General features: G+C 39.9%; 1 protein-coding gene across 2 annotated transcripts; it reads right to left on the minus strand.

The window, feature by feature from the left end:
- Positions 1 to 19,156: 19,156 nt before the first annotated feature.
- Positions 19,157 to 48,970, minus strand: PLPPR4 (phospholipid phosphatase related 4; the record flags this gene model as incomplete). Of its 2 annotated transcripts, XM_084266003.1 has the most annotated exons (7): positions 19,157 to 20,494; positions 22,456 to 22,629; positions 23,862 to 23,919; positions 27,921 to 28,116; positions 29,659 to 29,788; positions 33,966 to 34,151; positions 48,893 to 48,970. In XM_084266003.1, the coding sequence occupies 7 exons, from the start codon at positions 48,968 to 48,970 to the stop codon at positions 19,157 to 19,159; spliced, it is 2,160 nt and encodes a 719-aa protein (XP_084122129.1). The 2 variants fall into 2 exon arrangements, with proteins under 2 accessions (XP_084122129.1, XP_084122130.1); XM_084266004.1 differs by lacking the exon at positions 22,456 to 22,629.
- Between the last annotated feature and the right edge of the window lie 23,119 nt (positions 48,971 to 72,089).

The raw sequence follows: 72,089 nt of genomic DNA on the forward strand, positions 1-72,089 counted from the left end.
AACCAAGAACTTTGCTTAGAAGCAGCTCGACAAATGAGGTTTAAAATTTCTAGCTTTTCAGATCTTCTGCAACTACCTGAAAGGAGGCTGAAGAGAGATGGTTTCAGTCTGTTCTTGTGGGGAATGTGAGCAGTGCCACCTGGCTTGTTGAGTTAATCTATATGGAATCAGTCACAGTAGCAGGTCACCTGCCTTAAAAGTTGTACATTCAGCCTTAATTAATTTTTAAGATCAGACAAGGGTCTACATTTGAAAGTAGTCATCTGATATTTAGCTTCCTGACATCACTGTAACCAGCTGTGCTATGTAAGAAATCTCAGAGGAGATGTAACTTCTGGTAATCAATGCTTGACTTTTTCTGAGAGTAGAATATCTGAATCATCCCAAACTTGCCAATTCAGTTTTATAAGTTAGGACCACAGCAACCAAGACAAAGTTCTTCAGGTTCCTTTCCCTCCACCAGCTCCATCCATGTAGTGTTAAATTTTTGAACAGACTCCTGTGTCTATACTCTGAACTTAGAGGCACTTGTAGTGAATAGTATTTTTTTGGTAGCAGTAATACAATACATATTAGACTTAAGGATTAAGTTGTATTAACATAGCTACTGAATGTTTTGATCTGTACGTGACTCAGAAGTGGCCAATTCAGAATTGGGATTTTTGTTTTGTTGTTAATTTAGCATGTGAACTGATTCCTGGCATTGCGCATGCTGGGGTCATGTAGGGGAGAAAGGTGGAAGAAGAGAGATGTTAATCAGCTACTGTTGTTTCACTTCCCATGCAAGCCAAAGAAAAGGGGTTGCCTATAAATCTAAAAAAGGTTTCTGCAAAAACAATTACACTTAAATGGATTAAAAAATACCTACTCTGCTGAAAATCAACAAAAAGATTTTAAAAGTTAAGGAAGAAAAACGTTTTACTCTGGGGTTCTTACGCCTACGTTTTGTTTGAGCTAGAGTAATTGCACAGAAGATGCAAATATTGATAAATCATTATGAAAATTCACCCTTGGGCTTGCAAATCTGTGCATGAACCCTGGGTCAGTAACTTGAAAAGGTTTAGCCCACAATGACAACTCTGACCAAATGATCAATAACAATACTGAGCTGTATTTGGGTTGGATATAGAAGTCTGGCCCAAGAACCAAAATTGTGTGTAAAATGAACAGCCATTAAAAAACACTGATTAACAGCTATTTTATGAACCTGTCTGTCAGTTTCCAAGAAAAAAAATCAATAAAATTTTAGAGAAAATAATGCTCAAAGAGCTGCCAACATGATTTTACTTGTTAGGTGACTAAATGAAAGTGATTGCAGAATCATTGAGCATGAATCTGGTATAACAGCTGCTCTCATTTGTAGGGCTCCACTGACTGCATTGACGGTACTTCAGATTGTACTGGAACAAATTAATTATTAATTTTATCATTGTTATCTGACTTGATTCTTAAAAGATCAAATATTTTATACTATTTGCAAGATGGAAGTCTTGTCTTTTCTAGGCTTTGACAAAGCCCTTTTAAGGCATGCATTTGAATCAGGATTTCTGTTATGTCCTTCACTTATTCTGACATTCTCTAGTTTTACTTTATACTTTGAGAGTGGTGACAATTTTTCACTAACAAAAATCCCCAACATTGCAACGTGGTGTCATGAATGCATAAACCACTACACAGGCCAAGGTTTTTTTGATGAAGTTCTTTGTAGTATGTGTACCCTGGTTTAACCCATGGATTTAAAGAGGTTAAAATTGCTTCTGATTACAGTACGGAATGGGGAAAGCAAGTTAAATAAAGGGGAGTAGGTTATAAATTCAAGAAGGGTTATAAATGCAATACCAGAGTATAGTTCTTTGCTTTGGATTTGTATTTATTGATGCCAGGTAGACTGCTTCTTGAATATCTTTATTTTGAACAAATAGTGATTTCCAGACTAAGGGGTGAGGTTTTTTTTTTAAATAAACCTATCAGTATACCCACACTATAACTGCAAAGCCTGACAATAGTATGGGTATGCATATCTGAGCTAGCATTAACCTAGCTCTAGTCCACATGCCTGTGTAAAGACTTAATTATGTGTTGAACAAATCTGTTGAGGTCAATGTCCTTGAGCAAATATTTGCACTGAAGTGTAAATAACTGCTTTTCCAATCATCTAAAAGGAGCCATGGAGAGGAATGGGAGGAGAAACAGTATAGGACTCTAATCCCTGAATAATATTCCTCAGTGCAGACTATGGAAACAAGCTATGAGATTGGGGTTTCATTTTTATAGCAGTTGTCATGGTCTCAGCCTTGTCTCTGCTTGGCTGCACCCACCTTCTGATGCTGGTGTAGATGTAGATGCTTTAATGCAAGCCAGTCTTTAGACTGCAGTGGGATTTGTAATACTTGGAGGTAGATGTTTCCCTGTGACTAATTCAGTGTCAGTGTTCTGATGGGGACTCTCAGGCTTTTGTGACTGAGTGACAAGCACAGCCTGAGAACTCAAAGCCACTATAAGCGTAGGTTTGCAACAGTGCAAATGCAGACACTGAATTGTAAAGAACTTGGATTCCTATCCAAACAATTCATGATTACAAAATATCACTGAGCTAACCAGTTTCTTGAGTTCACACAGCTTTATCCAAAATTCCTTTCCAAAGCCATTTCCTTTGATTTCACTGGATTCAGACTTTGATTCAGACCTTTGATATTGATTTACCTATTTATATTTTGAGATTTGAAGATTTCCACCTGATCTCTCAGTAGTCCTCATAGTTTCATTCTTATAGCTGGAATGGTTGGAGTTGATTTAACACAGCCAAATTGTGATGAATCATGAGTCAAACCCAGATGCATAAGGGTGGGATCATGTTTTTAAAAGAGCAAACTCCTACCCTTCTACTTGACCAATGTAAAGTGACTTGAGCAAGAGGAAGAAACATTTTGTACTTTTGGATTTTGATGTTAGATGCTTTTTCTTTTGTATTGGCTTTAGTAATTGCTAAATTCCATTGGATACAAATCACAAATAGTTTTGTTTTCCAGATGACAATTTCTTCATTGTTTTGAAATTTAAAAAACCAAAGTACTTTATGCATGAAAAAGAACTATGATTCCTTCCTTTAAAATAGAGACATCTTCAAAAACTTGAAGAAAGCTGAAGATAGAAACAGGGCAGCTGATTTCAATAAACATTACGCAAGAGAATTAGAAAAAAACATCATAGCATAATAATTATTACTGCTTAGCAGATACCTGGTGCTACAACAACCTCAAAAAGTCTTGATGAGGCTATGGACTTGTAGAAATGAGAGACAGACTCTGGTCATACTTGCTTGGAATCTAAAGAGTTAACTGCAAAGGGATCTTTACACCAAAGTTCCTGTACTTTTACAGAGTCCCTGCCCATGCAGGGTTAGTTCCTATATTGGAAATCCAGCTGCAGGGTCAGAGTTTCATGGCTCACAGGCAAATCCAAGTACAGACATAAGGCTTGACACAGAGAAAGCAAATGCAGGTAACTGGTTCAGCAGTGCAATAGCACAAATCAGGAAGCCTTTCTGCCATCACTGAGTAGGAATGGATATTGTGGCAGAGATCTCTGATACCAATACCACAGTGAAGTCGTGGGTGAAGTGAGGAAATAAGCTTGAGATCGGTGCTAAAATTAGCAAATGTGGGATGGATATGTCAAGTCTGGTGTTGTTGTACTTCTCTGTAAATTAATCCTTAAGTAAAATCTTCTGACTAAAAATAGTTAATTGGCTATTTTATAGCAGCAGATGAACCTATTCAGAAATAGAGAAGCTTAGGATTTTTAGTCTGTGGTAGGTGACTCTGTACTATTAATGCATGTGTGTATCTGAATGCTGAAATGAGAGTATATAGACTCTTAATGAAATGTGTCCTGAATAATTTTCTACCTTTTGACTTTCTCAGAAGGAATTTAGAAATATAAAATGGAAGAGTTGGTAATATAAGTGAAAGAATGGATAAAATTTTAGTTATGAAATATTGAGTCAAGTTCTTAGCTCTTAGGTTAAAAGGGAAATCAGTGCAGTGCAGGCCAGGCTTGGAGACTTCCTTGGCCAATTGGTGTTACATGGATATTGCAACTCTCATTCACTCACATCCCCTCCATAACAAGGACATTCAGACAGTTGAGAAAAAACCCATGCCAGGAGCTGTATTTTGGTTTTGTTTTATAACCACAGTTGCCAAAAAAGTAAAGCTTATGCTGTTGAAGGATTGTAATTGCAATAATCTTATATGGGATTCCAGAACTGGCTCCTAAATCAGAGATTTGCTCTGGAGCAAGAAATTTGGAACACCAAGATAAACCAGCCTTTGAGCAGATTATTAAGAAACGGATGGGAAATATACTTCAGCTTTGCAGATGTCAACATTCTCCCTCACTTTATAGTTTGAAACTATATTTAAGAAATAATTGGGTCTCTCTTCACTGGAGACAGGTGATTTATTTCCTCTACAAGTCCTCAGGCAGACTACTTTGACTGAATCATGCTTGTCACTTTAACAGTAATATACTTATGGCTGAAGTATTCATCTGCCTTTGCCTTTACGAAGCCCTCTAGACATCAGTGTGATTGTGTCAATGTAAACAAGAGCAGAATTTACCTCACTCTGGATTTAATATGAAATGCTGAATTGTAGAACAGTAATTTTTCTTGTCTCTCCTTCCCCACTACCCTGCTAGTAAATTAAGACATTTGCATGAAAAATTATGAAGAGCAGCCTCTTCAGCTGTACTGAAATAAGGACTCTCAGATTTCTTATGTGGCTGGAAGAAAGAATTGTTAAACCAGACTTGGTAAGACACTCTTCACACTGGAAAACAAAACACCACTATGATGACTAGTACTGAATAAAAGACAGATCTAACAAGTTTTGGGCAGTAATATGGCATGCAGATCTCTGTCAGGAGTAAAATTACAGAATCTTGATTACATTAATGTGGCCATAATAATGTAAGAATTCCCATGGTTTGTGATAATGTCACTTGCATGTACAACTACTTGGTCTGGTGGGCTGCTAGTGGAGTGGTTCCTATACAAAGAGTTTTATCTTGGCTTTTGGCTTTGTCATAGGGATTTTAACAAAAGCCTCTTTTGCAGGAGATCTGTATGTTTGCCTTAAGAATACGGTTTTGGGGGCCCTGAGAGCATTAGCATTCAGCTGTGCCTTTCTGTTACTGATAGAAGAAAGTGAGGTGGATTTTATTCAATGGTATTTTTCCCATTTTTCATGTTCTCCTTCTCTAAAAAAAACAGTTGTGGCCTATGGCTCTGAGACTAGGAAGTACTAGACAAGTAATTAATAACAGCAGCTGTCATTGACAAAAAGTAAAGTTGGTAAATGCTGTTCTCAAGGATAATGTCTTTTAGTTATGGAAACAAAATGAGCCAATTTGTCTTTTTATCCTTGTTCCTTTCTTTATGTGGAAACACAGACCATTTTACGACCAAATATCCTTTGTAGTGTCTGCCTCATCCTGAGCACTGGCTGGGACTTAATCCTCATTCCTTCTTCCTATGAAGCAACTTCCTTTTCTGCATTCTTGCTGAGCCAGTTATCCAACCAACTGGCCCCTTCCCTCCACCAGCCAGCCATGTATTCTTCATCGTTCTGGGATGCCACATGCTACCTGTGCCTGCTACCTGTCATCCTGTTTCTTCCACAAATTCAAATCCAGGTTAAGCTGTGCCTTGCAGGTTTCCCATGCAGCCAGCTGTATTTTCACTTTCTCCACTCTTTTTTACTATTTTCTCAATTGAAGTCCATTTCCTGTTCCTAGTCTGCAGCCTTAAAGGACAAAGGGGCAAAAATGGGGCAGAGTCCTCTTAAAAAGGCCCATACAAAAGCTCCTGTTGCGGAGTCACTGTAACCAGCACAATGAATCTTAGGAAATGTATTTTGTCAACAGGTTGTATGCTATTTCAGCTCAAACTGATTTCTTCACAAACATGGAACAGGAGACACTAAAATGTGAAAGGAGGAAATTCTGGAACACAGGTTTATTTTCTTCAGTATAGTTTGATCCTGTTCCCATTTATTTCAGTGGCTTTAGATCAGGCCCTATTGCTAATTTCTGTTCCATTCAGTTTCCCTGGTAACGTTTTATTTTTAGCATCGTTATTCTTCAGAGATCTGTCATGGAGAGTTCATTTTGAATATGAACTATTATAATTTTATTTTAAATGTTTCATTTCATGGGGGTGGGGGGAAGAACACCCCCCCCCCCCCCCCCCAAAACCAACCCTAAGCTGTATCACAAAATATAAACATCTGAAAACTGTGGCAATATCATAGGGTTAAAACCTTTATTATTTTTTTTCTCATGGTTCAGCAGGAGATTTTTGGAAGACATGTTGTTATGCATTAGTGTATTTTTTAAATCCCTTAAAAATCATTATTCTTTTGTACACTAGGGGTGTGGTGTTCTGATTTTTCAGATCTTGTGATAGCAGGTCACAAACTGTTGGTAGCACAGTGATTCTAAAAATAAGTGCCCTAATGGAAAAGGAGAAATCCTTCTCTCATTCATCTTCAATGCTAGTCACCTTCTCTCCCTACAAATTGGCAGGACAGCAGTAAAGGATCTGTGTAGATTGTATCTGTTTCCATTTCTAGGGTTTTAATGACATATACTCTTAGAGTCATCCAAGTACCTCACCTAGGAATTTCTTCAGTCTCTATAAGGAATGAGACTAGCTGAAATTCGTATTTTGGAGATTACAACAATCATTACAAAACAGGATTATAGTTGGAGGCAGCAGTGGAGCAGTTTGTAAGAAATATTGGGTTTTGCATATTAATGGAATTAATTGATTCATTTTAACTCTCTCAATTGAGAAGGTAGCCAGCCTCCCTGACAAATAGCAGTGCTAGAAAACATTAATAAGGTGAAAAAGTAAAAAAAGCCATACAAACAAACAAAACCCCCATAGTCCTCTACAAATACGATGCCTAGAGTTCAGCAATGCTACCTCACTCACAAAGACAAAAATGTAAATTAACTTTTAAAAGCTTTCAGTATTTTTCAAGGTGGTTTTTATTTAGAGTGCTGTTCGCCCATTAAGAGATCAAGGACTTTCTGTTTGTGTTTTTCACTCAGGTTGCATAGGGAAAGATGATCTGTCAGAATTTATCAGCAGATGAATAATTATCTATCCTCTTATGTAGGCTCCTATTTATAGTATTTGTCAAGCAAGTTGTCTCTGACGTAGGGATTATAATATGAACACTACATGGTGTGATGAAAGCCTTCCCATACCTCAGGCTTTGTCATTTCCTTTTATCTGAAATAATTGCCATAATAAGACATAAGATCTAAAATCTCTTAGAGTTTTAAATGAAAGTCCTTTGCTATTCAGAAAATGCCTTGGTTACAGGCAGATGCTTCTATTTTTCAGCAATTCTGAAATCAAGGCTCTTCTATAAATGAAAAGGAACCCCTCATTTTCTCTGTTGCTAGGGAAATGGTAAGAGAGAAATAATCCCTCTTCCTTGAAGAAATGACCAATTCATACCATAAAATGTGTTTTTTACAGTATTTTTTAGCTCTGTAGCTTCATCTGTCCAAACAATCTTGACTAAGACTGAGTTAAGATAGTCTGACAAGACTTAGATGCTAATTGGGCCAATAAGATCCCATCACTATCTCTCAGGAGGTTAAGTAAAATGATAAGAAAGTGGGTAGTTATGGCCATTGGCCCATCCCAGCTGCCGTACTGAAGAGTAGTGCTAAGAGGAGTTGATGGGTTGCTTTCTGCCACATTTACTTGTTCTCTTCACACAGACTCATTTTTTCACTGCTTACAGTGAGCAGGAATGAAAAGCTTTCTAAAAGAAGGAGTTACTGGAGATTACACGGTACAAAGGCTCATACAAATTGCCTGTCAGTCAACTGGATTTGACTGGGAGGAAAGACAGATTGGTGAGAAAGAGGGTTAGGACATTTGCTAGGTTCCAGCTAGAACATTTCTCATTTCAAGGTTTTGAATTCTAACATTAAGAGGAGAGCTGAGATGCTGCTCCTTTAATTTGTTAGTGTGGGTTAATAATTAGCCCCTGCTTGCATTGATGGTTTTGTAAGTGATGATTATTTGATCAGCTTTAGAAGACACTCCCCTGTTTTGAAAGCTACATGTGATGGTACAGCACATCATTTGCACTTCCCTTCTGTAGAATCTTTTTGTCCTTTCTTGGTAGGGGGAGAAGGAATGGAGAACATTAAAAATAGGTACCTAGAAGTAGGTACCTACCAGACGTACATGCCAGTCAGCTTTTGTTTCTGCAGACAAAAGGGCATAACACTGCCAGTAATTCATGCTGCCAATGCAGTAGGGACCAATACTGTCCCAGTGGGCTGTGGCATAGCCATTTATGTTGGGTTATGCAGTACCTTCCCTGGTGAGCTGACTGCTAGCACATAAATGCTTGTCAGAGATTAGCCTCTAGGGTCACTTTTTGACTTGTGTATTACAGCCATCTATATAGGTTATGATCACTATCTTTCTCACTGTGTAATGACAAACACAGCAAGAGATTGTGGTTCTCCAAACACAAGCAATCTAAGGAAAAAGAGAAGATACAGTAAAAGGAAAAAAATGGGTAAACACAACCTATTGTATTCAGGTGTAGTTTTTATGAGAAAAGGAGGGCAGTAGAACATGGCATCAGTGCTACGGTGAGGAGTGATAAATGGTATAAGATTTTATAAATACCTGGCTTCCTACTTTCCAAGAGCATTAAAGGACAGTGGAAGGAAGTGGAGACAGCAGAAGTTTCCAGACCTCATTGTCTTCCCCTCTGTCCATGTTCTGTTGCTTGGTGTTTCATGCTGGTTAATCACTGACCCCTACTCCTACTCCTCCAAGTTTGTCATTTTCCAGGCTTTATTGCTGACAATTTTCAAAGCCCAAAGCCTTACACAGGCTACTTACTCTGGAACAAAGGCAGCCAGGGCTGTAGTGAGCCTGTGTGAATCCGCATGTTCTACTGACTCATGCCATGGGTAGAGCATCTGGTTTCTTACTGGCAGTTATCAAATAATCCTGTCCATTTCAAGGGAATATTTATTTTTATTTTGTAATATTTTAGAAATGAATCCAATCCTAGCTCCTATAGGTGTCCATGTGTGCACCATACTTCGACATTACGTCATGTCAGGATTGTTCACCTGAGCAGAGCTGTAATTGGTAGCAGCAGCTAGAAAATTCCCTGTTAGATTTCACAGATGACATTACTTAATCTTGTGTTAAATTGACAGTTTACATTTCCCATGGATTTATCTGGTTTCTGTAAATTCAGTGGAATTTTGGTCCTGAAAATACTGAGTATGTTAGCTAATACACAGAGTTGCAGAGATTTTTAACATCCAATCTGAGAGTTAAAGGATCTTGTTCATTATAGCTGCAATTTCACTGTCCCAAGAGCCACCACATCCATTTGTTTTAAATTAATTTGTTTTGAGGAGATGCAGATGATAGCTGGAAAAGAAACAGCATACAATATACAAAACTTTTGTCCTTTTGTCTCACCTTCTTAATTAGCACTCACTACTCTGGTACATACCAAACTCCCTCAAGGACTGAAACCAAGGCCAACCCAAATGGAAGAACTTTCTTTAAGACTTCTTTCAGGCAGTTAGGAGTATAGCAACTTTGTGTTTAGTGGAGAGACAGTATAGTCAACAGAGATATGGCATAATACATTTCCAGAGACCAGTAATGCTGAGCCAAAAGGCAGTCCTTTTATTTGCAAGGTGGAGAGTCACCAGGATCAACTGTGTGCTCAGAAAAACATCCAAAAATGTTTATTGGTTCTTTATTTGGAAAGATTTGGGCTTAACATGACAAATCTGTGAGATCTCTGATATTCCTTATCGGAGGCTTCTACTTGCATAGGCTGTTCCCATGTACCAGTATAGGTTGGGGATGGATCTCTTGGAGAGCAGCATAGGGGAAAGGAACCTGGGGCTTCTGGTGGACAGTGGGATGACCATGAGCCAGCAATGTGCCCTCGTGGCCAAGAAGGCCAGTGGCATCCTGGGGTGTTTTAGAAGGGATGTGGTTAATAGGTCAAGAGAGGTTCTCTTTTCCCCTCTACTCTGCCCTGCTGAGACCACACCTGGAATATTGTGTTCAGTTCTGGGCCCCTCAGTTCAAGAAGGACAGGGAACTACTTGAAAGACTCCAGCACAGGGCCAAAAAGAGGATTAAGGGAGTGGGGCATCTTCCTTATGAGGAAAGGCCGAGGGAGCTGGTGTCTTTAGCCTGGAGGAGACTGAGGAGTGACCTCATCAATGGCTATAAATACATAAAGGGTGAGTGCCAGGAGGGTGGAGCCAGGCTTTTCTCAGTGATGGCCAGTGATAGTACATGGGGCAATGGGTGCAAACTGGAGCATAGGCAGTTCTGTGTGAACATAAGCAAAAACTTTTTCGCTTTGAGGATGACAGAGCACTGGAACAGACTGCCCAGAGAGGCTGTGGAGTCGTCTTCTCTGGAGACATTCAAACCCTGCCTGGACATGTTCCTGTGTGACCTAATCTAGGTGATCCTGCTCTGGTTGGGGGTGGGGGGAGGGTTGAAGTAGATGATCTTTCAAGGTCCCTTCAAACCCCTAACATTTGGTGATTCTGTGGTGATGGTACCAGAGATGTGTAAATATTGCATTTGAACTGCTGGATTAATACCTTCTTAATTAAATTGTATTTCCTATTCTGGAAAGATGAAAGATCTTTTCATTAATGCAGGAAACAATTACTGCTATTTACATACGGTCAGGGAGTGATTTTTTTTTAATACAGAGCAGCATTATTGTGCAAGCTGCTGCCACTGAATACCATTATGCAGTGAAATCCATGCAGGAGTGTATTTCAACGGAACACCTTATTTTGATCTCACAGAGGAGTGCAAAACTGAATTATTTTCAAGCATATAATTTTTCCTCATTTAGGTGACATAGTCAGAATTCTGCCAGGAACTGGCAGCACTCGGTAAAGTTTAATACAGTTGCAGAAGGTTGTAGCATCTACCAAATGTCATCTTCTTCCCCTAAATATCATACATATAACCAATACTACATCTCTCCATGGAATTGCTACACTACTATTTTGTTACGTATAGTCAAATTCTTTTAAGGAAGTGAGAATCAAGTGGGCTCAGAATTCAATGTATTGGAGATACGTGTGTGTGTGTGTGTGTGTGTACATATATATATATGTATATATATATCAATGCTAAGTTCTCCCTGGATAATATAATGCTGCACGGTGCCATAATTTTAAAGCAGAAATATATTTGTACTTCACTGTAGAATTATGAATAATGGGATATTTACTACAGAAAAATAAGATTCCAGGCTTGAACTGTCGTCATTATATAATTTTTTTCTAAAAATAAACTTTAAAACCCAATTTCTGCAGTGATTTAGGTTTTTTTATTTTTTCAGAGTTAATAGATTCCACATACAGTAGTTGCACTTTAGGTGAAACAGGCTGTTAAGTCTTCACAAGACTGGCTGTAATAGATGTGTAGTGTTGTAATGTGTGGTTCTGGCAGCTGGATTCCTAATGTATGAGAAAGTACCATGGGTTGGAATAGGAGAGACGGTTATATTAGGAATACAGAATTTGAGCTTAATTCTGTGGGAAATAGGTAGAAAAAATGTGCAACTTGTACATCCTGTAACTGCTATAGGGGCATTGTCTTGATAACAAATGAAAGAGTAGGCACTACAGTACTATTTATTTTTTTGAGGATGTAAAGCACTCTGGACATCAGATTAAAATTTCTGAATAATATTTAATCCTTATTCTTTAGAATTTTTCATCTTAATTTTTCTACTAGTTATGAAGTCCTGTTAGAAAGTATGCAAAGTCTATGCTGTCTTATATTAATAATTGATTACACGTCTGTGTGAGATTTTAAATTCTTATTAAGCAAAGCAAGTTAGATGCAGTTCATAGGACAAACCATGGATCAGCAGTATAGTTAGTGAAGTGATGGTGCAGTGTATCTAACAGTCTCATTGGTTCCTATGGCAGCAGATCTCTTCCCACGTCTCTCTACAGGCTTTTTTCTATAACAGACCATTTATAGAGTCTAATACTGCTTAGTGGCACACAGCTGCTACTGCCCAACTCACCATCCTTGCTAAAAATTCCCTCTGTGAGCTTGACCTGGCGATATGCTCCTCTCACAAGTTCTTCCATGTCCAGGCATGGAATTAGCTACTCTTCTTCCTTCTTGTGTTTTTGCAAAATTTTGATCCTGAATCTTATAAAGTATTCATACAGCCATTTTGTCACTTTGCAGATGAAAATATGCTCTTATCAGTTCCTTTGGTTCTGCTTCTGCCATCTCCCTCCCAGTGACAAGAGCTTAGGGGTTTTGTGAACTAAGCACTTTTTGTACTTAAACTATGGAGGAAATTGTTTTACAGTGACCCAATCTTCAAGTATTTGATGAATAATTGAAGGGGAATTAAGAAAGCACTCATTGTACTAATTATCTGCTCACTCTGCTTGATAAACATCATGTGCAAATCTACAAATGATGATTTTGTTATGTGCTGTCTAATCTTTCATTTTGGAAAACACTTCAAAATTCCTCCTGATTCATTGTTAGAGCTTTCTCCTGACTAATTTTTTCTTGGGTAACTTTTGGGGATTTTTTTTTTTTCTAACTTGTATCTGAGTTCTACTTCTGTCATAAAAAGGTTAGTGAAACGAGGACTCCTTCATCGATCTTGTTAAAAATGAAAGCACTTTAAGAAACCTCTTCCAGTGGCCTGCCTTAGTTTAGCAGATGAAGCAGGTCTGCAATCTGTGAAGCATACAGAGCTTGCAGCACTTTTGTATTACCAAGCAGAATGTGATATAGCCTAGCCATCCTGAGCATTTAAACCAGATGTTTCTCTTCCATTTTTATGCTCATTATTAAAGGGTGGAAACCTCATTGCCTCTCAAAGTGAACCAAGGCATTAGTTTGGCATCTGACACATGTTAGTTCTCAGGAAACTAAAACCTGTAAGTGGCCAAAGCGTGTAACTGTTCCCCTGCCAGACTGGCAAACTTTCAGTGTGGGGAGATACAGGCTGGAAGCACTTCCATGAAAATTCTCTTCTCTGAGGATACTTGTCCCAGACTATACAGATAGATAAGAATTACCAGAGGAAACTGCAGCTGCAGAGGTTTTAGGTAATAGTTCTTTTGGGGCTGGGAACAGATTTTTTAGCTCTAGATGATGCTCTGCTAAAAAAAAATGAACTGGCACTCTGCTAAATATCCATACATCTTCTGGTCTAAAGCAAATCATATAGCTCAGGCAATGCACATCACATGAATATATATATGGAAGAGCACCAAAAGAATACACTCTGAAGAGTTTGATCAACATAGGCTGTACTAATTGAAGAACCATTATTGCCACTTTTAGGGAAAATTCAAATACAGCTCGTTTGCAAAGCATCGATTATATTGTTAAACACTTTACAGGTAAAAATGAGCAAAGTTATTGCTCCTAATTGTATGATGGTACTCTTAGCAGAGCTAGCTTTCTGACCCAAGTACAGTGTACAAAGAGGCATCAACAAGCTCAGTTTAAAGCCAGAAAAGAAATAGGAAAAGAATCAAATTCTGTTGATCAGATTGCACTCAGATATGCTCCAGACTCCTCTGAATGATTTGGTTAGCGAGACGAGCTTTCCCTTACGCATCGTTTAGTAGCTGACTTGACAGATCTACACATCTCCAAGACTTGTTTCTCTCTGAGCATCATTTCTCTCTGAGAATCATAGAATGGCATGGGTTGGAAGGGACCCCAGGATCACAGAGTTCCAACCCCTCTGCCACAGGCAGGGCCACCAACCTCCAGGCCTGGAGCTACACAAGGTTGCCCAGGGCCACATCCAACCTGGCCTTGAACACCCCCAGGGATGGGGCATCCACCACCTCTCTGGGCAGCCTGTTCCAGCACCTCACCACTCTCTCTATAAAAAACTTCCCCCTAATATCTAATTTAAACCTCCCTTCCTTTAGCTTTAGTCCATTCCCCCTTGTCCTGCCATTGTCTACCCTTTTAAAAAGTTGATTCGATTCCCCTCCTGTTTCTCTGCTCCCTTCAGGTACTGGGAGGCTGCAATGAGGTCCCCCCGCAGCCTTCTCTTCCCCAGGCTGAACAAGCCCAGCTCCCTCAGCCTCCAATGACAGTTGGCCCTTGAAGGAAGCGAAACATTTCAGGAGGGAAAACACATGACACAAATGATGGTGGTGGGAAGCAAGAAAAAAAGGTTTTCTTTTTTTTCTCAAACATAAGAGGTGCTTTCTAGGTCTGAGCAGACATGCTTGAGCTCTGGATTTGTCTTCCTGTTTTTTGAGCAGAGCTATGTAATGTACAAGCTTCATACTAGCACTCATGGCATGCCATTGGAAGAAGAGATCTCTTCTGTGGGAGATGTAACCAAATGATGCTTTAATGCATATTTGGAATGCCTGAAGGGATTACTGCAGGTAAAGCAGAAAAATGTTAGAAAGAGAGGACTTAGAATGATTCCTCCACTTCAATTGCCTATTTAACTTTCTGTTTTGAAGCCTGTCTTGAACATGTTTGTGTTACGTGCTTGTTTGTATGCACATCTATGCAGCTGGAGTCCCCTTCGTTGCACTTTGAATGTGCTGACACTTGTTAGTTTTGTTCAATGATTGATACATTCTGTGCTATAATATTTGTGAAGATATTTTATTCACAGATTTATGAACCAAGATTGTAATGGCTTTAAAATGTTCCTGTTAAATTATCTGTGATCTGTGCACTGATTTGTCATCTAAAAAGCCTTCATAAATCTATACCAAACAGATCACGGAACAATCTTGTTTTGTGTGGCTTCTTGTATTAAGACTTCTAAAGCGGTTTCAAAATAGATTTAATTCAGTTTAATTATTTATACCTTTGAAAACTCCTTTGCATGATTAGATACAGTAATCAATCTGGATCACAGTGAGCTCTCTTAATTATAGTGACAGTATTGCTGTAGCTGGAATGGTCTAAGAGAGTCAAGACAAGGTTTGTCAGTAATTTATCATCTTGGATCAAGTTTTATAATATAACCTCTACATCAAAGGTGCCCTTCAGAGTGGGACTTCATTTTAGCCTAACTTTAGATGTTTAAAATGTGCTTTTTAACATGTTTGAACTATTTATCTAGGCTCCTTTGTAGCATGTGGAAGGGGCCATTCCCAGAGGACATCTCCTATCTGTATTAGACATACTAGCTTTCAGCAGTCATACCTTAGCAGGCTCTGGTTTGCTCTCTTGCTCGCCGTCCCAGGGTCTCTCTGAACCATACCTGAGCCACCCCTGCCCGCAGCTTTCCCAGGCTACCAATACGTGTCCTACAGGGTGGGACCTCATAACCTTGATCCTCAGCCCTCATGCTTCACAGACCCACATTCGAGGCAGCTGTCTTCAGCGGCAGGTAACCTGCTGCTGCCCGAAGAGGCGGCTTTTCTCTGAAACTGGCTACACATGCGGCAGGCTCAGGACATTCCCCAGCTCAAATTACGAGGTCTTTTGTTCACTGTAGAGGGAGTAGTATCACCCCTACACATATGCTTCCCTTACTCTGAGAGACAGCATGCTGTTTTCCAATTCTCTTTTGCTTGAGGGCGCTAATGACCTCCTTTGCATATCACTTTGTTTCATCACAGAGATGACCGAACATCAATGAGGAATTTTATCTTTATTTTCATGATGTTAGCACAATAAACTCACACAATAGCATTGATCTGTACTTATTTAACAAAATACATTTATAGCAATTTACAAATTCTTTTCCATTTGAAAACATTGCATAACATTTTATTAAACACAATACTTTATATAGAGAATTTTAATTTAAAAACATATTTTGAGTATTTTCTTTTCTCAGTAAAGCACAGCCTAACGAAGAAATTCGTGCCTGTTAGCAAGTAAGAAAATCAGAACACTAAGAAGATGTCACCTGTCAATTTATTTGATTAAGTTTAAATTAAGGTATCAGTGGAATGTAAACAAAGAGTAATTTTACAAAAGGCTCCTTATCAAATATACATGCAGAGGTCTGAGTTCCAATGTATATATTATTACATTTCTGTTCTCTAACGTAATATAATTTGATAAGCCATTATTAAAAACAGTAGCCTTTGGCACTTTGAGTAAAAAAGAATATATCAATATTTATGTAAAGAACACAATTTCAATGATTTTACACAAGAGCTTTAAAATCTTTTGTTAAGAAATAGGAAACCTTAGGAAAAATATCACACTGCACTTGAAATAGTGCAGCAAGTTTTAGAGTAATAAAAGCAACACATATGCCAATATATATCTGACTAAAACCAAGGAATAAAGAACAAACACTCCCACCAGGAATCCTGCTGTTTCCAAAACAGCTAAATCACCAGAGGGAACATTTTCTAATCTTTGCTTTATTGCCATTATTCTCCATTTCAATTTTCCCTTATTTCCAGGTTCATCTACTTATGTTCTTTTCCCCTGCACTTACAAACTAACAAATGATTGCATCTTACTTCCCTGCATTGATAGGCCAACAGTGATTGTGTCTCTACTCGTTCCTTTAAAGCTAATCCTACCTGCTTTATCACTTACCTAGACTAAACTAAATCCAAAGGGTTTCATTCATGACAACCCAAGTGTTTGTAATTCCTAGGAACCTTGTACAAAATTTGATATTAAATACCAAGGACTAAAGATTCCTCCTTTTAAAAAGAAAAAACAAATCCTGACTTGTTAATACTAGAGTCTGAGAACATCTTTCTAAAAAATTACTCTTTTTTTTTTTTTTTTTTTCCCTGGCAGCTATGATTATTTTTCCCAGCTAATGTGCCTTAAAGTGTGTCTTGAACATACTGTGTCTTTAGCATGCACAATATGCTGCAACCCTACTGGTTAGCTTCTTACATGTGACCTGCAGAACACTTCCTCCCAGTCATCAAATCTATGATGGGATTGACTTCTATTACTAGCAGGGAAAAGCATGGTCATTTCCTTAAGGACCAACACTCTTCCACAGCACTGGGTGATGGGCAGGTGAGGGAAGCATTGCTTTACAGGGTTGGCTGACAGCACTCAGCTAAACCTGGAGCACCTGTTTAACTGGGATGGTATGTAAAGCTTTCCATTGACTCTGAATCCCTTCTTCTATACAGATTAGCAAACACCATCCTCATACTTCTGGCATTACTTGGGGCTGGGGATTGTGTTTTGGTTTTGAGGGGTTTTCTTTGTGTTTGGTTGTTATGGGGGGGGGTTTTTTGGTCTGCATGTGTGTTGTGCTATTTTATCTTCTTGGGGTGATTTTTTCTTCTACCTCCTACTTGCCTAGGGTAGGGTGGGCTCTTCTTCATCTGTGGGGTAGGGGCTGTAGACAGGTTCTGACTGTGTAGTGTGTGCCTTGTTCTCTGATACTCCAAATCAAAAAAGGGCTTAGAGCAAACAAGTCTTTTCAAGAAGCCAGAGAACAAACCTGATCTGCTGCTACTTATTCAAGTGAGGGGACTGCTAATTCTTTACCTTCTCTTCCTAGCTGGGGAGCTGGGGGCTGTCTGATAATCTTTTTTCAGGTGGAAATAATCTAGGAGAGAATGAAGAGCTGTGCTGGGCAAGCACTGCCCCCTCCCTTCCTTCATAGTTTAGTCAGAACCAAATGTAATGAGGCATTCCTTCTAGCACGCCCAGGACACGCTATGCTTATTCCTTCCAGAGCTTATCCTTTCAAGACTTTTTGGCAATGGAGACTTTTAGCAGGCAAGTTCTTTCATTATATTTGAAGCTCAATTTACTAAAATAATCTGTGTTCTCTCAGGTGCAGAGACCCTCTGTATTCTTAAGTGGCAGTGGTGGGGAAAAAAAATGCTTAAGAAGGCTCTGAAGGCTGTCTCAAGGAGGTGAAGAGCAGTAGTGGCACAACGTGACACTCAGTCGGTGATTCTGCAATACCAAGGCATTCTATTTTTAAAGTGAAGCAGAAGTCCCCTAAAGGACAGTGATGGGGTGAAGCTTGTGGTTGTTCTTGTGGCATACCAAGCAAGGTGAATGACTGCTTCCAAGTGTGAGCTATGATAGTAGTTACTGTCTCCTTGCAAGCTTGTCAGGAAAGTGGCCATTTATGTCCTCGTGGCTCACCTTTCATGTTTGCACATCTTGCAATTATTGGTGTCCTGCACTATGTGGTTAAAAACTAATAGAAAAATGGAAGGGTTGCTGAAGGACAGAGTAAGAGGTTTAAAAATGTAAAATCTGACTTATTTGTAGTACTTTAAAAGACCCCTTAAAAAACATAATTTAAAACAATTCTACAAGTTAGCCCACTAAGAAGCAGCCTCTTCATTAGTAGCACCTGTTCTTAAACAAAAGTTGAGCAATAGCAGCAAAACTATTCAAAATGGATAGTTATTCCATTCTAATGGAATGTCACCCACACATTTTTGTTGCAGTAGACATCTTAAAGAACTACACAAAACCTTTGCAATCTTTGAATGTGACAGATCCACTATAACAAAGCTGTAAATATTTCCTATGCTAAATGAATGCAGCCAGCATCATAGTATTAGCAATATTACTTTTAAAGTAACTGCACATCAATGTCATGTTTTTGTAGAGTCTAATAAGTATGCAATTTTTCAAAACATGTAAAGTTATCAGCACCATCCTGTATTAAAGATTTGGTGCAAATTCTGCAAAGGTGAATGTATACCTCTGATACAGCCTTTGCTGTGAAAACTTCAGTCAATTTTGGACACAAATATAAATAAAAAGTTGGCACATTCAGGAAATAAAGTGTCTGTGTTCAAGACCATTGTTTTGATTGACATCATCAGCCTCAGATAAATGCTTTGAGTCCGAAGAAACAAGTTGCATGAAAATGTTTCACATTAATTAGGTTCTGGCATTGTGCTTTTCCCCCCACCACCACATGCTTTCCACAGGCTCATGCACACTGCGCATCAGCAGTGCTCAACAATAGTTGAGCTGCTGGTTGATAATATGGCACAAAGGTAAATATCAGCTCAAAACATAGAGAGCAGAACCTGTGGCAAGATGTGTTTACTTTGTGGTGGTATGGACCAGCTGATATGTCTCCTCTCAGTCCTTGTATGCTCGTGTGGGGGATGTGCCTTTATAGAAGATGTTCCTGGTGTTCTCTGGACTGCTCCCTCTCTCGGGGATTAAAATGATGTTACCTTTTCTTCGAAGTGTTGAGTCCCGGCTGGAAGAAATGGACAGAGTCTCAGAGCCAATTTCACTTCCCTCCACTGGGGTGACTCTTATTGTAGTGATGCCATGATGGTGATGCTCACTGTTATCTATGTTGCTCCTTTTCCTGTCGCCTGACCCATAACTGTCTTTTAAGGAGTCACAGCTCTCAGAGTCTCTATTAAGATCATTTAGCTCATATGTCTGACGAAGGGTGATTTTTTCAGGACCTTTCCACTTCCACGATCCACTTCCTTCACCTTCTGATGGCATCTGAATTACAGGCCTGTTGTTTTCTGGATGTGCCTCAACTCTGACAATGCTACTTGGTTCATGGTCTGTCAAGGTTTTGTATCTGATGGCTCCTGTGCAGGTGACTGTGCTTCCCTCTGAACTCTTTGGACTGCCCTGAAGGACCCCTTGCTGCTTAGACATGGCTATTACTTGCATGATTCTTGGCTGGCTGTTGCTTCTACACGCAACACTCTTCTCAGCAGCTTTCAGCCATTTAGCTCTAGCTGAACTACTTTTGGGGGACGTGTTCACGTTCTCTTGAGTCTCTTCAGGAATATGCACTAGCTGGGATGAGCCAGGACGTGACTGAATAGAGACCCTTGGCCCACCAGAAAGACCTGAGTTGTTACAAACTGGAACGCTGCCAGGTTGAATTTTCAGGTACTGGCTAGTTGGGCCGTGATGATCACCATTTACACCTACTCTGGAGGGTTCTGAGCTTGACCTCATTTCAATAGCCCTTGGGGGTGACTGGCCAGATTCAGTCTCGATTACTTGCAGTGACAACTTGCGACTTTCATTCTTGTTCTTCCACTGGGAAAGCAGCTGTTTGGACCGGGCAGAATCCATTGATGCATGTATTGTTGCATTTCGCCTTGCTGGGTCTTCCAAGGATGGTGTGTTGACTCTTGGCAAAGTGTTGCTGAAAGTAACCATGTTTTCCTTTCCCATTGGGCTTCGTGGTGTTATTATTTCTACATCAGCATTTGCTCTCTTGATATTGGTCAGAGACCCTGTCTCTCTGTGGTTTCTATTCAGGATGCTTTCTGTACGGTGAGAGACAATACCATCACTGCTGCTACCATTTTTACCTGGCAGAATTCTGTTGGCATCTTGACTGAGGTCTGTCAAAGACCTTAGAGGTTCCCTGTGATAATTTGGGTGAAAGACGTTGTCATCGCTTGGTAAGAAGTTCCCCACAGCATACAGGCCCTGATATTTGAACAGAAGCATCAACAGTCAGAATTAAAATACCTTTTTTTTCATAGCTATTTGCCTGCCTTTAAATAAATAACGGCTGACAGAATTAGTCCATTTAACTGCCCACTTTCCTTTCCTTACCAGTATATCCTCATTCCAAATTCTGTCCTCAGTCTAGTACATCTAGATGTGTATAGTCTCGGTAGGGTAACTAGGGCACATAGTTCGTGACAGTAAATAGTTGAGGAAAAGATTTAACTTCCTTCAGTTTTTATTTCATAAAGCAAGAGATACAGCTGAAGTACGTTTCATTATGAAAATAAACTAAATGTTTGCTGTCTTCTAGGCAAAGCTATTTTACAGCTACACTGCTGTCTGCTCTGATTTACTGAATCTTGTTACAGCTTGAGCTGTTCTCCGCTCTATGATTTTGCCCTTTCTACTGCATAATAACCATGTAATACAATATCTACACGATAGAACAATTTATCAACTCTAAATCAATTGCTTTCCAAACTGCGCAGAACTGTAACAAGATTTAGTTATGCCACTTTTTTTTTTCCTCACTGTAAAATGCAATCATTTTAAAAAGACTGAGAGAGTACTCCATGAAAGGGTCAAATGCCTGACTCAATCACTTAGGTTTCTTTTTCCTTACACACTTTTCAGAGTTATTTGTAGCTTCATATTATTTTGCCTCCCCTTCCTCTTATTGGTGTGTAGTTTTCAGGGCAGATTTACTGACTACTGGATATCCAAGACAATGTACACTCTGATGTATGTTGTGATGCAACAGTATATGGAGAAGACCTACCAAAGAGCATGCTTGTTTGTGGATTTCAAACATGGGAACAACAGCTCCATTTACAAGAGTTTACATCAGCGTAAGTATTTGAAATAATATTCTCAGAGTGTTTTTCGGCTCACAGTGCAGTCACAGAAACTGACTTTAGTAGCTCCTGAGCTTTCTGTTATCCACCTTGGCTGCTGTTCATTCTGTCTCTCTAAAAGCCATTTCCCCCTGGTCACCATTGTGGACCATCTGCATGTACCTTAGCTTATATTATCACAGGAAAAAAGGGAGATAAGATATGAACTTATTTTAGTATTACACTAAAATTCATTACTGACTTTTTGGGGGTCAAAAACTTCTCACTGGCTGTTAAAACTGTTCTGTTCACCTGCCAACACTGGAGCAAAAACCGCTATCAGTAGAAGCTCCCGATTGCTTACAGGCACTTGTCTTGACACTTGCTGAACAGCTAAGGCAGCAAGAGTTACATTGGAGACATACTGAGAGTGGCAAGCAAAAGCAAATGCTTGATGTGCTTACTACTGACAGATATAAGCAGGCCTACATACTGCCTTACAGGACCATTTTGAGGTGCTCCTCAACCCCGTACAGAGGAAAAGCAGAGGAATAACCTGGCTTTTGGGCATGCTCTTTTCCCTGCATGTGTTCCCCAGGAGCTCCAAAGAATCACAGGGGTGTAATACTGCCTTGGATTTCCTGCAGATTCACCAGTTTACTCAGCTGAGTTACTGCATATTAATTCAACCTTTTTTTTCAGATCATAAAGCTAACATTGGCCATGTAAACTCAGGCTGGCAACAAATACCAATTAATCTAGTATTTTTCTTGAATTCTGCTTGTCAGTGTGGAGTAGAAGAGATGAGGATACTTAAGTATTTAATGAAGCACATAATGTTAGAGCTGTTTCTGTATACAATGCCAGGTGATAATATACCACTCTGTGCACTGTTGTGTACTTTAAATTGAAATACATATTTGCTTTTTCCTGTTTATTTTTAAAGTGATTACCCCTAACACCATCATCTTCAACACATTTTGACTATATTTTTAATAATGTCTTTTGACCATGATGAAAGGTTTTCATAAAAATACCAGTACTCTTTTTACAACCTTATCAGTTTTATTTGCTAAAACTTAACCACATGAATATTATATTTACCAAATAGAGAGCAATTCCTCCTCCTATGAGGAAGCCACAGTAAACATCAACTGGATGATTCTTATACTGGGTGATACGAGTCAGACCACATATAATTCCACAGATGATAAAAGCAAAGACCAAGAGTGGCTTCAGAAGTTTTGAGGAGTCTGTTAATGTAGAATTGAAGTACATCTTGAAAAAAAGAAATGAAGAAGCAGTTGAAGAAACTTAAATTTACCCAAGAGGATATTAATTTCTCTCATTCAATGTTTCGTTCACACACAAATCAGTATCATGCAGTAATATTGCAAATAATTAATTTATTTTACAGCTCTGTTAAAATTTGCTCAATTACTGTAAGAAGATGTGAAATCATGAAGAATGGTTTTCCAAAACCAGGCAGTTTTGCTTACTGACTTCAATTAGGGTCAAGATTTTATGCCTAAATACTGTTCACAGTCAGAGCCCAAATGTTCTGTAAATGTGACTAAGGAGCTACTGCTTCTGAAATACAGAAGCCAGATGTCATGCCAGATGAAAGCAATAACCTGTTCCAATAAAAGCTATCACCAGATGCTTTAGAGAGCCATTTCTCCACTGGGGGCCATGATGCCAGGGAGGTCACAAAAATTAAGTGGTGATGATTCAACAGTATTATTCCAAATTTTAGCCTTTTCCTGGGCATAGACTGGCATGCTCCCAGTACATGCACAATTCCATGATCTAATTTGATTAATTGATTGCGGTTGCTTTCCTCTGATTTGTACAGCATAAGTGATTAAAAAATATTCTACTTTAAAGTTCAAGTAAGTGGTCATTCATACAAACACTGTAGCCCATACTGAAGAAATGTCATTGATCACATGTGGAAAAGCAGCTATTATCGCTGCAGCACGTCCTACAACTGCCTGCTAGTTCCTGATGGGTTTTATTCACTTGTTTTGCAGTAGCACCTTGGAGACCTCTGGGAGTGATTGTGCCAAATCACTCATGCTGCAGTGCTATGGAGGTCAAATGAAACTAGATCACCTAAATGTTCCTTAATGCCTCAAGTTTAAAAGCAACAAGTCAAGTAAAGACAACAGTAAAGAAAAGACAGAACACATGAAGGTTAATTTGAATGGTGAGTTAAAATACCACACAGCAAGACAGATAAGCACTGCATGTTATATGTGAACGAGGTAGCAAATATAGTTTAACATTACACTTTTTGTTGCTGCTTAACAAAAGATGTGAAGCAGTTGAATCTTTTCTGTATTCTTAATACAGCTGGTTTTATTTCAGCTGTTAGTTTCATTTTGCTTTCAAACTGGGAGGATCAAAACTTATATCCATCCAGGGTAGAGGCAACAGATCACTTTACAATATCCAGCAAATTACTTTGACTTTTGTATAAATGGAAGTGAACAGAGGTGGTTACTCACCGAAATGTACACTGCTGCAAAGGCTGCCAGGGTGGCATGTTGAGAAGGGAATGACTTTCTGCCAAGGAAGGACACTCAAATTATGCTTCTCAGTTCAAATACACTGTGCTAGTATTCACTTGAAAAAACACTGGGTGGTACAGTCATTTTCAGCTTACACTTCCTAAGCAATATATGATCAATTAGTACCATTTAAGTTCTAAATTTCTTTTCTATAATCTGGAGAAAGGACCAATATTCATGAAATGCCTGTGTTTTGAAGTAAATATTTAGTGTTAAATTCTTTGTCTGTACACATCCTTTTCTTAGTACTCAGAGAAGAGTGGGAACGAGATAAAGACTGAATACTTGATTGAGAGAAATAGCTATACCTGTATTTCTAGAAATAAATTTCTGTAAATTTTCAGGAAGTACTTGATTATACAACTTCATGCATGAACCTTGACCTTATGATTCTCACTGACTCACAGCACCCAGCTTGACTGAGTTCAAGAACAATGCACTAAGTCACATGTTCTGACTTGGCTGGCCCTGTGTGGAGCCAGCAGTTGGACTCAATGACTCTTATGGGTCCCTTCCAACCCAGGATATTCTATAATTCTAGATATCATTTCAAAGGACTCGTACACTTTAATAATTAGGCCTTATCTTCAGCAACTGACTCCTGCTCTGTCCCTGTAATAATGTGTGTGTGTGTGTGTGTGTGACAGAGTGAAATTCTCAGAGAGTGGCAAAGTGCATCTTTATTTACTATTAGGTTTGTTAAATTTATGTAATAAAGTGCTGAAATTTAAAAAGAATAATAGGAGCAAATGGGGCACAAGATCATAAAGATGGCATTTTAAGAGTTACTGAGCCCCTTCCTAAAGCCCAGAACAAGATAGTAAATGAAAATATGTCCAAACTGTGAGAGGAAACATAAGATCTACTCTTGAAATTGCTGAGCCTTCTGCTCCCATTGAAAACCTGGGGAGTTGGATGATGTGGACTGGGTCTTTAGTCAGAAACTACAGATATGAAAATGAAAAGCTTCTACTTATCTGGCCAAGAAGATTTTTGTGTAAGTGGCAACTACACAGAACATCACATGAGTCCCTCAAATGTTTTAACTTTTTTCTTCTTAATAGACTCATTTCAGTCCTCTAAAAACAGACTAAAAGTGAAGGGAAAATTAAGGAGACATTTGTACACAGTAGAGGGGAAAACTTAGATGGCAGTGGGCTAGGTAACACCTGCTGTATGGAGGACATTGAGTTCACAGCTTGTAGAAGCCTTTAAAAAAATTATGACCTCTAGCTCTAGAAGTGAGATGCAGTAAAGATGTATAGTAGTTTATATCTATACATTTATGTCCTTCAAATGGCATGGACAAGTAGTGTAATGTGCTGGCTGCCTTTGGTGAAGAAGGGTATGTCTACCTTGCAGCCAGTTTCACCTAAGGAAGCTCAGTTTGGGGTAAATGCATGAAAAATCATTCAGCTTCACAGATGGGTCTCACCACCGTAACTGGGTTCCATGTGTACCCGTTTTCCTAGCAGCACCCGAGTTAGCTAGTTTAAAATAGCAAAGACTGAAACACAGTCCCATCTTTAGGCTTTGCTGCTTTGCAGAAAAAATATCTATGCTCTAAATTCCTTTCCTACAAATTTTGCCTCCTCTGTTCTAAATAATTCATTGGCAATTAAATGTGTTCAGTGTGAATGCCACACCACTGACCTAAATGTGAGCCCGTGGCTCCAGCAGGTTCACGGCTCTCGCCAAGGTGAAATCAGCCTGACCCTTTTTTCATTTCTAGAGACAGACCTAAATTACTATTTTTTGACTGCCCCCCTAACCAAAACTTTCACAAAGAGTATCTCTGGGGAACAAGTTCAGGGTTGAGCACAGGAGGATAAATACATTTAAAACTGCAAATGCTTATAAAGGCTGATCAGCTCCGTTACCCTGCGCGGGTTCTAGTGGGAGTGTAAATCTACTTACAGTCTCTGTGGAGCGAACGTATCGATTTGATTCTATGAACTTTAGTACCTCTAAGAACATAACCTTAATTTGATAGCATTTTTATAGTATATAAGGTGTCACTATGCTACAGTCAATTTTCTGTTAGTTATATTTTTTATTCATACACTTTCAGGGTAAGCACCACATCTTCCAGACTAAATGCACTCTGTATATTCTCCGGTGGTGACACTGCTTTTGTTCCTCTATTTGTTACCTTTTAATATAAAATGAAAATAATTGAAGCTAAGAGTGTGTATCCTTTTTGGATGGCTCCATATTGAAAAGGTGAATAAAGGTCTCAAAGAAAACATGTCCTGAACTCAGATGACAGTGTATCACTCTAAATGTTCATGCATGAGGATGTGTAGAGGGCGAACAATGATGAGAGTCATGCTGAGTCAGAATATCAGAAGTGACAGAGGATAGAGAACTCACTGGAGATTTGAATAGAAATGACTGAAAAGACTCTGAAAATAAATAGAGAAAAAAATGGATAAAGGAAACCACTGCATATTTGAGGATAATTCAGAAAACTATTTCATATAAACAGCTGGATTAGTATATGTTCTTCTCCATACTTTTCATAGGGGAATCTAGAGGAAAATTCCTGGAGCCAAAGTTGCTGGGAAGTACAAATAAATTGAAAACTATTAGTAATCTCAGAACAAGTCCCTTACAAGCTTGAAATTATTGAAGTCAAATTAACCTCCTGGGCTGAAGAAGTTATGGTATAACTCCAATAGTAGATGACCAAAAGAAATACTGAACCAGTAGCAAGTACCAAGTGCTTTAGTAAAGTTAAAACAGCCATAAGGAAGCAACAACATAATAATAAAATAAATTAGAATTGAATTAAGGCAAAACTGAGAATATTATAGATCACCAAATGTATACTCTATGATAGGAATCAACTCAAGATATCAATATATGGTCATCTTCCTGAAGAAACTGGAACACACAAAACCTGATTGCTTAGTCTTAATATGTTACAACTAATTTTGCTGGTTTTTGGAAGTCATGGTATTTAAAGTTAGGAATGATCAGCATTTTTTGGAATGGCTATAGGCAGTCAATTCAGAGCAGCAGGCTTCATATTTGAGATAGTAAAATGAGATGTAACCATAAAATTTTTTCTGCCCGCTCATGTATAAAGCTACATCAATTTCCCTGGCACACTGTAGGTGCAAGGCACTGCTTGTAGGCATCAGGCTTCAGTGGCAGTATTACAGTAACAGCAAATGGTTATGGGAAAACAGTGAGGTGAAAGCTGATAGAGTAATTCTGGTTATGTCTTTCACCAAATTATTTGGGCCAGAGCTGCAATCCTTCATTCCCGCTCCAGATCATGCCCACACATATAAATTGAAAAGATACTGCAAATTAATACCCAGAACCTGCAATTATGAACAATATTAATTTCTCTCCTGGCTATGTAAGTAGGGAGGCTAAACACTAAAATGATCAAGGAGGATAAACCACCAGTTAGAAATACCATGAAAGAAAAGGTATGTGTTTGGGAATACACAGATTTGCACTGTTGTGGTGTTTCCTCTAGTAAAGGGATTTTTTTCAAGGCTGTCAATATAAAAAACTTAATCAACAAGAGAAATAGAAAACAAACTTCAACAAATCCCAAACCCAACCCTCACAAATTAAGGCCAAAATGCCAGAACAGTAATAAATGTTACACAGAGGGCTCGGATAAAGTTCTTGGGTGACTTCTTCCCCTGCCTGTTATGAAGATCTTCTGCTTTTCCCAATGGATAAATCATACATATTAATAATTCTATAGGAAAATGTCTCCTGTGAAGGAGGGAAAATGACTAACTACAAACAACTGTACTTCTGAATCTGACAAAGTCTTCTAAAGCCCCCTGTTGGCTTATTAGTATCTTTATACAGTAAATTGAACATCACTAAGAAGACACCATTGCTCTATCCTTTGTTATAAAAAACCTGACAAAACTAATTCAGACTTTAATTAGGAAAAAATCTTGAAACTGGGACGGAAAATAAAAATTAAATACTTAAATGTACACAATGAAGGACAGAACTAACCTTCCAGCATTGATAATATTGAGATCAGCTCCTGAGCAAATATCTTCCACGACATATGAATTCTCTGAGCAGGATACATTTAAGGATGTATAGTTAGGCTTGCAAACAGTCAGGAAATATGGTGCCTGATATCCTGTTGATAGCTGTATAATATCAGTAACAAGAGCAGTAGAACAAAGACCAAATACATGAACACCTAGGAGAGAAATCAATAGAGCCTGTTAACTTTATGCATAAAAGATATAATTCATTGTGAAAAAATACATTAAAATGGAATTCTGATAGCTTGTATCATTGAACTTGAAGGATAAGGTGTATTCTTTATGAAATCTTATTGCAAGGTTGAATTATTTAATGTAAAAATAATATTTTTCTTTAAAGCTTGTTTTCTTCCTGTTTATACTTAATGTTTCATTTTGATGGCTTGGTGTCCTCCAACATCTTTTCATGAAACGATGAACTACACTGGGGGAACTTCACTTTGGAAAGCAGCTTTCTGAACTGACTTGAGGACAGCCATCTAGGTGAGGAGAATGTTTACCCTCATCCAGTCCTTGGACTTACCCTCTGGGATAGACAGCTGCTCTGAGGACCTATTCTCTTTTTAACACCAGGGATATCAGCTGGCAGTAACTGACTACCTTCACACCTCTGATATTTCTTGAGTACCTAGTCTTTGCTACCAGATTTAAGTCTTTTTGGAAATTGATCAATGTTTCTGTCTGGTTAATCACACTAAATTCACAAGGCAGTTGAAGTGAATGCAATGGTTGCACTGAGCATTTTCAACTGCTTTTCCCCTTAAGATTTACCTCTATTTCCCCATTTGTATTCATATACATAAATTTACTTTTCAACTTCAAATTGAAAGAATGCTAAAGTCAGTAAGACATGAAAGAAGCTGCAAATTCAGAGGATGAATCAAGAATGAAATTAATGCATCTTTGAGATTGTCTCTTTTGGTGATGAACGAGGATGCCATACGAGAGCATGGGGTATTCTTGCAGACCTCCTTGCTGACATTGTAATCTACTGTCCCCTCTGCTCACTTCCTTACTGCCAGTCTTAAAAGGATGCCTTACTAGTCACAGAGCGTGTAACCTCTCCTCTCATTACCTCCCTGCTTGGCAGACAACAGAAACATAGTGTTTAGTCTGCCTACTAGGTTTTCAGTCTGCTGTCCTGTAGGTTGTCTTTGCCTAGGCTGCCCTGTCTGATGAAAGATTTCTGGAAAGAAAAACCTTTTTCCTTCAGCCCCTCATTGGTAGAGGGAATTACCTGTAAGAAAGGGACAAAGTCCAGCTGCCATTTTTATAAATGACAATTAAAACAAAGTAAAATGAAACAATTCAACATGTTTCTCCCTAACGTTAGGTTGCCAGATTCTAGCCCTTCTTACAGAGGTAGATAAACACATCTCAGAAAGAATTTCAGCTCTACTGACAGTTTCTGAGAAATTTTTTACTGTGAATACTGTGTTGAGGGTGGGGAGGGGTTTGAAGTATTATTTTAGAAACGCTGACAATAGTACAGGAGAGGAAAGGGAGAATGGAGAGCGTTGATGCTGCGCTGCTGAGCGCGGGCCTGCTCTGTCGCTCCATTTGACAGGTTCTTCTCGCCTTTTCTGGCAGAAAAAAGATGCATGCCAGTGACAGCCCCACACTGTTCTGGAAGATTGCATGATGAACACTGAATGTATATGGAAAGCTCTTCTTTGTCACTAGCATTTGAGACCCACCAACAAATCTGACAGCTCTTCTAAGAAAGGAATTGAAGTTGCATCCTCCTGCATTAATATTGGCCTCTGTTCCAATGCCATTTCTTCTTTTGGACAGGCAACAGTAGAGAATTCCTTCTCCTATCATTATCTGCAATGACAAAGGAGCCATTAAATTAAATGCAGCAGTTGCTCAGAAGACACTGATTGAATTTAAAGGGCTGAAATATAACTATACCAGAACCAATGTCATCCACTGGCATGTACTTGCTTTTAAAAGATTTGTATCGATATGTAAATATTCGGTAATGCAACTTAGCACGAGTGAGGGCAGACAAGAAGGTGACACTGAAATGAAAGTGCCATACAGTAAACACTGCTCAGCAGAACTGGGGTCTTGATCCACAGCTTCTATAATAAAAAGGTAATAATTAGGAAAATCTTGCCTCTCAATCCAGAGTCACTGCAATATCTTAGTGCTCCTGAGATGGTTTTAGTACTCAGTCTTGGCCTCAGCCCAAGCAATCCCTAGCAGCTTCTAATTACATGGCAGCCTGCTCTTCTCTATTTGTTTACTTTGGCTTGGGCTTTAACCAGGTTTCCAGCAGTAGAAAAAGTTCTGTCATTATGGTCCCTCCAAACACAGCAAGCAAAACAAATTATGATTAAAGACCTAGACAAGAGTTTATAATAGAAATACAGAAGAATGGAAAACTGTTACTTGCTGGAAAAAACAGATCCAGTTATATATTTGTCATCTCAAGTTTGATTGTTTTCCCCGTTCAATAGCACAATAACTTGGGAATCTGTTCAGGGATTGTATAGAGTTCAGAATAAAGGTTGAGTTTAAATACTGAAATTAATAAGGCAGTTCTCACCACTAAGAGGAGATTCACTTTGTCTATCCACAGCTGCATTGAAAACTAATACATGCCATCTATAAAGTTTACAATGCAATGAAATGCTAAAGCATATGAATTATGCTGAATCCTCTGTACATACCATTGAAGTTTGTGCATGCTAAGAACACCCACTGTAGGAGAAAGTAGATACAATGGACAAACTTAGTCAAACTCTTTTTTAGCTAAAGGTTAAATAAATGGGTTTCTTTTCCAGAAGAATTGAAGTAGCAGAGGTTATCTATTCTGTGGAAAAGCCAGTGGTAAGGGTTATGTAAGCAATTTTAACTAGATGAAAACTATGGTTACTATTATTTTATTATGATCTCCCTTTGATCAATTAACAGCCAAAACTGTTCCCAGAGAAATTAATAGTATTTCCTACTTAAAAAAAGAGAGACACTGTAATTGTCTTTAGCCAAGCTCTACAGTATGTCTTGCACACAGAAAAATACCAGAGAGATGGATTAGCTGGTGCTAGTGTGATAAAGGAAAAAACTGGGAAACAGCAAGGCCTATATCAAGAAAAATCCACTGCCTGGTATTTCCAAGGAAACAAACTCCCACAGTAAAGGAGGCAGTAGGACTTAAACTGCCAGCAGCAAATTTATATCCTGCAAATTGATTTCCCAAATCAATGTGATCTAATTTCCTGGTAATCTCTGTTAGAAAAACACATTGTTACCTTCAAGTAGCTTTTTAGTCAGTGGCTGATAAGGGTTTGAAATACATTGCTCTAATTAAATAACTGGTCCTAACATTTCTGAATGAATATCTGGAGAGAAAATATGTCAGAGATTTTCAGAGTTCTTTGAAACAAATGGAAGTCATGTTGCAGTTCAGGCATATCTATTCCAGACATAAAATCCATGACGGTAATTTCAGACAAGTCCGGTTTGTTCCATGCACAAGCGTCCTGTGCTTTATGAATACGTATAGGGAACTTCTTATGTGCCATAAGGCATATGTCAATAATACAGGTAGAAATTGTCTGAAAAGCTTCAGGGCTACAAAACAGACCTGGTGAAAAGTAGTTTCTGCTCACTAATAACAAGAAAAAAACCCACAAAACAAAACACACCAAAGAGAAAGCCAAAACCATAAAGCCCCAAATCCACCCAGATTACTCTGTAATGATAGCTTGGGAAAATAAATTATAAACACTAGATTTGTCAAAAAAAAAAAAATCCCAAACAACCAAACTACAAAGTAAATAAATTTAGTATGTTCTTCAGTCTTGGGAAAACCTGAGTATATCAACAAAAATAATATAGAAAAAATTAAGTCCTGCTGTAATATTTATGAGGCTTTAAGGAGGGGTTGAGACTAAAATTGTTTCTTTCCACCCCTCTTTTTTTTTTTTCCTTATTTATACTCTGGTAATAAATAAAATGTGGGTTAATCACACATTTATTTTACTGAGTCTCAATGACCTGCTGCCTCAGACTGCAGCAAGTATCTGAGCTGCAGACAGGGGCTAGCATATGCTATGCTACCGGAGATCCTAAATTTGTCACACAGATCGTGCTTTCTTTTCTATATTTTACAGGTTTTATAATGCATTTAATTCATTGAAATGGCAATGACAACAACATTACAAAATGCCTGAATCTACAAGATGGCATTGGCACAATTGTCATCTTTTTGCATTGAGCTTCATTAGCCTATTTTTCCAAACATAAAAGGAAGAGTTGGACCAAAACCCACCTAGATTTTTACTTCAGAAGTGGTATTAAATAATAAAGACCTAATGCTCTAACACCATCTTCAGTGCCTTTCATTAAAAGGTTATGTATTTCACAGTATCAGAGCCTATTTCCCAACTAATACAGGCATCACATTCATGCTCACACTAATATAAATGAACTGCACCTTCCTAATGCTTGCAGCTTTTAAGTAGTTGTACTCTGAAGCTTCAGAATTTGCTTTCATAATCTCATGTTTGATAGGCATGCTTAAGTGTGGGTGTGAGTTCCTCCTAGCCAACGGGTTTGGGTAGTTGTCTGAAATGCTCTGAAATGTCTGAAATGGACGTAGATCATCTCCAGGAAAGCTATTTGATATTACCTAGACTTGACTTTGAAGTAAAAGAAAGGTTTTACTCCTCTACTGTGGTCCTATATAGATTCCTTGTATGGCTGTTTCAGGAAAGTCCACTTTGTTGTTATCAGAAACACTGCCTGAACTTAAGAAAACTAACAAGCGTCTGTACCAGGAACACTGAAGGAATTAGCTCCTAATTCCTAAAAAAGTACAATTTTTAGCCTGATGGTTGTGCAAAATCCTTCAAAAATGCTTTCTAAAGCAACCAAAATCAAACCCGGTAAGAAGAGTTCCATTAAAACCACACAAAAAGACAAAAAACCCTCCTGGAAAGCAAAGAGAGAACTGCACTTGATTTTTATATGGGCATCACATTTTATAGATTTTGTAATTGCAAACTGGCTAGTATTATAAAAGGAATGAAATGGTTGGATTTAAGGGCATTCAGCAGAGTTGGCAGCAGGGATACATTTGCAGCTGGCCTTTGGGAAGTGCCTGAGATTGCTGATGGAGAGAGAAGAGAGTCTTTCAGAAGGTGGATGCAGATTTTTAGGTGCATGGAATCACCCTCACAAGGTGAATCTCTCCATTGCCACACAAGAGTGGTGTTAGAATAAGGCTCCTATCTGAGCTACATAAAACCAGACATAATGCATTCCCTCTCTGTATATAAAGGTAAGGTCTTTAGATTTATCTTTAGTTTGACACTGCAGTTCCAGCAGGGACAATACTTACCTAAATCAGACAGTGGTGTGGGGGTTTTTTTCCTGTAAAATACTGACCAAACTGCTCATAATTTTATAGGACATTGCTGTTCTGCTGAGATCATCTTCTCCCTTTGGGTGAATGATTAAACCATCCTCCCTTTTCCTGCTTTTAATGACTAATTCACAATTTAGAGGAGTCCCAGTGCTATTTAGGAAAGTGTAATTGATTTCACTGACACACTTGATAGACCTTCCCACTGAATAGAGCTTGGTTTAACAAAAGCAGCATGTTCACTGCTGTAAATGAAAGTCTTCCATTTCCAACAAAATCTTGACTTTTTGGTCTATCTCAGAGTAAGGAGATGTCCTGTCTGTAAAAGTTCAAACATTTGTACAGCGTAACGGAGTGATTCAAGCTATTCTCACCCAAATGTAAGTTCTGTTTCTTAATGTTAATTCCCACAATCAGGATAGTGTGAGTAGATTAAGTGCGATGGGGAATATTTTAAGGACTGTGCCTCCTCCTGTTAGAGAAGAATAAGAGGTGAATTAAAAACCCTAATTAATTTGTCTGGATGACACTCCACAGCCTGACTAAAACCAAAGGAGCTGTTTCCTTTATGCCCACTGAAACTCTGTTCAAAGTCTTTAATAAATGACAGTGGCACCTCAAACTTACCGTAATCGATGGTCCTGCAAAAACCAGACTAAGCAACATCAAGAAGGGTACAGACTCTTGTGAAGGGTCAATATATGGCATACTCAGACTCTTGTCATAGCAGTTAAATCCCGAGTGAACTGGCTTGAAGACATCAGTGAGTTCAAGAAAATAAAGGCTAACAACAGATGATGCCAATATGGGCAACTAGAAGAGAAGAAAGTAACAAATTACTGTTTGGAAATGGAATAGCAATGTTTCTACAAAGACAGCATATTTATTAACATAGTCTGTTAATAAATCTCTGTGATGTTTGCTATTTACATCTCCCTGCTCCTTGTCCTATCTATTTTACCATATTTAAATAATTAATTCTCCAGAGATATGATACTGTTCAGTGGACATCAAATAACCCTGTCAACTACCAAGCTAGTCAAAACACCAAATCCAATATTCAGTACACATATTTTAGCTTTTTCATCTGTGAATCACTAATAAACAAACTTTGATTTTTATTTTTTTTAAAAAAAGGGAAGTATGAGGACTGCAGTGTCCCATGGGGGGCCTCAGCTGTTCATCATTACCCTTTTTTGTTCTTTAGCAACTCTCCATCCTATATCTATGACTGCTTATATCAAATCCAGTTTGTATTAAAAGTTACAGTTAACAAAAACCAGTACCCAGTGCTTCCCTAGAATCTACATACGTGATAATAGTGTTTGGCCTTCACACATTCACTTTGTAATTCTATCAAAAAAGCAATTAACTTTGCAGAGACTCATTCTGTTAGAATCATGATGACTACGGTTCACAGTTCTTTTATCCTTCAGCTATTTAGTGATTTTAGCCTTTGCAATTACTTTCAATAATTTATTAAGAATGAAGTTGGCCCCTCTGGGGATAAATTCACCCCAGCTTGCCATCAGCTCCTGAAAGCACAGATTGACCCAGTAAACCTCTGCAGAAGGAAGCAATTCAGGAGAAGAAATAGCAAAAAGGCATTTTGAAGGCATCAGTTTTCTAAGTGAAGGGAGAAGGCAGCTCCTCTCCCTGGGATCAGCCTCAGAGCATTCAGAGGTGACCAGCAGAATGTAGTTATTTTCTGTATCCTCTTAGTAAATGTTCAGAAACGTTTTTTTGTTTGTTATTTCCCAGAGTCCTCCCTGACTAAGGCAACAAAGCAACACTAGGACAGCTGCCTGCTTCTCCAGCAAGATGACTGACTCCTTCCCTGTGTCTCCACTGCAGTGAAGGTACCTGTGGATAACATGATGTAAACTCTCTGTCTGCTTTTCTTTTTTTGCTTTTTACAGTGGCTACCACTTTACCTTTTCCTGACTCTTAGCTGCAGCTGAAAGGTGAAAGCTTGCAAGTACTAAGTAGGTTCACTTACGCAGATAAAACCATAAAAATCCGATAGGGCTTTATCACATTCTTGAGAAAAAACAACTCATATGAGAAATAGGTGTTGCCCTAATATAATTCCAGGCATATTTAGATTCTATTATTCTTGCAATGTTCCCTATAAATCTACCAAAAAAAAAAAAAAAAAGTCATTCATCCCATTCTGCAATTGAATAAAAATGCAGATGTAATATGGATAAATATGTATTTTGAAAAAAATGATGAATAAAACCTCATTATGGCAGAGGTTTCTTGCATCAACTGGCCATTTTCAGACTTTTCAACACTGGCCTTTTAAAATGCTAGTTTTCTAACATGTAACTATGGGTGCTTAAAGAAGGATTCTAGCTAAATTGCACTGAAACATTTATTACTATGACTTAGGTTTTGTTTGAAAAGAACAGCTTATCTTTGATGTGCTGAAGGACAGATTTAAAGAAGGTGAGTTATATCTTCAAACTGTTGTAAGCAAAATCTGCAGAAGGTGGAGAATGGAAGAATTTTGCCTGCTGGTTACCTGTGTTCAAGCTGATTGCATTGTAATGTCACACAGTGTAGAGGCTGTGATTGTGTAGAAAGGGAGGGAACGTGCACTGGCATCCCTGAGTGCTATGGGTATTACAAAAACATCACCAGACATCCAGTAAGTATCGTGTGTAAATAGATTTATAACCCAAAGGTATAAGTGTGTTTGCACTCACATACTATATTAAATGTACATATTAAGTATAGCACATGGCATACACAGTGTGTAATGCATATTATGTGAAGAGATAATATATAACTATTATATAATCTGACATATAATATGCATCAAATAATTATACATGGTGTTTCTAAATTAAGTCCTGCTTCCTGCTCATCACAGAAAGAAGTCCAATTCTGTAGCTGGATGCATTATATAATGCTACTTCTTACTTCCTGCAGGCTGCAGTCCCTGATTGACTATAATACAAGCTTGCATGATTAGTCAACATTGTCTATCCTGTCTCTAGTCATTATACAGATGTGCAGGGATGAAAAGGGACTTCCCTAAAGTCTTCATAGTCTGGGAATAATTAAGATTGCTGTGGAACTGGGTGCCCTTCTTTCTGCACCTATCTTCACAGAGACTGTGGAGCTGTTTGGGATAAGGGGCCTCCTGAACAGAAGGCTGGCATGGTGCACACTTCTCTGGTATGGGAAGCTTACATGGAGTCTCTGCTGCTCTTCCTGGGACACTGAAATTCTGCACATCATTAGAGCTCACACGTATTGCAACTTCACTTCTGCACAACACTTACCTCTTGGGGCAGTCGCAATGTATTATTAACGATTTGAAAGACGTATCTCATAACTTCACCAGAGTCTGGGTCCCATGGGGAAAAGCACCTTACAACAGGACACAAGCCTATTTCAATGAGCTAAATGGAAAAATAGGCCTATTGCCCTTTTCAGAAATTCTGCCTTTTTACCTAGATGTCCCCACAGGTTCATTTCCTAGAATGGAAGCAGAGCAGGCAAACTCATGGAACACCTTGCACTCAAGAGTTTCATCTTCATTGTGTAATTTTCCACTTCTTTAATGTCAAGAAAAGGAAAGCCTCTCCTTAAACAACAGGCTCTGCATTACCCTCAAGTCCAGCTCTACTCTGGTACTGGAATTCTTAGGCAGGCAACTGTTTCAAATGGCAATACTGGGCTATCAAAAGTAGGTGATATATCAAGTGATATTTTATTGTGAGACACTAAAATAAAAGATCTGGAAAACTTTTTTTTGTAACCACTCTATGTAAGCTATAATTTTATTGTTAATTACTAAATCAAGGAATCCTGAGAATTGCATTTTACTGTCCTAGGTCTTCGCTACAGGACTCCCATATTATTTCTGATTGTAATTATCCATTCTGCTAAAAGAAAAGAACTAATTTTAAAGGACCATGAATCTCAAATGTAACTGCTTACAATACTAATGAACGGGTTTATAGTCAATTTGCTACATACAGTATGTCAGATTCCCACAGGACATTTTTCTTCCTATCTTTTTAAAAATACAAATATAAAATGCATCTTCTAAAAGTCTGATGTTTCTTAAAAAAAAGCAAACGTTTCTAAAATCTTCTAAACAGTAAAACTGGCTATTTAATATATGAATATTTATGGAGTATTCTGCTTAAGGCGGCAGTAGTTCTGTAATTATAGACTTCAGCTCCCAACACCTTGAAAATGTCAAATATAATTAGATGGTAGAATGTGTATTGTTTTAATTACAAAATGGAATAGGAATTTTCCTGTTCCTAATTAGAATAATAAAACCCCCAACCTCACTTCTCATATCTTGACTAATAAGTCTTTATACTCTTGCTTCCTCAGTTGGTTAATGAAGACAGATCACTGTTTAGCTTGTAATTCAGACATGTAAATGCAGAGTTTGAGGCAAGTGGTCAAGCTGTGTTTGACTTAGAGTCAGGACCATAGAAAGCATAACTGCTGAAAAGGTTTGATTTGGGGGTTTTTTAAAAGATTTTTTTTCTTTTTCCCCCTATTTTCTTAAGCAGGAAATTAATTTATTATGTCATAGGACCTTGCTATTGATAATAATGTTATAAATATTTTAAAAGACTTTGCTGTATTGGGATAGGAATTGTCCAGTCATGAGAAAAAGATGATCTCTATTCCCTAGAGCTCAGCAAGGATGCAAATACCCAAAGATCTTGTAAGAAGAAGAATAAAAGGTGAAAACCTCCTGTATGTGATACGGTTCAGGACAAACAAAAAGAGCATTTGGTAACACAATAAGCTCTCTGAACTGATGGAATATATAAAAAAGATTCTTCCTTCTGGCCAAGAGTCACAAGACATGTATCACATATTACAGAGAAAGGAAGATATGGTAGTGAGTTCAGAGTGAGATAACAGGCTGCCTATCACTCTTCTGTGGGACCTGCTGTTATTGTTCCTGGGGCCGTTTTGGGTTGCTCCTGATTTACTTGCAATGAGTAAGATTATCCAGGACCCACAGCACAATTTGTTACTGGTCATACTGATATGACCAGTATGATAACCCCTATGCATGGAAGCCATGCAGGTCCTGCACGAAACCAGCAAGCTGGCTACCCCTCAACCACCACGCTCAAACCTTCTGGGACACCCCCTGGTAGATGGAAATGCTTCTGATAAATTTCCCTAGGATTGGTTTTCCATGGCTTCAAATGCATGAGAAGATGAACCCGCATAGCTGTGCTCCACTAAGAGTATTGCCATTGCCACTAACAAGCCATAGGTGATGTGCTGAATTTGCAAGGACTCGGGACCAGGGCTTGTGAAACATGCTTTGTCTGTACTTGTCTTGACCTGCCTGGAGCTTTGTTTCTATTTGGTTTAATTGTAAAAGTAGCTTTCCAATCACCTTAAAAATTAAGCTATACCTAGTTTGTTTTACTTTCACCTGTCTTTTTAGGGTATGACTCTGCATGATTTTTGTATTTATATCTAGTAGTAACAAGACTGTATATATTTATAACTCCAGTGCAGCACGCCCCAGATCCTTTGTCAGGACCAATATGATGTTGATGATGATTGTTCCTCACTCCAGGAACCACTTGGGTTAATTTTTATGTTTGCTGCTGTGCTTTTACACCTTGCCCTTCCTCTTTTGGTCTGTCTTTTCACATTACGTCCCAAATTACTATATGTGGCATGTTTTACATATGTTGGATACTTGTTCTTTGCACTCTTTGTTACCCCTAAAATCAGTTTTGCCAGCTGCAGTCCTGCATTTCTTTATCTGACCATTGGGTGAGTTCTTTATAGCCTTTAGATCTCCAGTACCAGCATATGTCCCGTCTCTTATCCTACACCTGTAGCTCCTTCACTTTGCACCCTCTGTAATGCAGGAATACAGGGTGGTCTGACTGCAGAGGTCCTGCAAAGAGGCCAAGCCTTCATAATGAAATCTTACTGGAGTGGATGTACCATAAACAGCACAACATTATCCCCTAGATAGCTCAGCATCTGGGGCACTGACTTTTGTCTCCAGCCTTCCACCAGGCACACACCATGTTCTGAAGGAAACACTGAACTGCTTGTTCTTAAATTAAAACATAGGAGCTTTAACTTTACTGTTCCACAGGGTCTCCACGGAGCCCTGCATTTCCAATTCAAGGTGCTCCCTCCCCTTGGAGAATTGCCAAATAATCAAAGTTCCACTACACCCACATCCTCTATGCAACCATTACAGTGAAGCCAGTAGTAATCAGACACTGATGGTTTCCTAAGTGGTACCATGGAGATAGTGAGGCTCAAGCCAAAAGAAAAGCAACAAATAAGCATGCACACAGACCACACCGTCTCCCTGTTTGTTCCCTTTCCTTCAACCAATTTTCAGCTGGACACATATGTAATTCAAAACTCCCTGGGAATTAGTAGCTCCTATAAGTTACCTTTCTCTAAAACTGTACACTTGTAGTTAGATACGTAACTCTTAGATTTGCCAGTGCTTGACTAAGCAAAGAGTCCATATTTACCTTCAGGAGAGTGACTTCTTAAAATCCATGGGCATTATGAGAGTGTAACCATGGACCAGCAAGCACTTTAAATATGAGTTACAAAAGTGATTAGCCTGGGCTATATTTTAGTCAGCCTAAGTGTGCATGGGGGAAATTAAATGCTGCTCTTGTAATTATACTTGAATATTGAAGTCACTGCTCAGTGCACTGGACAGAATGACTTGAGTGATTTTCCTTGCGACTGGACACAAATACAAAGGCTGTGGAAGTGATTAGTTTTACCTACCTGTAGAAAAGATAGGCAGAAAAGATAGAAGCAGTATGTAGGTAGTTTTCAGAGGAAACCAAGACATGATTAGCCAGATGTGGAATAAAGATAATATAACTAGCCCGCCCACCAAAAAGGGTTAAGTGATGCCTGATACACTATCTGTATCTTTTAAATCTTGTAAATAATTGTTAGACTTGGGTGACAGCAAAATTCTTAATTCCTTAGGTTGTTCTGCAACCCTTCCTCAGCCAGCAAGGAGATCCTGAGCACAGGAGCTGCCTCTCAGTCTCTTGTTTTCTGTAAATCAGGGAACCTTTGTAAGCAATCAAGTAAATAAAAAGGGTTGCCTCAAAGAGATAGCTAATGGATGCCATCAGATACTCCTTATGGAAAAAATACCATCCAAATGCTTGGAAAAAAGATGGTCTATTTAATAACTATGTTGTATTAGCACTGCAAGGCAGTGGCATTGTGGAAGATTCTATTAAAATGCATCACAACTGTCAGTCCTTATGCCAAAGAAATCATGGTCTACATGACAAGTCACAACAGATGGGTGAGACAAAAAAGAGGGCTGTGGTGGGTTGGAGGAGACAAGGTATTCCTATTCTTAGCCAACCACTAACAGTGACTGCAGCTTTCAATCATCCTGGTTGTTGTCCTGTGGCAGTTTGCTGTGAGATTCACAAAAGACAGGAAAAGAGAATGGAAGGAGGACAGGTCTCTTAATACTGACAGGAATAAATACTGAGGTTATGACTGTGATTGAATACCTTCCAGAAATAGGTCAGGAAGAAGAAATGGTATCAAATTCTGTCATTTTCTCTTATTTTTGAGAACCTATGGTCTCCTCACCATCAGTCCTGCTTAGCTACGCCAGTGCTGTACTTTTATCCTCAGTGAGGCTGATGTGCAGGGCTGGGATTAAGACCAAGCACAAGCTCAAATGCATTACAAACCAGGCTGCCATGAAGACTTTTGAGAGATGATAGGAAGCACAGGATGGCTATGTAGCAACACAGCTTACTTGACCTCAAAGTCAGGTTTGTCAGTATTTTTATGTTCCAAACTTAATTCTTAAATGCCTCAGGCTTTAAAGAGAAGGCATTCAGGCTTTTCAGAAGTCTGTATTTTCTTTCTGTATAAAGGCATTTACTTTTCTTTCTGAACTCAAAATTCTGCTGCTTCTTGTCCCTTTTTGGGACGCAGGTTTCTGGTCCAGAGCTGTAAGGAACTGTTCTTTTATCTCACCATTGTCTAAGTTTTGTGGAACTAATTGCAGAGACACGATATCATAGTCTTTCTTCTCCTAGATTTAATGCTATTTGATTTAATTTCAAATCTCAGGTGTCACTGAAATCTATTATCATTACCATTTTGGAAAATTAAGTTATCCAGCATTGATTTTAGAATTTAATTGAATTGTTCAGTGACTGCTCATTAGAGTCTAGCCATAGAAATACAACAGATATCTTCATGCAGCTCCACAAACCTCTTGATCTTTTGCCATTTCCTAATGGAATAGCTCTTAGAATGTGTAAAGCCAAAAATGGAGGCAATACATACATACATTGGTCAAAGTTCCTACTTATTTTAGAAATCTCAAAGTCATTTTGAATGCCTGATAAACCTAAAATTGCCTAATTCCTTTTTTTTTATACATGTATGTGAAGCAACAACTATACAGGAGAAACCAAAAAATATAAACTGTTATCAAAAATATTCTGTCAGAAATAATCTAGATAATTAGATTGAAATATTTTTGAAGTAAGTAGATGTGTTTAAATAGAAAGCAAATTCATAAGGAGAAATTTTACAATACAAAAACATAATGCATCTTTCCAGTGTGACTTCACATGTAATTGATGATTCATATTAACTATGATTACAGTTTATTAATAAATTAATTAATTATAACGAACCGTTGATAACTACGAACAATGAGATTTAGGGTATGGCATGTACTGTTGATTATGAAGATTCTTTTGTCCTCCTACTGCTGGGCTATTGTAAATCAAGAACAGCAACACTTCAAAAAAAATGGCTGCTTTCAGGTCAGAGTGTTTGCAAACTTCAGCTAGAAGTTCCCTCAAAAACCCCACCTCTAGGGGACAAAGCTGCCAATCCATTCTAAAACACACTGGTTTCCGTAAATATAAAACCACAAAATATTCTGTGGGTGCCAAACCTTCTCCAGTTGGTTACTTACTCCCATGCTGTTTGGCCACTTCTGAACTGCCTTCCTAAAACTGAACTTCTAAGTGACAAGGTTCCCAAACAGGCTGTTCTTTATTAATTTTGGCTGCAGAGTAACAGATTTTTAACAATTACAGAAGAAAAACAGAAGGGGGTGTATATAAATATATATATATATTTTTTTTCTACTTTTGGAAGAGGTAATCATTTGGGAAAAAGAATTTCTTCTTGGAAAATTTGGAAATTGGAAAAAGAATATTCTGTCCTTTGACTGTTGGGGTATTAGGAGAGGAAAAGGGTGCAGGATTGAAAAGGGAGCAGGGCTTTCTTTCACTATGAGCTACTCAACAGGTACACTTACCAAGCAAGTAGCCAAACACAGAGGGAGATCTAACATGTGGCATTCACATTTTTACCTCCCAGGACAGCCTTGGCATCTCCCCTTTTGTTGCCCTTTTCTGCTCATCTTCAGCTAAAACCTGGTAGTATGCAGGCTACATGGCTCCTCACAGAAGTGATGCAGAGGATGGAACATTGATGCCTTGGCCAGATAATTACATAGCTGCTTTGAATGCACAGCAGCCTTCTCAGGCCTCAGATAGCCCCTTAATATTTTGGGGATGCTGGTCTCTAATGCAGTCTTATAAACAAATCTGACATCTATCTGTGAGTCAGCCACACGACAAGGTCAGCTCAACGAGCAGACTGTTAAGTGTATTTCTTCTCCTTCTTCCTCTCCCCTCACACATGGTTGACTCTTTACAGAGAAAAAGCAATGTATTTGTAAAGTATTATGCTACTTCCACAGTACAGGGAGAATTTAATCTGCTACAGTTCGGGTTGTTGTGGTTTTTTCTTCCCTAAGGGTTACTTAAGCATAACAGAAAACCTATGTAGAGAGAAACGTGACTCCACTGTGCCTCCCAGGCTCAGCGGTTTAACACTTACACTACATTCAAACATCCTGCTCTTAGGAAGAAAGATTTAGCCTGCTGGCCTGCTCACCTTCTGCTTTTATTTCAATCACTGCACTCACTTGGCTCTTCGTGTCTCTTGCAGTCACACCTATACATGACTTGCAGGTGATAAAGTGCATCATTTAAATGTGGTGGGTCTTGCATGGCTGAATAGCTGAAAAAATTCCAGATGTGACTGAGATGTCACTGAGACATTATGGGATGAGTACAAACGTTTGACATTTCAAGCCTAGCCCTGTCAGTGTATGTTAGAAACTAAAGAAAATAAAGCATCTGGTGCTGAGACACAGTGAACCTTCTCTACATGCACTCGTTTCAGTGGAAGCTGATCACCTCCCGCGTGTTGTGGCCCAGAGTCCTACAGTGAGACCAGATCTGGGCTCAGTCCTGGGTCCGGTCTTGTTCAACATCTTTGTCATTGACCTGGATGAAGGGACTGAATGCTCCCTCAGAAAGCTTGCAGATGACCCTAAACTAGGAGGAAGTGTTGATCTGCCGGAGGGTAGGGAGGCTCTTCAGAGGGATCTGGACAGGCTGGACCGATGGGCTGAGACCAACGAGATGAAGTTTAACATGGCCAAGTGCAGAGTGCTGCACGTGGGACAGAACAACCCCCTGCAGCGCTACAGGCTGGGGGAGACTGGCTGGAGAGCTGTCAGGAAGAGAAGGACCTGGGGGTGTTGGTTGACAGCAGGCTGAACATGAGCCAGCAGTGTGCCCAGGCGGCCAAGAAGGCCAATGGCATCCTGGCTTGTGTCAAAAACAGTGTGGCCAGTAGGCATAGGGAGGTGATTGTGCCCCTGTACTCGGCATTGGTGAGGCCACACCTTGAGTACTGTGTCCAATTCTGGGCTCCCCACCATAAGAAGGACATTGAAGCCCTTGAGCAAGTCCAGAGAAAGGCAACCAGGCTGGGGAAGGGGCTGGAGGGCAAATCATATGAGGAGCAGCTGAGGGAGCTGGGGTTTTTTAGCCTGGAGAAGAGGAGGCTGAGGGGAGACCTTATCACCACCTACAACTACCTGAAGTAAGCAGCGTTCCTGTACTGAAAGAAGCTTTTCCAAACAGTCCTGCTGTGATTGATTCCTGGCTGTGCTCTGGAAAAGCGTAGAAAAAGAAGCTACTTGTATCAATATGCACACATCATACACAAGAGCCTGGAAGACAATGCAAGGAAAAACTTTAACTCTACAAGGGACACTGTCTGAAACGTCTCCGATTTTAGTCCCTGGAAATTAAGCAGCAAACAGATGGAGGCTGTGCCATAGGAACATAATTTAGAATGAGTGCATCAAGTCACTCAGATTGACAGCACCTTGGCCTTTTGCATGCCCACATCTGGGGCACAGAGTGAAGCAATAGTGCCACTGAAGTCAAAGTCAGACATCACAGCAGCTTCTGTGAAACCAGAGTTTACACCAGGAGTTTCTGAAGTAGGATAGCATGAAGACAGTCTTCTTCCTTCACAGGAAGAAATTTAACCTCTCTACCCTGCCTCTAAAGCGTGACCATTCTGCCAGGAACAGAAACTACTTAACCCTGGAAGTTTTCCAAATTCAAATTAAAATGGGAGACCTCCATATTTATTCTGTAAGCAGAGATACTTATGCTATAAAAAATACGCTGAAAAGAAAGTCAGTTAACAAAAAGCAAAACTTATTCCAGGAATACTCATTTCCAGTAACTCCCAGAGGCACGTAGTCTTTTTACCATGAAAATTAATTCCCACTAGGCCAGAGGGACTATGAATTTTCATGGCAAGTTTTGTCTCTCTCAACTATGCAAATGAAGCTCACATAACCCATACAGCCTGCAGAACCCTAAAATGCCACAAGCATAATTAAGAATAAACCAGATTAAACTGCCTGGCAGTGCCAATTACCACACGCTTCAGGTAAGCACAGTGCACGAGACAATCTAAAGCCATTCAGCTCTCACCAGCATGTGTTGATTCAAGACTCTAAGTAAAAATATTATCAGCATTTTAAAACAGCCTATAAACCATTCTTATGCTACATAGGATAAATTACCAAGTTACTTTACTTTGTGAATCATGACACTTAAAAATATGTAACTGAAAATGCGGTAAGATGAATTTCAGAATGCTCATTTGCCTGCCCCTGGTGTTTTTAGACAATGACCCATCCACATTTTTCCAGAAGCTTCATCTCTGAATATTATTTCCTTTTCATAGAAATGGAAAGGAAATCACCTTCTCATTTCTGTGTCTTCCAAAGCTCTAGCCTGATTCCCCTTTTGCTTTTCCTGTTTAAAGGAGAATAGCTGTAGTGATGGCAGTGTTAAGAGGGGTATATTGGTTTTATGTTTTAACACTGTTGCTAGTAAAATCTGCTAGTTTTAATTATTCTTAAGTTAGACTGAAACCAAAGTCAGGCCCAGAGTATTTCCTTTGAAGTTAACCATCAGTTGGCCTGCATACATTCTATGTAATCATATTTTATGCAATTCTGAAAGTTGCTGCCACCAAACACTTTTTTTTTTGGCAGGAGTTTGTCTAATTCCTTAATTGCAGAAAGCCCTCGGTGTCAGAACTGTGCTTGGTGCTATTTCTAAAGAGAAGGGTCTTCTGAAGCAGAGAATCTGTCTTTACTTGTTCTGCATACTTGAATTAGAGTATTTTTGCATGCTTTACTGTATAATACATTGCATTTGTAGATCACAAATGCACCCCTTTCCTACTGCTTTGGAATTTTGACTTCTGCCTTGACACTACATCCTTTTTTCCATGTCTTTCCTTTGGTCTAGTGTTTGAGAGAAAAGAAGAGCACTTTTCCTGTAATGTATTTTCTAAGCAATCTGTTTTTCCTTTGGCCTAGACCTCCCAGGTCTTGATGGATGACAGCATACCCTACTTTTCTTATTTGAAGGTGCAAACTTAATCTGCATTTTTTTTTATTGCAACTGAGGGTGGGGAGGGACTGTCTGCTATGAATAGGACAGGGAAAATTGGAGTGAATGAGTGGCAGAAAAAAACCCAAACATAAAAGAATTGACAGCATTCAGAGGCAAAATGTTGAAAGTCTGTTTCCCATCATCCATCCAAACAGCATTCATAAGCTTTAAAATTCAGTAAAAGCTGTATAATTCAGAAAGCCTTAATTAAATTGGGTAGGTTTAAGTTGTTGGCTGTTGTGGATCTCATTAGGAACTTACCTGCTGCTTGCAAAGGCAACTCTATTACACAGTGATGCCAGCAAACCACACTGCATGACTCGTCTATTGCTTCCACTTGTGACTTTCTAATTGCAATGAAATTATCTTTGATTAAATCCCTCTTCACGAGGCACAACTCCGCCGTCGGTTCTCCTTGAGCCAATCGCAGTGGGAGACTCTAAGCCATCATGTCCTTCTCCTGGTGCTGCTGAAGCATCTGCCTGTGCTTCAGAGCTCTCCAGAGACAGTCTCATTTGTCTGATTAGAATCAGTGTGGGTAAATGCAGGGTGGGTGTACACAAGTAACACAAGGCAAGTGTTTTTTCTAAATATCATATGAATTGTTGTCACCCTTTCACTCAAGTAATTTGAGTACTCAACTAAAACGTGGGAAATCATTTCAAATCCTCCTGCTGTGTAATGGGAGTGGGCTGATACATCACCAAAGAGTGTCCTAATCAGTGTTTGGGTTCAGGTGTATTGCAGTCATTGTATCTTGATGTTGCTTTTACTTGCATTGAAAACCCACATCTTCTTCAGTTCAAGAGGGGCTGTAAGCCTGCAGGTCAATAATTAGAACTTGCTCATGGGGCAGAAGGGCTCACACAGGCTCTAGACTCTGCTCCCATGGCTGAATAACATAGAAATTCAAAAAGTTAATTAGGGGACCATTCTCTTAAGTGACAACTCTGACTACCTCTCAGAGCAGCAGGGTGTTGAGGTCTGGCTATGCGTGACTTGCCAAGGGTATTCAGAATCCACACCAGAGTGGAGAACTTGCCTGTACACAGAGCTCAGCCAAAGTTCATTGCTTGCAGAATCCTTTGCCTTACTCCCTGTAACTCTACAGGGAGTTTCTAGGGGAACTGCAAGCATGCCATTAATATTATATAAGGCAACTCTTTTGAGCAGCAGGCCACGTTTTGTGCTGCTGCTCTGTAATTCATCCCATCTTGCTGCAGGCCAAAGCACAGCCCACCAAACAGCGTGGTCCTGTTGTGTTTTGCAGGATCTCTACATTTTCTCCTGCATTAGAGTTATGCCCAAGCTGAGGACCAGCAATCCCCCTTCCTGTTTGGATGCCTAAAGCAACAAAGATAGCACAGAGAGTGAGGAAGCCCCATTTGTTAGGGGCTTCTCCAAGTTTGACCTCTCCCTCCTATGCAAAGCTATCGTGAGATATATGGCACAGCAAGTGCCTTCTGTCAAAAGGCTTTTCTTGGGCAGGCCTAATTACATTGACAGCATAGGTCAGGCACAGCTGTATAACCAGCCTCTGCAGCCTTCCAGGGGTGCAGCTTACTGTGTTAGCTCCTGACCACATCCAGGTGCTTAGGGAGCACGGGGCACAGAGACATTCTGCTATTACCTAAAATCCCTCCAATCTCCCTGAGAACCTCTAAAGCCCTTCAAGTGCACCTAAAAAAAAACCCAAAACTTTTGCTATTTCACCCAACGATTAGATTTTGATGTTTTATACATTAAGTATGACGTATATTTTTATGCCTTTATGTAGTATAACAGTTACAATCAGCTTACACCATATTTTACCATTAAGTTCTTCAATTATTTCTGCACTCTTTTTCTTCTCTCTTCACATGGTGCCTCAATTGCCTCAGTCACTTCCCTGTGAGTGGGATCACCTGAAACACTTTGCTCCATCCATGAGCCACTTTTACCTCCCTCTGACTGCTGTGCCACTTAACAGATTCACATCACCCTGATTTCCATGAGCTTAAACTGTGTCTACTCGCGATTCTACAGAAGTTACACAAGTGACTGTGCTTTCCAGGGGTGCTGAATGCCTCCAAGTGACACGCCAAGCAGTCAATGCCTCTGCAACTCCACCTGCCACCAGCTGAGCAGCCATAGCAGGTTCTGCTCTTTAAGACGTGCTGAGATCCTCATTCCATTTTCAAAACGTTTTCGGGTCTATTAGAGGGAGCCCATAATCCAGGGGTCAGCAAAACATACCGCAGGGGATCGTTTTGGGACCATTTCTATTTCCTACACATTCCCTTCTGGATGTGATTTTCATTCTGCCACAGGGACATGAGCGGCAGTGCCCAGCAGCCACCCATCCCTTCTGGAAACATGTCTTCCTCCCCAGAGGCTCCTGTGCGCACAGCGCGATGCGGCCGAGCAACCCTTTCGATTCCCCAGTAAATCCGAGGGATCATTCCCGCCGGGAAAGACCGCAAGAAGGAGGTTAATTCACGCCTGCCCCTTATGGGGGCTTCGGCGCCCATTTCTGCAAGGCAGAGGATCGCGTAGGGGTTTTGCATCAGACGGCGCCGGAACAGCGCCAAGGCGAACTCCCTCTCCGCGGGGAAAGCGGCATTCCCGGCGGAAAGGCTCCGAGCCGCGCCGCTCCCCGCGCCCGCCGCCAGCCCCCCGCGCCCGCTCCGAGGGGCCCGCTCGGCGGCGGCGGCCACTCACCTCCACGAAGTAGAAGCAGGGCAGGAGGGTGACGCTGTCCTTGGTCACTTTGCCCTTCTGCCGCTCCTTGGCGGACATGCTGGCGGGGGGCTGCGGGCGGCGGCACCGCGCTGCCCCGGCCGCTCGCAGCCGCCCGCCGCGGGTCTCCTCCGCCCGCCGCCGCGCCGAGCCCCGCACCGCCCGCTAGCGCATCCTCTGCGCCGTGCGCGGGGCTGACGTCAGGCGGCTGCTTGGCGGCGGGGGGAAGGGGCCCGGTGCGGGCGGCGGGGGTCCCGGCCGCCTTAACTCCTTCGCGCCGGCGCTCCGCGGAGCGTCAGAGCCACCGGGGGCGAGGGGGCAGCCCCGGGGCGGCGCGCTCCGAGCGAGGGAAGCTTTGGCTGCCGCAGCCCATTTGGAAACGCAGGGGAGAGGCCTGAGCCACCCGAGCAGGATCCCTGCAGACGTGGGGGTGTGCGGGATGCTCCGCGGGGAGTGCGAGGCTTTTATCTTGCTTCTGGGAAATCCTTCCCCGAAGCTGAGTTGTAGAACGAGCCGGGCATCCCTGTGTGCGCAGTGTCCTCTCGCAGGTGTAGCCTTTCTGCGAGCGGATTGCTAAGGGCAGCTCACCCCAGGCTCAGCACCAGTGGGGGAGTGGTGTGGCTGGGGCTGAGCAAACCCGGGCTCTTGGACCCCGTGTGATTAACGCCTGAAGTATCCGGTGCAGTTCTGCTACAATCTTACAGAGAACAGAATTAACCTGAGCAATTGTTTCCATGGTGAGATGTGTTATTCTGAGATCCTATTTATGGATCAAAGTTTGCAGCCTTTCCTCAGGCAAGCTCCTGTTGATGTCAGTGAGAGGTACCCTGCATAGGGCCAGTGGGAGCTTTCTGTATGGGATAGTGTTTGCCTTCTGTTGTAGCACGTGAGTAATGTCTGCAAAGGCTGTGTTGTGCCTGTAAGCTTATTCTTGCATTATGGCATTTAGTTTTAATGTTCAAGGAGAGAAGTGTCACTCAGGCAGCCATCCTTTATTTCCTGTTCCTCCCTTTTAGGGGGAACATGGGAAATAATCTGCTGTCCCTGTTCAGATGGTTGCTTGTATTTTGGCTGCTGGAGACAGTGTGCTCTGCCAATGGAGGTGAAGACTCTCATCAGCCTCTTCCCTTTTCTATCTGTTCTTTCATTTACCCAGCAGATGACATGTCAATCCATGCTCTGCACTAGGCAGACAAGCAAATAAGTTTCATAAAAGGGTAAAAGCACAAACATGCCCTGTGTCTGAAGGCAGGTGTGGAAGGCAAATCTGTGGTCTGCTTCCAGATCACTGAAAAAAGATTTATCAGAGCTGCAACAGGTTACAAGTATTGCTCTACCAACATGCAGTCTTTCCCTAACCCTGTTAGAAAAGATTTCCAGATTTTTTACTGACTCAGTGGTACAGGGGACTCATTGGTACTCCTGTGAAAGGGAGGTTGGGGGTGCCAGGCCTCAGAGGTGGCCAGGACAGTTTCTGGGAGGAGAGTGGCTGAGAGCAGAGATTTGTGCCTGACTAATATTTTGGGTGGTGTGGAAGTGTCTGGAAGTTGTTCCTACCCATCAGTGATCTAGCCTTTAAGCAAAAAAGAAATAGTTCCTTTTTGTTAGCCTTGCTACTGGGTTATTCCAAGTAAAACAGCAGGAGTTGAGGAGCTGTAGTGAGACTTCGCTGCTGTTAAATATGTTACTGTTACTGGGGAGAGTGGTTAATGAGCGATGGCCACTTAGAGTTGCATTTAATGTATCAGCCTCACTTGTTCTGGAATCAGGTATCTGGCTTGAAAATCGTTGTCACACACCATTAAAAATTACTCAAGAGTGTTTTGTCTGCCTGTTTCACACGTGATTGCTTTGTTCTGGAAGAGCAGAAGAGTTAGGGTGCTTCTCTGGTAAAATGAACTGAAAAGCTCACATCATGGTGTGACTTCAGAAACTAGAAAAACCCTTCTATTCATTATATTTTTTATTATACTGCCTAAAGGCCAATTGAAGACTTCAGCTGTGATAGGTACAATAAAAAACTGGGTAGTAACCATTCCTACTATACAAATTCTCACTGTAAGTAAGTCTCTGGTGGGAAGGATGCAATGTAAGCTGTGTGACTACTGTAAGGGCAGGAAAAGTTGTGATAATTCTCTGGGTTTGTTTCTCACTCCTTTGTGAATGTACTGATGGGGTTAGGAGAGGGTTTCTGGATGTTTTGGCTGAAGTGAAGCAATTACTTTTTTGTCAGTACAGACCATGACAAGAACTTCTGCCCTTTATCTAGTCAAACAAAGAGGAAAAGGACCATCAGTGGCTGGGTCCCAGAGTGTGGGAGGTATGCCTTGCACTAGTCTAAAGGTGATATATGGTGATACCAAGTATGGACATGGTGAGGGTGCATTTCCCACCCTTCTCTCATTTTTTTTGCTTATTCTCTGTTGAGACTCAGCTGTAACAACCACTTTCTCAAGAGTAAATAACCAAGGTAGAGCTAAGGTGCCACTTCATCCTTCCACCCTTGCTGTGCTGCCAGCACTGCATTCCAAGCTCCCACCTTACCTGCCCTGGCCTCTCCTCTCCGGGCAGCACCTGGTGGACTCTGTGCAGAAGCTCTGTATCTCACTTGCTTCATCTTGCATATCCAGAGAGGGCTCCAGACGTTTAATCTTTATGTTCTGAACAAACATAATGGAATAAGAGTACTTTTCTGCTTCTCAAGACTGACATTTAGGTTCCTGTGTGTCCTCTTTCAAGCACATGAATATTGCTGGAAAAAGAGAAAAAAAATCCCTTGCTGAGTGTAATGATATGGCTTTTGGACTAAGGGATGCATCTGTGCATTAACACCTGGAAACATACAAGTCCCTCCAGTGCTGTTGTATTCAGCTCTTAGGACATTTAGTTATTAGAAATTGTGGGGTTGATTCCTGTTTACACAAAAGCTCGTGGAATCGCTTTAGAAGTATAAGCAGCCTTCAAATGCATATGACAGACATTTACATTATTCAATTCCCTTAATGTTAATAGAACAGACTGAAATAGCTTTTGTGTAAATGAGGATTTCATCTGTATGATCTTCTGAAGGAAAATGTGTTGGTGGTAAAAAGTTCAGGAAACACCTCCTGTCCACTTCAGTACAAGAAAGTGTGGTGATGCATGACTTACAAACCTAAGTCCTCTATGTGCAGGATGGTACATAGTCATATGCACAGGATCTGCACTAACGCTGGCAGCTTGTTTCACCCACCTTCAAGCAATCTCTGTAACAGGAAAGTGTCATGGAAACGGTAGCATAAAGCATAAAAGCTGTTTGTTTACACTTTGCTTCAGCAAAACCAGTCGAGTTCCTGGCAAAATTTAAAGTTGGGGAACTAAAAGATAAGATTCACAGACGTGAAATATAGACCTCTTCTGACTCATCTGGAATAAGATTTTAAGAAGAGAGATTTATTCTTCCTTCCAAAAAAGCCCCAAACCAAGCTTGGCCATCAGTGGCTGCCCCTGGTGATTCCAAGGTCAGCTTGAGACAAAATATTACACACACTCCTTCCCCCACTCCCCACACCCAGCCCCACCAAAAAAAAAGAAGTATTATCAATGGAGCTTCTTTAGGTGAAAAAGCACCTTTGCACTCGTCAGGCAGACAGCAGCTGCCACAGTTATTAGAAACATCCTTTGAAATTATTCCCCAGCACTGTATAGTGTGTTGGCATACTGCACTGTATAAAACGTGACTGCAGGCCATCACCTCTTTATCCAGGTGCTCCCTTCCCTCTGCAGCAAAGTCTGCCTGTATTCCCAGGCTTTGGTAAGTGCTGGCCACAGGCAATGGCTGTGGTTTCACTGCTTCCATGGGAACAGAAAGCACACTACATAAGCAGGGACCTGTGTTACATCACTGAATAACCCCCCTTGTAACAGCAGGATGAAATAATTTGGTAAAGAATTAGAACTGGCTGAGAGTGTGTCTGTGGTGGTGCAGATCCACTGGTCAGTCAGTGGCACTGGAGGGGTTGTAGCAAGCACACGTTTGGCCAGAGGCTGCAGCAGCAGCTGCAGTTACCGTTGCTTAGTAGCCTAAGAAAACCTGCTTTCCTCCAGTCACCATGCACTTCCACTGCACAAAAGCCATTTCTGGGACTGTGTGTATGGATCAGGGTTAACTCTTTTATATTATAGAGATGGATTTTTTGGTTTTGTTTTTCCCACTGAGTATGAACGAGATGATGTGAATTCACCATATTAAAACAGTAATCCTCTTCTGGAGAAAGAGTGGCATATGGGAACTGGGCTCTGCTGTGTGGAACTGACAGATGATTTCTGTTCTGCTTTGCTTGCCATACTAGAAATCAGAAATGTAGCAGTGTGTGTGTGTGTGTGTGTGTGTGTGTGTGTGTGTATACACACTTATGTATATTCTTCCCCCCCCCCCACAGTCCCTCAAGAAAATGTCTGGTTGGGAGAATTTGCTGTGTATTGAATTCACATGTTATTCCATAAGTAAATCTGCCCTGAGCAAGTGAGAGGACATTGCTTGTCTTACAGCCATTTATTTAAAAGATTGAGATAGTCATAAAACAGTTAAATTTTTTCAAATACTTCATGAAAAGGTTTTCTAATCTTTGCTGCAGCTACTTTAATAAATCTGTTACTTGGAGAAAAGAAAGTGGTGGCTCCCAGGAGAAAGTCCATGTTAGACAACAAGGCACCATCCTTCTAGCATCCTAACAAAGTACCCTCCATGTAAACCTGATAATTGCAATGAAAGGGAAAATTACAGGATATAGAAGAAACTGGATAGCTGGATGATATCAAGGGCACCCCCTTAATTATTAACATTTGCAGCTTTTTGCAAGGGTAATAACAGTTTTCCCTTACTTTTTCATGTTAAGGAAAAATGTTCTACTTTGACCCATCTGTAGCTCCCATGTGAGCAGCACAGAGCACTCTTGGATAGATGGCATGTGACAGCACTGGGGGACTCACAGTGGAACAAGTTTGAAACACACAAAAGAGATCCACAGTGCAGATGGAGTGTTAAATTCTGCTTTGCAGTTGTAATTGCATCAAGTGATTGTTTCTCCACTGTCTAATAATGTGTTGCTGTAGAGCTCTGTCTTCTTTTCTTTGGCTATCAGATATAGGTCACAGCTTTAAAGTAGCAGATGACTGAATGATTCCTAGCTTTCTTGCTGCCTTTTACACTGCAGTGTTTGGTCTAGAAAATGCATTTTGCGTGTTGTGCACAGGTCATGCCAGGATCATTCTGAATCTGTGGCTTTGAATACTTCCTATGAACACATCTGTACGGTATCTTGCACACAGACATGCTTGTGCTTTCTGGCTTTAGGTGACTTTTGGGTTGCAAGCTATGCTGCTGTGCAGGCATAATGCTGGATTGTGGTTGACCTGGTTTCAGCAGGGATAGAGTTAATTTTCTTCCTAACAGCTGGTATAGTGCCGTGTTTTGGATTTAGGATGAGATAATGTTGATAACACACAGATGTTCTAGTTGTTGCCAAGCAGTCAAGGACTTTTCAACTTCCTGGTTGATGAGGAGGTGAGGGGAGCCCAAGAAACTGAGAGGGGACACAGCCTGGACAGGTGACCCAAATTGGCCAAAGGGGTATTCTGTATCATATGACATCATGCTCTGTATGTAACTGGAAGTTGGCCATGAGACAGTGCATCTCAGGAACTAACTGAGCATCATCTCTTGGTGGTGTACAGTTGTGCCGTGCATCACTTGTATATTATCATCATCATCTTATCTTTTTCTGTCCTCCTAAACTGTCTTTATTTCAGACCATGACTTTTCCTTTTTTATTTTTTTTTTACTTATTTTCAATTCTCTCCCCTATCTCGCTGTGCAGGGGGGCAGTGAGTGAACAGCTATGTGGTTGTTTTAGCTGCCTGCTGGGTTAAACTGCAGCAGCACAAACTGCTTCCCCTTAAGTCAGATTTAGCATCAGGCTGAGTGGTTATGTGGCTTTTAGTGAAACTGCCTTGTGGCTGGCTGATGTGGAATATGGGAAAAAGAGTTCATATTTGTTATGTATTATGCCAAACATGCCTTTATTTTGATGCTGATAATGGCATATTTTCAGTTCTGGAATTTCAGATCTTAGTTACAAGCATAAAGGCATGAAAACATCAGAATGTGAAAATCCCAGGCTGTTTCTGGGATATTGACTCTTTAAAGCAACTTTGTAGATTCTGGTAAGGCACAGATCTGGATTTCTATTGCAGTTACCTGTCACAGAGATTTTGCTTGAATCTGGGCAAGTCACTTATCACCAGCTAATAAAACATCAGCCATCTAGTGCAGGAGCTGAGGCAGAACTTGAAAGAAAAACCACAGTCGTGCAATTAGCAGCAGTACCCATTTGTCTAACTGGAAATGCAGAAGTCCCAGCAGGAGCCCTGTTTGTCCCACAGTCTGTATGAAACACCACGTCAGAAAAGGGCTGATACCCACGTCTGAGCTTCGGACAAGTACTGCTGCAATAGCCTGTTGGTATTGATCCATCCCTTTTCTAACCACTCTATGGATTTGCACCTGAACTTAGTTTTGCCATTTCCAAGTTCCTGATGTCATGTTTCTGATTTAAATAACCTCCTTCTCATTTTTTCCCTCTTAAAGTAGTATGCATAAACACAATATTATTCAATATATTTTAATGAAAATTAAATGTGTGCTTCAAATTCTGTGAACAAGACAAACTTCATGCATGGCTTTGAGAAGAAAATTGAGCAAGTGAATGGTAGAAACACAAGGTGGTGACTTATTCACAGGAGGTGGCAGAAAAGATGTCTAAAATACTAAAATACGTATTATTCAGAATGTTAGATGTTCCAAAATCACAAATCCAAATATTTTATTTTTGCAATATTGAAGTAAAATGTAAATCTCCTATGAGAACATAAATTGTTTTGGAAGTCTGTAATCATGGTGCTGTTGGTTGTCAAGGGCACATATTAGGTGGCCTCAGAACTGATGAAAACTCCTGTCTGCCACCATTAAATATTTATTTTCACCGTTAGTTTTTAAAACCAAAGCACAAGAACCTACCTCATATATACTTACACACATAAACATGTTTTTATGTACTTAAGGCTTATATGCAATGTGGCAATTGAATGAAAGCATGTCAGCTGAAAGTGCCTGCAATTCCCCAATAGCATTCAGTATATATCAGCTTAAACTATTTATACTGTGTTAGCACCAGTGAACTCTATCTCTAAACTAACAGAAAAAGCCAAACCATGAAATGTGTATTTAACACACAATGTCTTTGTTTAACATTTTCCTTGAAAAAATTCTGTATCAGCAGGCAGCAGAAAAACTCATTATCAATAAATGTTGTGCAGAAATAGCACAGCACAAGGATCAGTTTCTCAGTCTTATTAGACTAAAAGTGAAAAAAAAAATGATCTGTGAATAAGTTGGATAGAAATAGCTTGGTTGTAAAAAATAGTTTAATATTTATGGAATATCAACACTTTTGCAAGAATATAAGAGGCTGTACAATCATTTTGTATTTTATTTCTGTAATGTGAATCTGAAAAGCTGTCAGGTGGCTTTCAACCCCTTTGTGATCATGTGATACTGCTTAGAAAGCCAGTAAAATCAGCCATTGCTAAAGCAAATGGGCAAAAAGCCTATTAACAGTGGGAATGTAGATGCAAGCTGTCAACAGGTGTTCATCACAGAAAGGGAACAGTAACTGAGTAATTATTCTTTTGTATAGGTAAATATTTGGCTGTACAGTTTGCATTATTATTAGTGAAAATAACTGAGGATTTAGCACTTGATGTTAAAAAATTATGCCTATCAGTGTTGCCTACACAGCAGAGGTATGCCAAATGGGCATTCTTCGTAGACATAGCCCTCGTACTCTGGATAGTTTTTAGCACAGTACATTAAATGACAGTGCCAGAAATAGATATTTAGTTCTACAAATAGTCCAAACTCAAGTCTTTCAATAGTGTTAAATAATCAAACTTTGATAACTTTGGTAATTCTGTAAAAAATAGCCCATTTGTGCTTTAATAATTCAGTAACAAAATCTATGAAGTTTTCCATATTTTTTCCAAAATCCCAATCTGTGTGTACTATAGCCCTTTTAATTAATGCTTTATCCATAAATTCTCCAATGACTTAGTCATTCAGATTGGAATGAAACTTATACCTCATTTGTTTCATAGCTGAAGCTTGGCATCTTAGTAATGCCCCAGAAACTCTAAATAAATCAACTGTTTCCAAGTTCTCTGTGCTCTAATCATCAGAGACATGCTTTATGTTAAATTAAGCCACATTGCTTTACTGTTTCTTCATCTTGTAGAATAGCTCAAAATGTCTCTACAACCTCAAAATCTCAGAAAAATCTGTTGTGACTTGGACATCAGAAGGTGGCTCGGTAGAGGCTCTCCAGACAGCCTTGGTATAATTGTATCCAAATGGGAACAGACAGGACAGCAAGAAGCCTTAGACCTATTCCTACCAAACTCTGTATCTAGAATGGAAATTGTATTGAATGTAGATGCACACAATCATGTGACAAAGAGCAGTGTCTGCATCCAGGAATGTTCTGGTCACTAAAGCCAACCAAGTGATGAAAGCCCTCTCAGGTACCTGAAGGAAAGAGAGCAGTAATAAAGATGTTGCTTATCTGAATACTTTCAGGTATTAGAATCTTGTCCTGCAGTATTTTCTAAGAGAAACTCAATTCCTCCAAATAAATGATGTCCCCTTAAAACCGTAAGAATTCTTTATTTTCAGGAAACTTATCCATTACTTTATTTCTTGTCAGTCGTGGGAGTGAAATGGAGGCAACTTCTGTGATGATTTTGAATGAATGAATAGCTCATCTACCCTGCTGAGGCTTCATTCTGCACTGTGTGAGCCTCTCCCTTCTACCTGAGCTCTCTTTGTACTGGGTGTTGAATGCAACGAGCAGCTTTGGAACTTGGACATGATGTGTCTTAATATCAAGATTTTTTATCATAGAGAAGTTCAGGATGCACCCATTTCAGCACATGTGTGACATCAGCAGAGTAAGTACAGATACTTAAGAATCTGGACTTACTCTTAATCTGAATTTAAGAATTGATTTCAGAGGGGAAATGCTGTGTAGCCCAGCAAAATTGAGCTGCCATTCCCAGGGAGTTCCAACCTGAGGAGAGGCTTTATGAATTGGGTGCTGAGATCTAGAAAAGAGAAGTCAGCTTCCAGTGAGCTGTGGAGCATGGAGCTGTGGAGCATGGAGCTGTGTATTCCTTGAGGCATCAGATCGCTGTAGGTTAAGGGAGCTCTTTAGTGATTTGCTTTGGTAAAAACTGTTACTGAACTAAAAAAGTTATTTATCCAAACACTTGTAAATCCATGAAAAGCAAGGCATTCCTGCTTTGAAGTATTACTTTAAAAAGCCCCTGGCATTTTGCATACTAACATCTCAAATGCAGCTTAATTACCAGAAATTGCTTAGAATCTCTTTTCTCACAGTGGACAAATGGATGTCACCCTGCCCAATTTTCAGCAGTGCCCTTGAACAGCACTGAAATAGAATGATTTCTATATTTCATCTAACTAAAATTAAAAAGCATGCTTGGATTTTGAAAAAGCCTGACAAATATTTTCTTAATTCCAAATTAGTCCAAATATACAATAGTGTGGTTTTCTTTATCTTTCCCAAGAGTTCATTTATGATGATTGATGGATGCATTTGTTTGGGATTTAAAAGTCTTTGGTAACAGAACTTCAATATAAGCACTTATTTGGTAGAATGTAGCTTTCATGTGTTTTTCATTACTGTTATTTGCCTTCCTGCTCTTGCAGAATGCTTTCTGGATACAAATTCTAATGATAAATAGAGAACTGTGACCAATGACAAATTACGTGTCTAAAAAGAGGGAAAATATATGAGGGAGGTGATATTTTTGTTACAGCTTAATACTTAATTTTACTATTCTTTGAATAGGCTCATTTATCTCTCTAATGACAATAATTTATTTCTACTATTTTTTCTGCATCTCATACACCACTTGAGCCACAGAAATGTTTACCAGTTTCACGTAAAACTCTACACTTAAATGATAATAATTAAATAAGAGTGTGGGGATGTTTCCTTTCATTCATATTCTAATTAGGTTCAGATTTTACATGAACTATATCAACATCTTGGATACCAGATGGAAATCATTTATGATTCTTAGATATGATCAGCTACTTTATCTATGCTGCAAGAGCAAAATTAAAAGCAATGATTGCGCCTATCGTCGTAATTAAACAGGTTAAAATGCTACATTTTTAATCACTGTAATGTCAAGATTACGATCACTGTTAAGAGGATAGAAAGTATTAACACCTTCCCAGGAGCTCAAGTGCATCCATAATCTGTTCCTGGATTGGTGGCTGAACCAGTGAATATTGATTTGTCTTGGGATATAGATGTAAGATTTGGAGAGTTGAGAAAGGATGTGTTGCTCCAGAAGCAGCTGTCACTGCCTATAATATGGGCTACAAATTTATGTGTGTTCATGCTACACATTTTTGTATGTTTTCCTTTTATTTTATGCTCTCCAGATGCTTGTGCATCTCTTGTTCATGGCTTTTCCATATAATTTCTCCAATTTTCCTTGCCATTTCACCATCCTAGTTCTATCACTCCATTTCTACACACCTTTTCTTTCCTTTTCCTCTGTCTTCATGTCTTGTTCACTCCCTCCTACATAGTTTCTTACTGGTTTTGCCCCCTTTCCCATCATCCCTTCCTTATCCTTTTCTCTCATCCAGCTCTTTCAGTTCTCCATTTTAATCTTCTCACCCTCATTTGCTTACCTTTGCCACATCTATTTCCAAACTCCCTGCCCCTCTTTCCAGAGTGCTGTACTTTGCTGTTCCCTGTCATGCTGTCTCCTGGGTACTGCCAGACAACCAGCCTTGCTCAGAGCAGGAGACAGATGAGACAGTAAGCAGAAACCAGGTGACTAAGCCCTGAAGCAAAGAGCAATATGACACCTTTCTTTTCACTCTTGTTGGCCCCCTGTGCTTACTGTACCCCTGTAAGTATTACCTGTACCGAGGGCATCGCTGCCACTCTGACACCGTCCCAATTTGGCAGGCAGAAGTGACGCTGAGGAGCTGTCCAAGGTATGGCCGGAGGTCCCATCAGTTCTGTCCTGTCGTTCTCTCTCTTTCCCCTTCAGTATTTTAGCCCTGAACTTTTCAGGAAGGTGGCTGCAGACACAGCCAGGAAGCCTCACTTTCTCTCACCCTAGTAACTCCACCGCAGTCTGCAGGCAGGTGTCTGGTGATCTAACAGAATCCAGGACGCAATCCCAGGGTCCTGGAGTCAGTAGGATGTTGCAGTGCAGGCAGTTCAGACTCCACCTTGGTGGAAGGAGGTAAGGAGCACAGTGGAAAGCAGTATCTCTTTTGCAAAGTTTGGCAGAAAGAATGTGCAATTCCTGCACAGAGATGGGGTTACAGACACATCACCAGTGTCCTGCTTCGCTGGTCATTTGCCTAGCTAGAGTTCTCAGATATGCAGAGCTGGTGGGCTTTGCTACATCCAATTTATCTCATCCAATTTGCTTGTTTTCAAATGTTTGGGGGATGCATTTTAAATGTGCTTGTGTGCACTGCTGTCAGTGCTATGAACTGACACTTTAACAATCTGTTGACCTAACCTTTCATTTAGAATATATGTAATGGATATCTGGTGTATTGAAGACGTGGTGAGAGACATTGACAGGTACAAAGGATCAACTTTTACCTCTCTTTGCTCCAAACAATACTTTGTTTTCATGAGCATTCTCAACTAAGTAATCATATTTCTTGCCTAGAGTATTTTTATCATCTGTTTTAGGAAGCAACATCTCTACACAGAGAATTAGAGAAAGTTTATTTTTCAGGTTGCTTCATTTGTGCATCTGAGAATTACTTGTGTGTAGTTAATTTGTTTCTCCAGTGACTCAGTTTCCCCACTTGTTTATGTGGCTCTTTCCAAGAGTAATTGCAAAGAGACTATTCCTGAAACCCAGAAAAATGGGATTATAAAATCACTCTCCAAAAAGCAGGAGGGTGGCATTGGCCCAAGTGCATAAAACTTTTTGTATTACTTTCATGAACTTTGTTCCATGTTTGGGTTTTTGGCTTGGGGTTTTTTCATCTTTCATGAGCTTTCAATGCTGAAGTTTACGCTTTTGTAAAATGAGGACAATATCCCTTTCAGTCTCAGGGGATGATATGAGGGTTATGTAAACCATAATTAAATTCAGTTCTGTGAGATCATTAGAAAAAAGTCTCTTCTTGTTACTGTAACTCTAAAGATACTCAGTTTGGCACAGTTTTTCAGGGACTTCTAAAGCTGTTGAAGACCTAGAACAAACACTTACAATCTTTGCCTCTCTATACATTTTGATTACATACTGAGTCCTCTTGCAGAGGAGCTATGGGGACCCTCTACCTGTTCCTAGAATTTTTAGAATCAGGTGTGATAACAAGAGGTTCACCCCCTACTCCAGCTAATTATGCTGCCACCAGTTGGCAATGCAGCAGTTGTTAGCTACTTCTGTGTCTCCAGAAGAATATCCATATAATGCATAAAGTTCCTCTAGCTGACAGTGAACCTGAGGCAGTGCCTTCAAAAGCATATTTTCCATGGCTAGTATCTTTTTTATTGCAATGACCCTTTTTAAATGCCACAAAGGGATGATTTTTCTTGTAGAAATTTCACAGAGAGCAAGAAGTATGGATTTTTCTTTCACAGGTTTTCCTTTCAAATAAACCACGTAGGATTATTACATAAATGTAAAAAATTATCATCTTTTACTATGCTTGGATACTTAAGTACTGTTTCCCTAAATCTTTTCTGGGTCTCCAAGGAGTTTTTTAAAATATAAAAGGGTTGCAAAGCACTGATGAGATTTTATTTCAAATGCAGTAGCTGTTTTTCCAATTTGTCCCATTATGGAAATGTGCTGAAACAGTAGTGTTAGCAGTCTTATGATCAAATGTCATGGAAATCAGCTCTGAGTAAGATCAGCTTTTGTATTTTGGAAAACTGTTGAATATGGGAGAAATTGAAAGTAATTCTTATGCAGTTTGTAACAAAAATATCTAATCACTTGTGACTTATACAAAGTAAGTCTAAAGGCACACCACTGGCATGTGCAAGAGGGCAAAAAGAAGCACGTGTATTTGAAGAGAAGTTTGCCATGTTAAGTGTAAGATTTCTTTGTGGGTTTTTACTTTAGGAGTTGTGTGGATGATGGGGATAGGAGGGAGGAGAATCCCCACATGGCTCTGTGGATGCAAGTCACAAAGATTTTCAGGTCAGCCCTGCTGCCACAAGATCGATAGTGAACAGGGACCTGTGTTTAAAAAACAAAAGAAAGAAAAAATAAAAGAAAGAAAGGAGCATTTCACCAAGTTACTTCCTGCTAGTTAATCTACCCCTACAAAGATTTATAAGAGAGGTGCAGATTATACCTGATATATTGTGGCATGCATTAATTTTTCAGTAAATACAAAAATTAAAAGGAAGTATCCATAGCTGTTTCTCACCCCTGCCTTCTTCCACCTCCTTTCAGATAACCTACTCAGCCTCCTGGGAGTGAAATGGTACTGTAAGTGCCACTTTTGTCTTGAATGGATTTTACAGGAATCATCACAGCCAGACAACATCATTCCCTTCACAAGTTGCCCTGTAGAAACTGTTGAAAACCAGCAGAAATCATGTGTCCTCACTTCCAGCCTTGAGTGCTTAACCTTGGATGGGAGAGTTATACCTCACCTACGATTAAGGTGCTGCTGGTTGTATTAGGCACTCACATATACCTGGTAACATCAATGCCTTCATATTACATTGAGCTGTCCCCTATCCTGTGCTGTTTGCCTTCTGATGGTTTGTGAGAGTCATTGTTGAGAGTTAGGTAGACCCTGGCAGCTTGCTCTGTAGAAGTGCCAGGCAGGGTGTGTGTATGGTTACTGCTCAGCTGTGCCCTCTGCCGAGTCAGCCTTGCCTTGGCTCCTGGATGCTCCTCGACTGGGTTACAACTTCCATTGCTAAATGGCTCCAGGAAGGCAAAAAATTAATCTCAGGAACCTGTGTGTTCTGGCCTTGCTCCTTTGACATTAAGTTTTCTTTATTGAGGGTTTTCACTGAGATGCCTGAGAGAAACCTTCACATCTTCAGTTAATAACCCTGCTCCCAGAATTTTTAAGTGATTGTGCCATATTTGGCACCTGGGACACTAATGCTATTAGGCAAAACAGCCAAAATCCCTTCAAAAATGTGTTTCTTAGTAAATGATCATGCTGATCATAAAAAACAACAAAAAAGTGTTTGGCTCCTTCATGTTTTCTTAGGAGTTAAAGGTGCTAAAGGAAATGGTCTTGTGATTGTAGTCAAAAGAAGTTACCCAATTTTTCAATAGAGGTGATCTACCATATAAAAAATGACTATTTTAACATAATCCCTTTTCAAATTAGTATTGTGCTTAAGAGGAAAAAAAAACAGGTCCAATTGAAGTGAATGACTTCAGTCTAACTCTAATTTAAAGTATTTCATGAGGACCTGCACTTCTTTGGAGGAAACAGCTTACTGAATGTTCTTATTTTTTAAAGCTGAAAAAAAGAATACAAGGGAGGAAAAATCCTAAATCATAAATGTATAAAGCTAATATCTATTTGTTGTACACACAGGGTAGTTTTTGCCTGGGCAAAGCTGCCTGAGATTTTTTTATGATATAGTTTAAATGTTTTTTCCTGAAATTTTGATTCATCTTTCAAAGCATCAGACTTTGCTAGAATAACATTGATACTTCTTGCCCCTCTGACATGGCTTGCATCATTTCAGTATGACATAATGCTGGACCACTACTATAAAACAGATCTCTGTGAGCAGAAAGAGAAAGAGAAACTCGAGAGCGGCGTAGCCAGGAGAAAACGATTCTCTCTCTGCACAAACGAAGGGAAATGTCACCATAGATCAGCTATTATGCACCACACATGCATAATGTATGTATTTTTTTCCTCCCATTTTCTCTCAGTCAAGTCTGATTATGAGGGGAAACTAAAAAAGTAATGGACAACTGGAAATTGCTGGAATGTGATGTTACAGAATGCCTTGAATATTATTAAATGAATTAGTTATGCCATCGGGGGAGAACATCTGCGTTGTGAACCAGGAAATAGCCCCATTCTGCCTTCGTTTTTATTTCAAGCCAGTGAAACCAGCATATGACTGAAGTCAATGGATCTAATGAATCTTTCAAAATATCTTCCTGGTAGAAACTATTCTGAACGTAACCACCTTGTGTGCAAAAAACATTAGAACCAAATATTGCTTCCCCGTGTTTCATAGTAGCTCCTTCTGTTTGCAGTAGGATTTGGGGACATAGTTTATTTTTCTTTTATGTCTCTCCAAACTATATTTTATGTCTCTCCAAACTATATTACTACCTTGTAAAGACAAGATTATCAATTCAGCAATTCTGTAGCTCCACAGAATGAGGGACCTTCTAAGCTGACTTGGTATAGTTGTAACACAGAAAGTCCTTTTGGAACACTTGGCAGGAACAAAATATGCATTCCCTTCCAAAGTCTATTTTAGACCTTTATTTACTGAATATTTTAGGTCAAGTTGTGTCATATTAATTTTAAAATATGAAGTAGACTGAGGGGGCCTGTAAAGCCATATTTCTCTGAATCTCCTGTGTGTTTGCCCCAAAGTTGAGATATGGGAAAACTGGGACAATTGGTCTGAAGATGCAGTACCAAAAGGAATATATATTTTAAAAAACATATAGTTGTTTTCACCTTCCTCTGCCAGGTTTTTTCCCCTTCTGCTTGGAAAGGCAAGGCTATCTTGGTACCTATAAGGCAAAGATTGTTGTTTTCAGTGATATGTGCTGTGGTGAAAATTCATGAGGTGGCATGGAGAACAACTGCATTTTATAATTTATATAAATCTAGTAGAGCTGGAAAGAAAAAAATATCATTATGGAGTTTTCTATGGTCAACTGATAATTTTTTTAATGCTATCAGCCCAGCAGTGCAGCGATCTGTGTTTAATGAAAATAAGGGGGGGGAAAGGACTCATGGTAAAGCTGTATTAAATATCTTTCACAGAAGAAAAGGGGTAATTTTGCTACCTCCCAGTGAGCTGGGGACAGTGTATAAGCTGTATTGTTCTTGGATGCCTCCTGGGAACTGTGATCTGTCTGTTCTATCATTCTCTGTATGACAACACCTCTCCTTAGTGCTGCATTATTCCACATCACATGGAGGCCACAGGCATCTGAGACAGCTATCTGGGCACAGATTAATTCTGCCCAAATTTAGGCACTGCCCAGCTTTCCCTATAGTCAGTGGAGAGTGTGAGTGCATCTCATGAGAGAGAAGCATCTCCAGAAGGAGATTTGGGTTTTAGGAGGACCAGGTGTACTCCCTGGGTTTGCGCTGACTTTTAGCATGGTTGGAAGCTCCTTGCTGAGGTACTTCAGTTAAATACATAAAGTTGAACAAATCCAGGCCTTGGTATTTATTTTATCCCCTGAGTTATGCCAGGAGATATCTATCTCTTAGTGTCAGGATTAATTTGAAAAGAATGTATCTTACATATATAGCATTAAACTAAGACCCTCTGTGACTTGCAATCTTCAGAATTTATCTGCAATTAATGTCATACCAAATTATGCTTGTGGTGGAAACATGGATGTATATATATATATATATATATATGAAATATGGAATCACAACCTCATATTCCACGGAGCAGAGTCATCCTTGTTACATGTCTGTCCAGGGATCTATCTGGGCTCCAGTTGCAAAAGCATACCAGGCAGGACAGGTTTCCTGGCACAGCTGCTACTCTTTGCTAGACCATGGTAACTGGTAAAGTCAGCTCAGCCCAGAGACGTTGTTCTTCTTGTCTCCAAAATGGAGAATTTCATTCCCCATAGATCTCACTGGGATAAAAGACATGATAAACCTGGAGGGGTTAAGCTTCCTGTCCTTTCTCAGTAAGAGAAAGTTATTTTAACTGCACTCTAACATCAAACTCCCAGGTTCCTGCATTCTATGATGCAGGCTTTCAGAGCAGAGCTGTTACATTCTTTCTCAGTAATAGGCTGATGGACCCCTTGGAAATTACTGACTTGGTCCTGATAGTTTTCTCTTATTTAAAAAGGAGAAGGAAATTTAAACTCCTGTCATCACAGGAACAAAGCAAACCAAAGAGGAAAATCTGCATGATACATGGCACTGTGTGTTTGTAACACCCCTCGTCTTAGCTCTGAAATGAACTCTAAAATGCACGTTTTCTATTCAGTTTGCTGGTGGTGTAATTAAAGTAGATACTTTTACTGAGATTGCATACTCTTTCTTTTTACAGTGCTAACGTACTTCAGTATATGACAATCTCAAGTCCTGAATGTACTACCTTGTAAAGAGCTGTTATGACTATATTCACTCACAGTCTCATTTGTTCATGCATAATTCACTACATACCCTTTTCATGGCCTACTCCAGAACTCCCTTTTGTCTTAGTAAAAAACAGAGAAGGATAGGGACACATATTTTAAGAATGGACTGTTTCAAATTTTCCTCTTTTAATTTAAATAGAGTCCTTGAAATAAATGGAACTTTCAGGAAAAAGATTGAGGAATCTCTGTTTATACTTGGTTAGAAATATGCAAGACTTGCAGCATTCCCTGAACTTCACTCCCATACCAATGGCTGCATTTTCCCTTTTCTGGATTTTCTTTGTGGTCTTTCAAATTCAGCAGTAAATAAATATACAATAGTCTTGTATGTGTAGTCCAAACGAAAAAGGATGGTAAGAATACCAGGCATTGCATGGATACATACATTGATGTCTGTCATGAGAAAGCCTGCTATTTCTGGCTTCTTCTGAATTGCATTTGCCTGCAGAGATGGTTGTGGGATCAGGGCATCGCCTGTCTGCATGTTTGGGCTTTGCAGCATTGACAGACCATATTACATGGACCAGCAGGGCAAGTCTCTTTCCCTTTGAATGTTTTTGCCTAGTGAACAAACAGATTTGCCACGTGTGTCACTGAACATCAGGAGGAGCAAAATCTCAGTATTTCGGACATCTCTACCAGAGAGAAAACCTTCATCTCCAGGGTGCTAGTCATAAAGTGAGAGTTTCTGAGTGTGAGTTCAGCCTGGCTAGAATTTCTGTGGTGGGAAGGTGGATTACTTTTTACAATAAATACTAAACAAAAATATTATTAGTAATATAAGATATCCTTTGCGCAAAATTCTCTAAATTTATAAAAAGCTGAAAACATTTTTCAAGTGGAAAATCTTGTAGAGTAATGGCATAAAGATCTTACAGAATTGTAAAGCAAAAATCATTTGAAATTCAGTGTGAATATAATTGCAGCCCTGTACTACAGAACAGTACAAAATGTGTTAGTGTACATTAAATTCAATGAGATTTTTTTAGGGGGCATCAACGTGCAGTCAGAATCCTTGGGATTTTCTTTAGGGTTAAACCTACAGACAGCTTTCAGTTCAGATCATGTCTGATGTCTGCATCTGTAACTGCTGCAACTCGGCTGTGCACACTCTATGTGAAGGCTGCCCACATGCATGTGTACTGCACACCCCTTGTAACTTTGCCCTGTTTCATGTACAGCAATCCATATGCATATTTATGCACTCACAATTAGTCTGCTGCTTGGAAACCTGTGAATAACAATATTAGTGTATGGGGTTAGGGAAGGAAATACAATTGTACATCTGTCCTCTATTGTACAATTGCCCCCTACTGTACAATTAAGCACCACAAACATAATCAATGGATATGCCACTGAGTAAATATGCAGTGCTAAGCATAAAGAAACTTTGCCCTTTTTTAAGTCTAAGTCTGACTGTAATAAAAAGAAGCAATAATTGTTTGTGTTACCCTCTAGACAACATATATTGCAAAGCACTATATCAAGGGTGCGGTATGGACTCTGAATATTCTTGTGAAGAGGGTTTAATTTAGACTAAGAGCTGACCTGCTTGTGGTGGCACACTTCAGGAGCAGCTGTACTGCAGTGAGGGGAGTAATCCCAGCGCACACCCGTAATCAGGCCAGTCAGATTGCTCCTGCATCCCACGTTAGGCTCCATTAAATAGCTCCTTCAAATGTTTGCACTTTGTGGTGGTTATTATCAACACCTGGAGTGGTAGTACCACTCTTCTGTACCAAGGCTCATTTTTGTCTGTATTTGACTCCTTCAGTGTTTTTTCTGTAGCCTGGAGAGCACTCAGTGAAGGAGATGGAAGCAGAGACTGACAAATTGGCATGTTTTTCAGAACATCTTTAATGAGAGTATTTCCCTCTGCTCACTCGAGCAGAACAAGTTACTCTGTGTCACTAATACAGAGCGCATGGGCACGTGAAATCAGGCATGCTTCCTGCTCTGCTCTCTGCTTTTCTCTCTGTGTGTTGGATGTTTCACAGCAACTGGAAGGACATGAGCTGTTTTATTTCAGTCCCTGCAGCTCCTCAGTGCAGGAACATCATAGTTGTTGTTTTTTTTCTGCTAGCAGTAAGAATGATCTCCAGACAATGGTGTGAACAGATAACATCCTTTCAAGTCAACAGTATCTTAACCCAAATTTCAAGGCAGAGGTTTATATTTCCTGTGAATGGATGAACTGCAATTTCACTGTGCACCCTGGGCACAGGCAGCAGTGAGCAGCTGAGCAGCTGCTGGCATGCAGGGCTGGAGCCCTCTGCTGAGCACTGAGCTCTTGATCATAATGGAGATGACAGTCTCCTCTCTGTATTTATCTGCTCATTTTTGGTCCTCTCAGGCTCTGCTCCCTTTCTCCTAACGTCTTTCCATGGTGCAAGAATGTGTCGTTGGTATTTTTACCCAGCTTCTCATCTGTTGGTCTGTGGGATCCCTGTGCAGGGTGAGTAGGCAGGAGGCGGAGGCAGTGGGCACTGGCCTGGGTTTGCAAGGGTGAGGCAAGGGGGCCTGGAGAGCACTGCTGCAAAGTGTAGTGGGCCCATGCTGGGGCTGAGGGGGATGAGCATGGGTGGTGGCAGCAGTGGTTCAAACACAGCAAGAGTGACGCCAAAGGCCACGTCTACTGCTAACCCTGGTGTAGCAACAGCCAAATGGGAATCCTGTTACAGGAGATAGAAATATGTTGTCTTTTGAGCGTAATTGATCTGTAAAAATCAATCAGCACTGATTTGCATTGCTTCTTCCTTAGTTACAAGGCACTGGCAGCCATGTGTGCATAATCCTGTTTCAGCTGGCTGAAATCGCGCTTGGGATTTTCCACTGCATCAACACAGTGCAGTTGGAAATTCAGGACTGAACATGCACCAAACCTACTGAGTCAAAAAAAAAAAATCCCAAATATTCGGGCTTTGTTTTGGTTTATTTCCCAGTGACTCCACTAACATGCTACTAGAGCTTTTCCTTTTGATGCTGCTGCTCCTTAGTCCTCGCAGCAGCCGTGAGCAGCCGTCATGGTGCTCGGAGCAGTGTGTGCTGCCAGCCGCCCCGCACTCCCCAACCCAGCACCTTGTGTTGCTCTGGCTTTTCCTTTAACTCCCTTTCAAAAATAGTTTGGACACCATATTTTTCTTCACTAGAATCATTCATTTTAAATAAAAACATGTAAGATAGTTTTTTTTTTATGTAAGATAACTAAAGCATATGGAAACTTCCTAAAACCCCTTGTTACTTTGCACCTGATTCTGATAATGTTGATTTAACAAGCATGAAGGTAAATAATGCTGCTAAGAAGGACAGTAATACTTTTTCATATTTTTAATTACCTAAAATTATCTATCCTCTGGAAGAAATGAACCAAAGAGATTGAAATATTCAGTGAAATGCTCTTTAATGCATTGGGGAATTGAATATATTATAAGTACTCACATAGATGAAATTCTGATTAGTGTTTGGGAAGGCTAATTATAGCTAAAGACTGCTCTACTGAGCATGGGCTGATATGCAACCTTGCTGTGTCTTCAGAAATCTTTACAGTGTAAAACACAAAACAGGCTACCTTTTTTGAAATATGGCACATGTATATTTGTATGGCTTTTAAAATGCTTTTTGTATGGAATGAGTGATGGATTGGTATGTAAATAACAAGACAAATCATCACACAGCTGTAGCAAAACTGGATACAACTTCCCTGGAAAAAATGGAATCTGATTTCCAGGGGTGTTCATCTAACAGGATGAATCTGCATAAAGCTTGCAGGATGTAAACAGCAATGTTTTTGCTGATGACAAGAGCTTAATGCGTGGGGAATAAAGTGTACTGGAAAGTAATGTATGGGATTTAAACATAAAATATTCTGTATTTGCACATTTTTTCCAATAGGTTTTCCTTCTAATATACAATTACAAGCTCAAAAATGATTTGTGGATGTTGACAGAAGACATTTTCTACACTAGAGTGGTTAAATTTATGAGGGATATGATGCTTTTCCATATTGAACTTTACATACATTTGCTGGGGCACGTTTTGCATGCAGTGTGGCACCAAGAATGTTTAAACTTTGGGGCATGAAATGATCAGCTACTTGGGATGGGAAGAAGTTCATCCTTCTGTCAAACTGTGCATTACTGGAGTTCAGTGTTTCTGGAGCAGTAGTCGTTCAGAAAAGATATAAAGCTAGATGGATCTTCAATCTTTCCTTTGTAGTGCTTCTAGTGTGCCCTGAAATAGAAAGAAATATTTCAAGTGTTGCTCCACACAAACCTTGCTTCCTTTACCCAAAATGTTCCACAGAAGGTGATTGACTAAATCTCCAAATTAGTAGGATTTGGTCTGGAACATAGATTTTTTTGTAAAAAATTGAAAATATTAAATAGGTATTCAGAATATTTATCAGGAAAAAAAATAAAGTGTATTTTATTCTCCAGCCTTTAAACCTCCCCTTGCACAAAACCTTTTTCTCTGCAAACAGAAAAGAAATAGCAATTCCATTAAATGCATCAATGACCAGAGTGTTTCTGCTGAGGTCCCTGATTTGTTTTGCTATGGCACTAGACAGATATAATGCCTTTCTACCTTATGTAGTCCCTCACTCCCAACTAGACACCCAGGATGGGACCTAATAAGATTAGTTAAATAAGAAGAGGAAGAGCTTAAACTGGTTACTGAAATATTTTTCCCTAACTGAAATAACGATCAATAAAGTGACCCAAAATAGGCCAAATGGGCATATTCCTTTAGGTCTGGATGGAGAACAATTATTTTTATAGATATAATGAGCTGTAATTGAACACCAGCTGCACCATTACCATAGTCCCAGAGTGAACAGAATCTAACACTTCCCTGATTTTGACAGCAGGTTAGGTGAGGAGTTCGTGTCGTAAATGAATATTAAAACAACTATATATTCAACTTACGTTCATTATTAAAATTCTCATTGGAAACCAAACTAAGAGGTCGTAGGAGGAGTGACTGCCACTCAGTAGGTGTGTCACATAGCACTGGAATTTTCCCTAAGCTGTGTGCACATACAGCCCTGTTCCCATCACACCAAATGCCTTTCTGCCCGTTATTTACCCATCTTCCTACCCCACTCACAGGTGCTATGTTGATTTAGTACTACATTTTTCCACCATAATCATGCTTGGGATGTTCTTCCTAAAGGATGGGGCCACACTAGGAAAAGACATGCAGCTTGGTTTGAGGTAGGTCTCTGAGCAGCCTGTCAGCTGTGGCACAACATCGTGATGATGATGATGATGATGGTGGAAAATTACCGTGTGGTCTTTGGCCTTTGTGATGGAAGAACATTGCAGTTTGTCCCCAACTGAGACCTCTGAGGAGCAGAGGTGCCTTTCTCACAGTCTAAGGGAACAAAAGGTACCTGGGAACATTAAGAGATGCAGGTGTTGATAGCAGCAGTGGGTGGAAGTACAGGAGTCAGGGGCACTAGCTTCTTTTTCAAATTTAGTTATTTAGCTATAGCAAAAACATCTTGAGGTTTTGTGTGAAGTCTGTCTTGAGCCACATCCATTATCCGTATTTTCCTGGGAAAAGATTTTCAATAATGCAATTGAAAGGTGCTAAGTATGCACTAAGTACAGGTACACTGGGCTGTTCCTTACAGTAATGCCTACTTGAAAACTAAGGCTGCAAAATGCTACAGAATTTATTTTCAACTCCCTCCTGCCCA

Source organism: Gallinula chloropus (genome assembly GCF_964237585.1).
Source record: "Gallinula chloropus genome assembly, chromosome: 6".
Classification (NCBI taxonomy): Eukaryota; Metazoa; Chordata; class Aves; order Gruiformes; family Rallidae; genus Gallinula; species Gallinula chloropus.